This window comes from Oryza sativa, chromosome 1, assembly GCF_034140825.1.
Source record: "Oryza sativa Japonica Group chromosome 1, ASM3414082v1".
Lineage (NCBI taxonomy): Eukaryota > Viridiplantae > Streptophyta > Magnoliopsida > Poales > Poaceae > Oryza > Oryza sativa.
In genome coordinates, this window is record NC_089035.1 from 37858247 (window position 1) to 37917804 (window position 59558).

Sequence of the window (59558 nt, forward strand, 5' to 3'; positions counted from 1 at the left end):
ACGGAAGAGACGGAGTGGCACGGAATAAAGAAAATTCGTGCTCCGATGGCGTATTCTGAAAGTAGCACGAATTGGGTGGCATATCCTGAAAGCAGTGCGAATTCGATGGCATATTCTGAAAATTCTCGTCGGGCAGGGGGGGCCTTGTGAAAATTGCGATAGCCGAGTATTTTTCGAGCCGGTTCAAAAAGGGGAGAAATAGTTGGGCCCCCAATAGTACAACGAAGCCCAGCCCAAGAAAAAGCACAAAAGGAACACCAAGTCGAACTCTCCTCAACCCTAGCGCACAGCCGCCGCCACTTCGCCCTCCGCTTCCGCCGCCGCCGCGCCGCCGCCACCTTCCTCGTTGCGGTAAGCCTCCTCCTCCTCCTCCTCCTCTCGTCCATTCTCGATGCGGACTGTTGCTTTTGTCTCATCCTGACCCCCCCACCCTCGCTTGCGCAGGAACAGTGTGCTCGCACCGCCGGCGCCATGAGGTACGGATTCACTCCCTCGTCGTGGCTGCGTGCTGCTTTGTATGCGAGCAACGGAGAAATAGTTCCGCGCTGCTGCTGCTGCTAATGAAGCGATGTTATGGCTATCAATCTGTCTGGTTCTGGTTCGCGTTTTATAGCAACGTATATGTTGTCTAATCTGTCGGCTGGTTTTGCCGTTGTTTGCGCTCGAATCTGGCGTCTGATGTGTGATGTGTCTATGCTTTACGAATAGATTACAATGAATGTTTCAGTGTGAGATGTGGGCGGTCTTTATAACTCTTGTTAACTTCAGTTGTCGTATTAGATCTTTTTATTTTAAAGGCAAACTGTATGCACTATAACTGGGAGTAGCAGCAATCTGAATTCAGTGTAAGAACTCTGCTGCAAACTTTTTTCAATGATCAACTCCAGATTTTGGGAATTTAATGGGAAATCTCTAGTTATGCACTTTCTCATTCTTTTAAGTATTTATGCATTTGCGTAAGCTTGTTACTTTCGAAATGGCCTTTCATGCTAGTTGATTTGGTGCTCTGTGTAAAGCCAAACCATAGGCATTTATTTTAGTATGCAACATAACCATGCTTAATCATGCCATTAACTTGTTTTAATTTTGTGTTTCAGTAAGTTGCAGAGTGATGCTCTTAGGGAGGCAATCTCACAAATTACTAGTGAATCCCGCGAGAAGCAGCGCAAGTTCGTGGAAACCATTGAACTGCAGATTGGACTGAAGAACTATGACCCTCAAAAGGATAAGCGTTTCAGTGGATCTGTTAAGTTGCCTCACATCCCCCGCCCTAAGATGAAGGTGTGCATGCTTGGTGATGCCCAGCATGTTGAAGAGGTATTGTACTCTTTTATCAGTTTTGCATCAACTTCCTTGTGTACATAACAGATTGTGCTTTAGTAATAGAAAATTGTTGATAGGCTTCTACAATGAAGGGCAGATATATTTGATCCTAACTTGGTATATAGTAAATGATGTTTTTCTTTCAGTTAGGATCAAATATATCTGCCCCTTCATTGTGCTTTATGCAGTTGCCTTTACTTTTGCTGTCAACATGTACCTTGCTGCCAAAACTTTGAATAGTTAGTTACTTACACCCATTTGCTACTACTCCATGCTACGAAAGATCTATGTTCTGGATACTAAAAGGTGTTTAGTATAATCCTCAAAGTAAACATGTTATATTCTTTTGTGAAAACACTGTATACTGTATCTCCATCGCTCCTTGATGCGAAAATCAGGAATACCTTCTTCCATGGAGTGTTCCATGCTATTTGCCCTGCATACGGATGCTGATGTTTCTTTTCTCTGTTACCAATGCTATTGTGCAGGCAGAGAAAATGGGCCTAGACTATATGGATGTGGAAGCTCTCAAGAAGATGAACAAAAACAAGAAGCTGGTTAAGAAGCTTGCAAAGAAATATCACGCTTTCCTTGCATCTGAGGCCATCATTAAGCAGATTCCTCGACTTCTTGGACCTGGTCTTAACAAGGCAGGCAAGTATCTTGTTCCATCTATTGCACTACCATGATAGCTGTTGGACTTGAGTTGTTGGCAATCATAGACAGCTGGCTAACTTCTGCTGATATGTTCTCAAGGATTTTACTTGTTTATGGGAGGTCTATATTGAAAAGCAGCTACATAATTGTGTCCAAACGAGGTTCCTGGTTTCAAATTGTCCATTGAGTCTCAGGTCCATATACTGTACTAGTAGATGATTTCTAAACTTAGCTACTTGCATCACTGTTCTTTTTTGAAACACCTATTGGTTGTGATGACATTGGTTTTTGAGGAAATTAGTTGTTTTGCTTTGCTTAGAAACAATGGGATCAATATTCCCAATTGGCCAACAATTTAGCATGTGGCCAAATTGCATAGACCATGTAGGGTACCTCCCAAGGACCAGAGACAATTTAGTAACATTTTTTTTTAAAAAAAAGAAAAGTCTGCTTTCATGTAATGCTTTGCTGTGTGATCTACTGCAGGCAAATTCCCAACGTTGGTGACTCACCAGGAATCACTTGAGTCCAAGGTTAACGAGACTAAGGCTACAGTGAAGTTCCAACTGAAAAAGGTTCTTTGCATGGGTGTTGCTGTAGGCAACTGTGCTATGGAGGAGAAGCAAATTTTCCAAAATGTGCAAATGAGCGTGAACTTCCTTGTCTCTCTTTTGAAGAAGAATTGGCAGAACGTAAGTACTCCAATATTTTCTTTATAACACGGAGTACATGCAACATTTATCTACTCCCTTTGTTTCATATTATAAGTTGCATTTACTTCCTTTACTTTTTCCCTAATCAAACTTTTTTAGTTTGACCAAATAAATAGAAAAAATTATCAACATTTACAATACCAAATTATATTCATTAAATTTAGCATTGAGTATATTTTAATAATATGTTTGTTTGGGGTTAGAAATGTTGCTATATTTTTCTATAATTTTGGTCAAACTTAAATAAGTTTTATTAAGAAAAAAGTTAACGACTTATAATATGAAACGAAAGTAGTATGTAACCTTGACTTAAACTAAGATAGACTGATGATTGACATTTTAATGTATACAGGTGAGATGCTTGTACCTGAAGAGCACTATGGGAAAAGTGATCCGGGTGTTCTAAATGGTTTTCTTCATGCTCCTCGAATTTCTAGAGACTTCCCTGCTTGGAACTTTTATTGTTTTCTCAACTATCATTTTTTTGTGCAACAAGTTCAGAAATCATTTTTGATGTTATCGATTAACTTGACTTCAACCGTTGAAATCTTTCTGTGGTACTCCAAGTGGTCGGTAACCTGCTGTGCGAATTATTTTTTCCTGCACCACATTATTGTCTGAGAACCAGCCTGTGAATCATAATTCTTTCAAGAATGGCAAGATTGTGACACTTGGCACTGTTATTTCTACCTACCATCTTAGAGATCGTTGCGCTAAAGCTATGATCGCTTTCAACTTTACTTTGGAATCTTGTTGACATGTTGTTTGACCTTCCCGCTAAAGCTATGATCGCTTTCAACTTTACTTTGGAATCTTGGTGTATCTGGGGTGGAGCCTTGGGCCTGTTTAGGGAGCTTCCTTGGGCCTGTTTGGGGAGCTTCTAGTTGTTGCAGCTTCTCTCAGAATCAAGAATCAAAGCGCCTCATCGGATGGCCAAATACTTTGGCTGATTAGCCAAAGCTGAATTCAGCCAAACTTCAATGTATATTGGTTAGCTTATTTTGCTTAAATGGCTGATCAGCCAAAGCAAATGCCATCCGATGAGGTCCAAAAGCTCTCCCAAATCCACCCAAACAGTCCAACTTATGGTCCAGATTATAAGAAGTTGTAGTTTCAGATTCTCAGACGCTGGCTACCAACCAGCTGCTTCTCAGAATCTTAAGTTCTCCAAACACATCCTTAGCATCCAAGTGAATCTCTTTGGAGTGGCGTCTTCAACCTATAAAAACTAGGAATATCTGCTCCTGAATCCCCAGCTGTAAACAACATATAGTCAATAACCATAATCCTATGATTACTACACGATAACTAATGAGAAACTACTAAACCATTAGTAGTATTATATAATTCATTTGTCTTGGTACGCTGTTGGGGCGTAATAGGGGGCAGCGATTAGTAATGAGAAACTACGAAACCATTAGTAGTATTATTATATAATAATTTATTTGTCTTGGTACGCTGTTGGGGCATAGCAGGGGGCACAGCATTGTCGCACATATCGTTATGTTTCAGCTAGTACGGTGGAGCTTTTATTGGGTCGTTAAATAAATACTCAAATCCAGTGACCGGTGTTCATAAACCGTTGTTCACCATAGGTAAACTAAGCATTCCAGCGCACCGACCGCAACGAAATGTTTCTGCGTTCATTTCAGCTCTGCTTCACCGCAACAACTCCCGGTAAATTCAGATACGTACGTGATACGGCACGGAAGCTAATCAAGCTAAGACGCTCCTATTGATTTTATCAACCAGCAGCAGTAACTACCATCAAAACCTCTATAAAAAGGGAGCTCGTCTAAGCACACTCCGCCACCCACCACAACACACATATACAACACATAGCCACAGACGCACAGTCGAGCACACGACTTGCTGTGGCAGCATGGCGAGCCGAGCTCTCACTCCCATGCAGCTCATTGGCACGGTCTTCGTGGCGCTCCTCGCGACGTGCCACGCCGGCGGCATCGCCGTGTACTGGGGCCAGAACGACGGCGAGGCATCGCTGGCCGAGACGTGCGCGTCGGGCAACTACGAGTTCGTCATCATCGCCTTCCTCCCCAAGTTCGGCAAGGGCCAGACGCCGCGGGTGGACCTCGCCAGCCACTGCGATCCCGCGTCGGGCGGCTGCACCGGCCAGAGCAAGGACATCCGCGCGTGCCAGCGCCGCGGGGTGAAGGTCCTGCTCTCCATCGGCGGCGGCGACGGCAGCTACGGCCTCTCATCCCCCGGTGACGCCCGGCAGGTGGCCATGTACCTCTGGAACAACTTCCTCGGCGGCTCCTCCTCGTCCCGTCCCCTCGGCGACGCCGTCCTCGACGGCATCGACTTCGACATCGAGCTCGGCGGCGCCAAGTTCTGGGACGACCTCGCCAGGTACGTAACCAAAACCAAACCATCTCCGGCCATCTTCCTACTCACCGGCCGGCCATCGTCACACTCATCGTGATGAACAGGGATCTGAAGAGCCTGGGGAGGAGCGGCGGGAGGAGGGTGGTGCTGAGCGCGGCGCCGCAGTGCCCGTTCCCGGACGAGTGGGACGGCGGCGCGATCAGCACGGGGCTGTTCGACGCCGTGTGGGTGCAGTTCTACAACAACCCGGAGTGCCAGTTCAGCGCGGGGCGGGGCGCGTTCATGGACGCGTGGAGGAAGTGGGAGTCGGTGCCGGCGGGGCGACTCTTCCTGGGCCTCCCGGCGTCCAAGGACGCCGCCGGCACCGGGTTCGTGCCCGCCGGCGAGCTCAACTCCCGCGTGCTGCCGCTCATCAGGGGCTCCCCCAAGTACGGCGGCGTCATGCTGTGGTCCAAGTACTACGACGATCAAACCGGCTACAGCTCCGCCATCAAGAGCCACGTGTGATCACAATTCACGTGTTCTATACCATTATACGTTCCAGAGCGCGTGTGCACCTTACGTAATGTACGCATCACTAGCTAGAGTGTGTGACTGTGCTGCGACGTATTTATAATACTTCCTCCGTTCCATAATGTACATTATGTTATTCTAGCATTTTCTATATCCATATAATATAGATGTGGAAAATGATAGAATGACTTACATTATGAAACGGATATTTGAGTATATATGTAGCACAGTGATGTGTAGGAGCATGTGTTGATTGCTTTCGGTTACCGGTCAGACGTTTAGACCGTAGCTTACCATTGCCCCCAGTTTAATTTCATTCGTTCGCCACTGTCGTTTATATGAAGAATAAAAAAAGGTGACCATTTGTTGCAGCTTAAATTGATGTTTTTTTTGAGAGAGAGATTAGTTGATGTTTTGAGAGAACATAAATATGCGAGCATTTCCTGCTTGAAAATAATATTCATTTCTATATGAAAACAGGACAATAAGATATCTAAGCTCTTCGAGGTTGTTGATTACATCTAAATGTCTTTATTTTTAATTAAGTGCTTTTGGAATGCAAGAATTTTCAAAACACGTGGACCAGAAAAAAAAAATGTAATTCCAGTACCTTGGATCCTCGAGTTCCATCGGTTGCCCTAATAAACCGAAGCCAAAGCTAAAATTCAAATTTTTAAACTTAAATTTGATTTTGATTTTAAGATATTTTTAACGTAAGTTTTTAGCATTGGCTTTTAATTTGTTAGGAACACATATATAAAAGTTTTACTTATAAACTAATTTTTATTCCCTAATAAATCAAAATAGCTTACTAGAAATATGAGCAACTAATGACTCCCCTCAAATCTTATAAATAAAAATATAAAAAAATAGAAAGACTGTTTGGATGGAGCACATGAAAAACATATGAATCAAAATGAAGATTTTTTTTTTCAGGAGGTTGATCCTCATATTAGAAGTCTTTCGAAAATTCTTATGATTTGAGACAATCCTAGGGAACTTTGAAAGAAATTTGGGGTGACTATTCCTTTGCTCAAAAATTTGTAAAAATTGTATGTTCCAAACGAGATTTTAAAGTTCCAAACGAGCCCTAAATCCCTTCGCCCAATCAACAAATCTTATATTCTGTTTGTACAATAGAAGTAGAACGTATCACCGAACCTCCGCTGGACTGTACAATTAGCCAACTGAGCTGTTCAGTCGTTAGTGTTGTCATCCTTTGTTGCTTATCATTATACTGCAATATTCCATTGATAGAAGAACTAAGAGCATTATGCTTTCAAATAGAAGAACTAACAGCAAGGATTTTGCTGAATATTTTTTTCTACACAAAACTGATGCCTACGAATCTACGATGAGATATATACTGCTATTTTGAGACTTCCAGAGTCAAACTTTTAGGCTACCTGAACTGAATTCCGTCTGTTACTTGAAGCTCTGGGAGGCCATTACTTCCGATCTCTAAATAGTCAAGTTATTTCTATTTTCTTTGATGAAAAATAGCTCCCCCGCTTTCCCCAATGAGCTTGTGGCAGGTGAAATTTGTAAGGTGTTCACTTGAGTTTATCTTTATACTTGTAGCACTGCATATATATCTCAAATTATTGATTATCAGTGCATATGTTCAGAAACTTCGGATTGTGGTAGTGACTCTGCTCTGCAACGACAATCTGCTTTCTGCTGAAAACGATAAGCACGAACTTGGCAGGCCAAAAATACTATCCAAAACTACCAATCAGCTGGTCGTCACGTGAATCCACATTACCCGGTTCATTTGATTGCATGAATCAAAATGTTTCTTTGTCTAGTTGGATAGAGTACGAAGAACGAAAGCAGCAAACGAGCCCGCACTATTCGTTCGGATGATTGTCTATTCCTCTGTCCAGGAGAGAACAGAGTATTAATTAGCTCAATAGGCCCATGCGTTAAAGTTGTTAATCGTCGGATTAGCTCAAATATGTGGTCTTTTCCGGTAGTGCGTGAGTAGCAAGATTGCATGACGGTTGTTTGATCGTCAAACAGTTTTGAGCTTGTCCATTTCACTGGCTGAACTCGCTGCAAAATGTCCCTTTCTTTCTCTGTCATGCTAAATGCCATTTTATTAAAAAAAATTTTTGCCATACTGCTGATTAGTTACAGAGCAATCCTAACATTACACTTCTTAATCTTGCATCTAATTTTCTTTAGACATCAAAAAAGGATAATAGCATCCAGTGATTCCGGAAAGAATCCTTTCATCCTTTTGTACTGTCTACCTACTGGCCACTCTGCAACTGCCATTGTTGAACACTGCAAACACAATGGCATGATGGCATCAACCAGTCAACTCTTACGGAGTGAAGCAGTTTGACAGTCACAAGAATAATTGGCCATCGCATCTCGTGATTGGTACTGGCGCGTGATAAGTGGAAGCTGCGCTCAAACCGAAGACCAAAGCTCGCGGACGTCAACGGTCAACCACTGCCGACACTATAGGCCACAATCTTGTGCATAGCATGCGCTGATTGGCCAATATCATATTGGCAATGGCATGCTTCGATGATTGGTCCCAAGCACCCACCACACATTTTCTTCTTATCTTGTTGCTCACTTGTTCTGTTCTTGCCCGGTCAACTTGCGACGGCGAGCAGACCTAACAAATGATGAAATCGCGGAACGCACGTCGCAGCGGCTTCACTGGCTCACTGCTACCAGTATTCACACCTAGTTGAATTCGGCTATAAATACACAAGAACCTTGCGGTTGCGGAGTAGAAGCAAGAATTCGATCGAGAATCACCATGATGACAAGTAGAATGTTTTCGGCAATGCAGATGCTGATCATGGTGGTGGTGGCATTGGCCGGGCTAGCTGCCGGAGCGCGCGCCGGCGACATCGCGATCTACTGGGGCCAGAACGGCAACGAGGGCACGCTGGCGCAGACGTGCGCGACCGGTAATTACAGGTTCGTCATCGTGGCCTTCCTGCCTGTGTTCGGCAAGGGCCAGACGCCGGTGCTGAACCTGGCCGGCCACTGCGACCCGGCGTCGAACGGCTGCACCGGCGTGGGCGCCGACATCAAGTCGTGCCAGAGCCTCGGCATCAAGGTCATGTTCTCGATCGGCGGCGGCGTCGGCAACTACGGCCTGTCCTCCCGCGACGACGCCAAGCAGGTCGCGGCGTACCTGTGGAACAACTACCTCGGCGGCACGTCGCCGTCAAGGCCGCTCGGCGACGCCGTCATGGACGGCATCGACTTCGACATCGAGAGCGGCGGGGGCATGTACTGGGACGACTTGGCCAGGTACCTCAAGGCGTACTCGCGGCAGGGGAGCAGCAAGAAGCCGGTGTACCTGACGGCGGCGCCACAGTGCCCCTTCCCGGACGCGTCGCTCGGCGTCGCGCTCAGCACCGGCCTGTTCGACTACGTGTGGGTGCAGTTCTACAACAACCCGCCGTGCCAGTACAGCTCGTCCAACGGCGTGGGCAACCTGGCGAGCGCGTGGAAGCAGTGGACGTCGATCCCGGCGGGACGGGTGTTCCTCGGCCTGCCGGCGGCGGCGGAGGCCGCCGGCAGCGGGTTCGTGGAGACGAGCGACCTGGTGTCGAAGGTGCTCCCCGTGGTGAAGAAGTCTCCCAAGTACGGAGGGATCATGCTGTGGTCGCGGTACTATGACGGGCTCACGGGGTACAGCGACAAGGTGAAGTCCAGCGTTTGAGCTAGCCAGGGTAAGCTCGTGTCAGGTCGGCGTTCGCGTAGAATCACACGTGCCGCGCGTTCCCTGCAAGATGGAGTAGTTTCTACACATTTCAGAACAAAGCAAACATGTACAATAAGATGGCCGGCTTGTATACTCATTTAGAAGCAGAAAAAATTGTGAGAAATTTACGTGTTTGGTGTGTTCTACAGTTCGAGATGTGTCGATTCTATTTTCGCATGTGGCATTTGTGGCTGCTTGCTAGACGATACCTCTCTCGTGTCTTTTCTGTATACAGTGGAGCGAGGTTCACTGAACAGGGATGCATACCAACACGCGCCACCGCCTAAAAAATCATGGCCATGGTCAAACGAGAAAAAAAACGAAGACAGAGCACAGGATTACGACAATTACGTACCACTATTAGTTCGTTTCTCAGGGCATCTAGAACGGCCATATGTAGACTTCAGTGGTCACTTCTACACCCTCAGCTTCCGGCCCTTGGCCCTCCGAGGGGACGCGACGAGACGCCAGAGTGCCAGACGGCGGGATGAGTTACCGTCTGGCACTTATCCCCCGCGGCTCGCCGCTCGCGCGCACGACATCGACACTATTATATATACGGCCATCGATCCCAAGTTCCCGAAGTATTCTGATCATGCGGCTATCCTAGTACTCTCGAGCACCTTCTTCTCTCTAGTCTCTACCGATGGCCGTTTCCCCCGGACAGCAGCCACGTTCTATGTAGTATCCACCACGGCGAGGTTGCTACTGGTGCAGCTCAAACCGAGCCGATCGAGGGACACACGACTATTAATACCGACTGCGCGTGTGTTCTGCTCAAGCCGTGGACAGCGTTTGATCGATCTTCTGCTTAACTGCTTTCTACTTTTTTGGTAGCCATCCGTTATCTCGACACAGCTCCGAAAGGTTCGGCGAGATCGATGGCAACCATGCCTGCTCCTGTAGCGACATGCTTCGTCCCTGCCACATCGGGCGTCAGGTGCAGGGCATTCTCCACGCCGATCACCAATTATAGCGCACGGGGCGTCGTCGCTGATCCCCCGAAGCTGCTGAGTCGTCCGGGGAACCTGCAGCTAACGTCGGGCGGCGCGCGGTTCTCCGGCAGGTTCAGGGCGTCCGCGGCGGCCGTGCACAAGGTGAAGCTCATCGGGCCGGACGGCGCGGAGAGCGAGCTCGAGGTGCCCGAGGACACCTACGTCCTCGACGCCGCCGAGGAGGCCGGCCTGGAGCTGCCTTACTCGTGCCGGGCCGGCTCGTGCTCCACGTGCGCCGGCAAGCTGGCCTCCGGCGAGGTCGACCAGTCGGACGGGTCGTTCCTGGCCGACGAGCAGATCGAGCAGGGGTACGTGCTCACGTGCATCTCGTACCCCAAGTCGGACTGCGTCATCTACACCCACAAGGAAGAGGAGGTGCACTAGATAGAGTCCATGTCGATCGCGGGTCGTGATTCCTGATCCTGATGTAAATCAAAATGTTGTTGTTCCAATATGGCACGTTATATGGAAGTCTATGAACTAGTAGTAAGTCGTATTGTGATATGGAATGGTCCTTCGCTTAATTTTGGTTTGATCAGTGTTTGGTGTCCTTCTGGAAATGGATGCATTGCCACAAAGCAAAGTTGAGAAATGCTTGCGCAGTTGCGCATGGTTCAGATCAATTACGACGCAGCCGTATGGCTCCTGGTTCTGTAAAAACGTCCGTCAGGCGCCCTAATGTGAGACAGGAATTGCGGGCGGAATAAGTTCACTATCGGTCACTTATCATGATGTACACTTCAAATTTTATCACTATACCATAATACCAAATATAACGCAGTCCTCGCCTGACAACATCAATGTACAGAAGATGCTATAACACTAAAGCGGCTAGTTTCGTTCAGCGTGACAAGTTGACTAGAGTCAACCACGCTGAGTCAAGGTGTGACCCACCCCACATGTTAGGCCCCTTATCTCTTTCTTCCTCCCCTTGTTCCATCTTTCTAGGGTGACAGGTGGTGAGGAGATGGCCAGCGACTGGCGAGGAGAAGGGCGGTGGCTAGTGGGAGATAAGCTAGTTTGGCTTGATGAAGGAAGGATGCCAGCGATGCAGCTCTGTAGACGACGGTGACGTGGTGCTTTCTGCAAAGCCAACGAAGAGGAAGAGCACCAAGGGCACACCGACGAAGACGGTCAAGATGAGCCCGCAACTGGTGAGGTCTATGGCAAAGAGGTACGTATGGTCACAACAAGTGTGTTGATTGCGACGAAGCACCAGCTGTCCTCCTCCTCCTCCCCTCTTCCCACCAGCCTCCCCCTCACATGAGAAGGTATATATAGTTGTTGCCAAAGAAGCATTGCACCCACACCGCCATCACGAGCCCCAACCACCTCCCTCACGTCGTACCCGTGTCACACCCCAATCCGGTACCGCCATACAATGGCACCTGACTGGAGCGTGTCGTAGGAAAAACAGCGCGAACCGCTTCCTACGAAACCGCGATCTCAGTACTAGTCCCAGGACATAGCGCTGGTACCCACGGTGACAAATATGAATCATTGCAAATCCTTAAAATAAATAGAGGACTTATTTACCTTAACTTAGGTTGCAGCTCAGAACAGCCCGAGAATGCAACCGACGACGCGGACGAGGAAACACCAACAACAACAGCAGCAGCGGAACCAACGAACAAACACCCAACACCACAGGCGACGGCTGGTAACCAGGACGAAACCCTAATCTTCACTTCACTTTATCTTCTCTTCAGGGCGGAGGAACTATATATATTTATATAGAGCAAGGGTGAGTACTTTCGTACTCAGCAAGTCACGGGAATTTAGGTATTTAATGCAAGCTTGGAAGAGAGGCAAGGTTGTTTTGCAAATCCTTTGTTTGAAATCCATTTTGAAACCACTAAGTGATCTATTTCTTTTTGAGTTTGAATCGAAAAGAGACTTGTGTCTCGATTCGACTTAAGAGATGCTTTTCAACAACTCAAATGGTAATGTACCAACCTCCCGGGCCAGATCATTACTTCTTGGCTCCCAGAGCCATTTCACTTGATTAAGCGGCTCCCAGAGCCTTATTCATTTTCTCGGACTCCCAGAGTCTAGCTGCCCAGCAGCACAACATTTCGCTTTCACTCGGAAAGCCTAGTCTATGATGCCCGTAGACATCCCGAATCACACAGATTTGTTTGTGACCACTCAGGTCATCCATCTGCCACATAGGCTGATTCTGGTTATGATTCCCACACCACAACAACTTTTCACAAAGCGCAGGCAAACAAATCTACACAACGGGAACCACCTCACATCTGCCCATGACTGTGGGCACGGCTGTTCGAACAGTTAGTTAACCTCTGCAGAGGGGTACACTTTACCCACAAGATACGAACTTATTCCGAACACCCGTCGGTATCGGAGGTTCGCAACAAAGCATTTCCCAAGCCGACCCAGGGTTACCTCATGCCACATAGAAGGATCAAATCCTCGCGTAAGTATAGGCCATTTTAGGCATTCACAAATCAATTCCAACCACCTTGATCGGTAAGTGAGCAAGCTTCTCGTCCTTGCCTTACCAGGAACCCGGTTTGTCCGACCTCGCCCCGGCGTTCCCAACTATTGGCATGCGAGGTTTCCCTGAACCAATTAGTTACTTAGCCAGGGTGTCCCATTCCACCTTGTGGTTGCACTTTGATTATGCTCGATGAGTTTCCCACAGGAATCGGTCCTTATATGCGAATACGGGACAGCGCCACGTAGGCACGGCTCCCGCATCGCGAGTTTTCGCAATTCATTTTATTTTCAAACACGCAGACACCACATGTCGGGTTTTCAAGGCTTCACAAACCCATTTCCCAAGTTTTCGACAAATCAACGGTGTATGTGGGATATTTGGTATGCGCGCTCAGAGAGCACGGATACTGAAGTACCACAAGGGTGGAGCGACAAGGAATTGGGGTAGTACAACCTACAAGAATTAGTGCGACTACTGGGTAGGTCCGTCGGTTTGACACGCAAACCGATGCCAAGCAAATTAAGTGTGTGATTCTAATAATGCAAGTTACAAACAAAATAATAATGATTTTCTAATTATAGGAGCAATTGATCAAAGGGTGACTTGCCTTGCTCAAGGTATTTACGGAGCTTCACGAATCTTCGAGAAAACCACGATCGACAAAAAATCCGGTAACCGCAACTATACGCAAACAATCAAAAATCTAGACAAAAGACCAAAAGAAATATTCTAATTAGACTAAATAATAGTTCCATCAAATAGATCTCAATTTTACAGAATTACTGAAAGTGGAACGGGGTCAATCGGAGTTACGGATCGAGAGATATGAATTTTGGAAGCTCGAATGGGATTTTCCGGACTAGGAAATGATTTATTAGAATTTTCTGAAATAGGAGGAATGGTTTGTGGAATTTATAGAAATAATATTCTCAAGAATATTATTGACAGTCGCTGACATGCGGGGCCAAAGGAAATGATTTATGGAATCTTGGAATAGAGAATTGATTTATGGAACAAGGGAAAAAGGATTTATTGTATTTAAAGAAATAATAATTAAATTGGTGGAATTTTTAGAAAAGAATATTCTTTGCTTTCATTGACATGTGGGGCCAGCAAGGGGGGAGTTAGACTTTTGTGTAAGAGAGCTGATTTGGTGGAGAGAGGAACGAGGGAGCACGGATAGACTTCATTCCCTGGGCAGCTGGTTTGAAGGGGGGTATATATGGACTTTGGTTCACGGGCCGATGGAAAGGGGGCAAACCAGTGGGCCAAGCCCAAGGGCGGGAGGGGCTGAGGAGGCGGCTGACCGGGTCGCCGCTGACTCGGTCAAGCGGGCCCGGCCGCTGAGGTGGCGGCCACGTCGGGTGGGGAGGGAGAGGAGGCCGGGACGGCGCATCGAACGGCCGGCGGCGAGCTGCGCATACCGGCGGGCGGCGGAGAACCGGGAGGGGCGGCGTGCACCGGAAGCAAGCGGAGGTCAAGGGGAGCTGATTCAATGGTGCGGATGAGGGAGAGGCAGCGCGACGGCGGCTGGCGACGGCGGGATGGGCGGCACGGCGCGGGCGCGGCCGGCGAGGCGGGCGGCCGCGGCGGCGCGCCGGGGAGGTTCAAGGGGTCCTGCGGACTGCGGCGGTGAGAGGAATCGCTGGGTTTCGAGCGGACGGCGGCGCATGGCCGAGCGCGACGGCGGATGGCGACGGCGGCTATCGCCGGCGAGCAAAGAGGGGTTTCTCGCCGGAGCGACGAGGGGTCAATTCGCCGGTGCTGAAGCATCTACGCGAGGTCGCGAACTCATTCCACCGGTCGAGAGGGCACGGGCGGCCCCGAGAGAGGCAGGCGACGGCGAGCTCGTGCGCGGCACAGAGCGACTACGCGGCGGCGAGCTCTCTAGCAGCCTAAGGAGGAGGAAAAACAGAGAGAGGGGCGGAGGGAGTCACCGCGATGGGGAGAGGCGGCGGGAGACGGCCGGTGGCACGAGACGCGATCACGGCGACCTCGGGTCGGGCAAGGGAAGAAGACGGCGCCCAGAGTCCCGCGTCACGCGCCCACGCACGCACCGGCTCCCCCGGTGCTCGGCGACGGACGGCGACGGCGAGAACAGCGGGAAGGCAACGATGGCACAGTGGAGGTGGAGAGTGAAGCGGGAGAGATTGAGAGGAGGGGCTCGGCTTTATAGCGGAGGCGAGGTCAGTTCGAGGCGGGAGCGAGCGGCAAAGGCGGTTCGTGGGCGACGTGTGGACGGCGACGGCGTGGATGCAAGGGACGATGGAGGCGGTGGATCGGACGGCGAAGAATCGGGTCACGAGCGCGGGAGGAGCAATATGGCGCGGTCAAGGTGGGGGCACTGGCGCGGCAGGACGTCGTCGGCGTCCTCTGCCTCCGCGCGCAAGAAGACAAAGACGGGAGAGAGAGAGGCCGGGCTTAGAAGGGAAAAAGGGAGGGACGACGGTGGAAAGGGAGGCCTGTCCCTTCCATTTTGGGCGGCGGGCAGGCGAGGCGCGGCACGGGCGGTGCAGGCCGCGACCGCGGCGGCGACCGCGGCGGCGCGCGCGACGCGAGGGCGCGGCGGAATTCAAAGGCGGTGGCGAAAATCGATTCGCGGCGCGTAGGCATCGAGAGAGAGAGAGAGGAGAGAGAGAGAGAGAACCGAGAGGAAGGAGAGAGCTTTCTCTCCCGAGCGGCTCGCGTGCGGCGCACGTGAGAAGGGGGAAGGCGGTTGAGGGAGGAGGGCTGAGGGAGAGAAGTGGGCTGATGGGAGGAAATCCGGCCCATCCAAAACAGAGGACGCCAAATAGACTTTTACTGGGAAATCTGATTTGGCGAGAAATTTGATATGGAGTTTGAATTTGAATGCAAAATGGGAATTTGGATATTTTTGGAGTCGGGCGGATATTTGGCAAGGTTTTCAAGAGGATTTAAATTTCGAATACTTGAATCGGAATAGGGATTTCGAGGAGAAGGATTTGATTGCGACGAGAGGGATCAAGGACGGATTTGAATTGAAATCCACGGCACAACTTAGACTCGCACACAAGGAACAAAAAATTTTCGCAATTAAGATTTTGCCGAATTAGTTTTTAACGTCTCACGAAAAGCGGAGCGTTACAACCCGCCACCCGACAGACTCCGGGAGTGTTGGCAGCGAGCATGATGGACCACACCATGAAGGTGAGTATTTGCGGCAACGGCTATGGCGGACTGATCCGGTCAGAGATCTTGCACACGGGTGCCATTAGAATAGCGTCGGCCTACTCCTTTGACAGCGTCTGGTGGTGGATTTGGAGGCAAATGGACCCACAGATAGACTGAACAAAAAAGCATGGCAGTCCGCGCGTGCTCCTTCCGTCACCTGAGGAGCGAAAGAACGCAAGCATGTCGGCGATCTATGTTTGTGGGATCTGAGATGTGACGAGGCCCCGTGTTCAATCTCCAACACATTCACAACTTCTTCTTAATAAATGTTTGGAGGGACGTTTCTCTCCAAATCTTGTTTTTTTAGGGCCCATTTGATTTGGAGTTAAAACATATGAATTTTGGAGGATTCCGATCCTATAGGAAAATTTCCTATGAAGCCTTTTTATACAAAGGATTGAATTACATCCTAACCTTTGAAATTTCTATGGAATGGACAATCCTATAGAGGTTTTAGAGGAAATTTAGCAAGAGTTCTAACCTCTTGAAAACTTTCTTTGGAGTCTATCTCTCATATCTAATTCTTGTGGTTTTTTTCCTGTGGTTCAATCAAACTGTTATTTCTGTATTTTTCCTGTGTTTTACAATCCTCTGTTTTGCACTTGCATTCCTATTAGAATTCTACGTTTTTTCTATTTCTCTATTTTTTTTTCATTCCTATAATTCCAAGGGGTCCTTAATGTTCGTGGGATCAAAGGGTCAAAGTGAATTTATTCCATTCCGGGCCGACTCGTTTGGATAGTTCTTAGTATGGTCCATCTATGTTTATGCGTTAGAATTTTAGTTTGGATCGTTGGCCAATAAACATGGATGGACCTGGCAATGATGTTCCAGACCAGTAAAAGCTCGGCCCAACTAAGCAACCCTTTTCTTTTGGAAAAAGTATACTTTGAGTCCCTTAACTCCGGCCCAAGTACGATTCATGACCTCCAACCACGAAACCGGGTATACCGACTCCTCCAACTACCAAAACCGGTACAAACTATATCTCTGGGTGGTTTTGAAAGTGGTTTTAGCTGACGTGGCGCCTACGTGACAGTGTTGACCCGTTCTTCGTTCCACGTGTCGTAGATGTGTAGCTTATGTGGCATTAGAGTAAAAACAAAAATTTGTAGGACCAAAATGTCATTCAAAAAAAAAAAAGTGGGACCCACCGACATGTGGGGGTGGGGCCCACATGTCATTCTCACCGACGCCCCATCCCTTCTTCCTCCCCTCTCTCTCCTTTCTCTCTCTCTCTCCCCTTTCTCTTCGTCTGCAGGCGGCGACGGGTGTTCGAGGGCCGTAGCGGCGGCAGCCAGCGGGAGGGCGGGCGCTGCCTAGAGACGGAGCGGCGACGAGGCGCCCTCGTCGTCCTCAAGGCGTCCCGACGGCTCCCGCCGCCCATGCATGTCGCGACGCCTGTGCCGCCGTCGCCGCCTCCCCCGCCGGGGCTCTGCTCCACGTTGGCGTCGGCGCCGCCGGCCCACGCACGCGCACACATGGTGCTCTGCCTTCTCCCTGTACCTCTCCAGTGTCTCCCTGTGCCTCTCCTCGTGCTCCCCTCTCATCAGTAGCTGGCTAGCTTCACACGCAAAATACATTCACACGCATCGGCTACATAGCTCACTCTCACTGACATCATGTCACGTCAATGCAAGGTGTTTGTTGCTATCACGACGTATCCTGGCGGCAAGGATCTGGACGCCGGCGTACTTGACGTCCCAGCTGAACTTGGTGATGGCCCAGCGGGTGCCGCCAAACTCGTCAGCGTTGTCGACGATGTAGTCGAGGTAGGCGGCGGCGGCGGCAAAGGCGTCGCGATGTGCGTGGGCGTGGCGGGAGCCGTCGCGACGCCTTGAGGACGACGAGCCGTAGCTCCGCCCCGAGGGCGCCTCGTCGCCGCTCCGTCTCGAGGCAGCGTCCGCCCTCCCGTTGGCTGTCGCCGCTACGGCCCTCGAACACCCGCCGCCGCCTGCAGACGAAGAGAAAGGGGAGAGAAAGAGAGAGAAGGGAGAGAGAGAGAGAGGAGGAGGAAGAAGGGATGGGGCGCTGGCGAGCTCCTCTCCGTGGGTGAACGGCCGACGAGCTCCTCCCCCGCGCGTGGACGGCCAGCGACCTCCTTCCCTGTGCGCTGTCGCCGCCGCCCCGCGCTCTAGTGATTGAAGGTGAGAGGAGAGGAAAAGATGAGAGAGAGGGGAGAGGGGTGAGAATGACATGTGGGGCCCACATGTCGGTGGGTCCCACTATTTTTTTTTATGTGAATGACATGTTGGTCTTACAAATTTTTGTTTTTACTCTAATGCCACATAAGCGATACGTCGACGACACGTGGAACGAAGACCGGGTCAACACCGCTATGTAGGTGCCACGTCAACCAAAACCACTTCCAAAACCACCCAGGGATATAATTTGCACCGGTTTTGGTAGTTGGAGGAGTCGATATATCCTGTTCTGTGGTTGGAGGTCATGTATCGTACCCCGGCCATAGTTAAGGGAGTAAAAGTATACTTTTTCCTTTTCTTTTCTCATCTAAGAAGAAACCTTCAAGTTTATTACACCGCTCCCAAATCCCTACCATTTACTTTACTGCATTACTTACTACTCCCTCCGTCCAGTATAAGGAATTTTGATTTTTTTTTTTACTATTTGAACACTCATCTTATCCAAAAAAATTTATGCAAATATAAAAAAATAAAAAGTTATACTTAAATTACTTTGGATAATAAAGTAAGTCAAAAAAAATAAATAATAATTCTAAAATTTTTTGAATAAGATGAGTGATCAAACGGTGTAAACAAAAACTCAAAATCCCTTGTATTATGGGTCCGAGGGAGTACTTAAGAGCAAAACTGGAAACTTTTGCTAGCAACATATCGACACCATTTCAGCTGATGGAAGACAGAGCTACAAACAGTCTGTTCAACATCCAGCTTTATACTACTGGAATATCTCACAACACCCATATTTTATACTACTACCGTTCAATAGAAAAGACTTGATGTCATCTCGCTAATCCTATACTAACAGCTACTAGCTCCTATACGTACTCCCTCTGTAAAAAAAAAAAGACAAACCCTAGATTTTTATGTCTAAATTTGACTGTCAGTCTTATATAAATTTTTTTTTATAATTCGTATTTTCATTGTTGTTAGATGATAAAACATGATTAATATTTTATGCGTGATTGTCTTTTTAATTTTTTTCATAATTTTTTCAAATAAGACGGACAGTTAAATATTGGGCACGGAAATCAGGGTTTGTCTTTTGTTTTTTTTTTTTTGACGGATGGAGTATCAATTGGTCGGTACGCTAAGGGAGCTACTATCTTTGACATGTTAGTTACATAACCATGATTGGGATCATAGGATGCTCACATGATTGAGCTAGAAACATCTATCGGTCCAGAAGAGTGAATGAATTTTGTAACCAAACCATATCCCTATATATTCTATTTAACCTCTGATAGCATCGTTGCAAAAAAATAATAGTAATAAATTCTGATTGTGCCTTCGAGCATCAACGGATTAGACAGCCGACTTATTACCACGTCAGGAAGTCAACAAATCTACAGAAGGTGTGCAGGTAAAATCGCACGAACCAGTCCGTGAAAGCTAGGTTTACACATCGATTAACTGCGCGCACATGTTATCATCTCCATTACGGTACTTCTTCTGTCAGTTCCGTGTCCATGTGTGATGAACCCTCCTCGTGCTGCTGGAAGAGGAAAGAGAGGAGATTTCTTTTGGTCTTCACGCACACGTTTATCGAACCGTTAAACGGTTATTTCTTTAAATAAACATTAATTTAATTTTATATTAAAACCGTAAAATATTATATCTTAATTATTAATCTTAGCTATTAATACTTAATTAATTATACATTACATTAGTGACTCACCGTGCTTTATATATTTATTCTATCGTCTTATTTCTTTCAGCTTCATCGGTTAGCCTAATAAGTTAGAGAAAAACTAAAATTTAATTGACTTGATTTTGAAGTTGTTTAAGATATTTTGAACATTTTTTTAATATTAACTTTTAAGTTACTACAGATAAATATATAAAAATTTTATCTATAAATTAACTTTTATTTTTAAATAAGTCATTTTAGCTTATTAAGAAATATGACTAACTGTAACCGATGAGACTCTTCTTATCTCAAACACTCCCACCTGTGCAGCGGGGTTCACGAGGCCGGTCAAAATCGCTCTCCGTCCGGCCTTCCCGGTTTCTACGCATATGCACGAAGGCCCATGGGCTGCCGAGGTGACGTGGATCCGTTCAGCGGTGGGCCATCCTCGAGTCGTGTACAGCGTGGACCGTGCGTCCGCGGCCGACTTCGATCTAGTTGCGTCGACAAGTCGCGCCACCGGCGTACCGCACCGGCGGCTGTCGGCCTCCGCGCACGTGCCGGCCGGCACCGCTCGCCGGTCCTTCCCGTTTTGACGTCTTCCTGAACACGCAATACTCGGGCATGCCGCCGTCAATTTTCGGTCAAGGCCTAATTAATATGCTCGTCTTCGTCCTAATCTTATCCAGGAGACCTGGACTACCCGAGCTCCATCATTTACCTTTTAACTTATTTTTATTATCAAACGACAGATGCATACCTACACACATCACTATACACTCAAAACATTAAAAATTTATTATATATTAATTTTGAAGTTTTTTATCATCGTGTCTATTTTTACACTGCTTTACATATATATAATAAAGATTTTAATAAATGAATTTTGATTGTTTTTTTTATTTTCGATGGCTTATCAGCCGTACATCGATGAGGCTGCTAGGCTAATGTCTCCGTTTTCAGATTGCTATGTTATGTGATGTGATTCATTTGACTTTACGCGTGCACTAGCTGCTGCATGCCGTATTTGAGTTTGGTGCCAGGAGAGGTTGCATACGCACCCCATTTGGTGTTGTTACACTTGATTCACGCCGCAAGATTTAGCAGCGATATTTTCTAGCTAGCGGAAGAGTTGCTAGAACTGGGTTTTTGGCAGTTTGGGTATGGAATGAAAAGGTGACATACAGCTAGCTTTGCTTGGGTTGTCATGTCACCTGGATCATTACATTACAGGGATGGTTTTGACCTATGGTTAGCACACCATCAGCAAAATGGACAGTCGTGTACAGCAAGGAAAGCAAACTTAAAAAGTGCCACCACTTTAAGTTTGAGGTCCAAGGATCGATTGTAACGCCCCGATTTTTGTTCGGGAATAAAAATCAATTAATAATACATTTTCTAGAAATTAAATAAAAGTTAAATCAACTTAATCAAGTGAATTATTGAGGGAATTAAAAATTTCCTTTAAAAATCATTGGCCGAGAATATTTTGTAATATTCTTTGTGCCCTAAAATACTCTCCGGATTTTTCCGCAAATTTTCGGAGCTCAATAAATAATTTTAAAGTCACAAAGATCATTTAACCAATTAAATAAAAAGAAAACAAATAAAATTCTCCTTCCTTCCCTTTTGGGCTTGGCCCAAGCCTTCCCCTCCTCTCCCGCGGGCCGCGCTCCTCCTCTCTCTCTCGGCCGGCCCGCGCCTTGCGAAAGTCTGCTTTACGTCCCCCGGTTTCCCTCCTCTCTCTCCATCCGGCCGACAGGTGGGACCGTGGGCCCCACCTGTCAGCTCCTACCTCTCGCCGGCCAACCCCAACCGCCATTGCCGCCCACGTCGCCACAAAATCCGGCGCCCTCCCGCACCCGAGCTCGCATCCAACGACGTGGGCACGATCCCCTCCACGTCCTCCACCATTTTCCCCGCTCGTCCCACAAAAACCGGCGCCGGCCGAGCCACCACCACCCCCCGTCGGCGCCCCACTTCCCCGCCGGTTGCCGCCCCTCTCGGCCCCATTTCCGCCGCTCCGACCCTATAAAAACGAACCCCGGAGCATCCTCTCTCTTTTCCCCCTCCTCACCCGAGCCAGCCGCGCTCTCTCTCCCCCTCCCCACGCCGCTCCCGCGCACCGCCGCTTTCCGGCGAGCTCCGGCCGCCCGCCACCGCTGCTTCACCCACCGCCGCGCCAATCCGCCACCACCGTCGGCTTCGCGGCGCCGTGCCGCAGCCCGGCCTCTACTCCATTTCCCCTCTCCGCCTCCGGAACACCGCCGCCTCGTGCACCACCGCCTACCGCCTCCGGCCGCCTCTAGCCGCCATCCTCAACCACCTCAAGCCGCGCCACTGCCTCGGTTAGATCCACCACCGCAAGGGCAAGCCCGGCCGCCCATCCTTTTTTCCCCTCCACCACCAGAACCACCTCCCCACCACGCCACCCTACCGGCCATTTTTTTTCCGTCTCCGGTCGCCGTTCGCCATCACCCCGGCTGCCGCCGCGACGCGCCGGCCGCATCGCCTCCTTCGCCACGTCCCGCTCTTCCCCGTCCGCCGCCCGGTCGCCGCCTTCCGCCGCCGGGAGCCCCTCCTCATTGTCGACCTGTGGAGCGCCGCCGCCTCCCTCCGCCGGCTGCTCTCGCCGTCGCCGTGCCCCTCGGTGAGCTCCGCCACCTCCCTCTCCCTCACTGTCCCCGTTTCCTCTCGCCGCTTCCCGCGCTGCGCGCTGCCGCTCCCTGCGACGCCCGGCCCGTGTGCCGCCGTCGCTTTGGTCCCGGCCGCCGCCGCCGCCAGCCTTGTGTGCGCGCTGGCCAGGCCGCGCCGCCCGGCCGTCCCCAGCCGTCCGATCGGCCTTGGCCGATCTAGACCGTCGGGTGCGCGGCCGCGTGGCCGATCGCCACCGTGGACTCGGTCCACGATGGGCCGTGCCGCTGACATGTGGGGCCTGCCCCCTTTGTGGACGTGGTCCGCGCCTCACCCCTTGCTGACGTCAGCGAGGACCATTTCCTTTGTAAAAATAAATAATAATTGCGCAATAAATCGAGTTTAATTCTAGAAATTCATTTAAAAGGCTTAAAACTTCTAAAATTCATACCTAATTCATTCGAACTCCGAATTGAGCCATTCAACTTGCAAAATTCATCTAAAATTGAGCTCTACATGTTTGTTTAGTTTTTATGTACTGTTTTCTTGGTTTTTATTAGAGTTTTTCCTCGTTTTGCGTGCCAGCGTGTAGTTCCCGTCGTTTCGGAAGATCGCGTTCACAAGGATAAGAGTTCAGAAGATCCAAGTGAAGAAGCAAGGCAAGTCACACATTCCCCTTGAGCATGTTGATCCCAATTTACAAATGTTTTACTGTTTGCAAATAAATATGCATGTTTTGCTAATTACATGGGGTCAGGGTTTTACCTATCTGCTCGCTTGTGCTATGTTTACTTGATATCTGTCCTTTGTCAACCATGGGTAATAAATCGCCTAGCTGGTGTTACTTTGATGACCTAGCTAGAACTATATGCTTAGCCATGCTTAATTACCACTAGCTCAGTCGATGGGATAATTGCAGTATTAGACATTCTAGTATCTTGTTGAGCTGCGTGCTCGAGACATCTGGCCATGCTTCATGGTCGTAATTATCCAACTAAAATGCGACTGAATGGTGGGCTGTGGGTGCATGGTTTTGCTGGTCGCACCCATGGCAGTTAAGGACCGGTTCGCGGGATGCCCTGGAAGAACTTATCGTACTTACCACAAGCCAGCGTGGGCAACGGCTGGGCTTGTAGTGTAGCTTTCCTCTAGTCGACGCATCCAGGCAAGGGTGGGCGTGATGGAGCGGGGCGGGCCCTGCGACGGCCTCTGTCACTTCTGGATTCACCTAGGCACGAGAGGGGACTGCCCGTTGCCCGCTGGGGACGGGGGTGAAACCTGAGGTGTGGTGTGCTTGGCTAGAGAGGGTTATGCGAAGGGTCCTGTCACGGCCTCTTTCCGGTATGTCGTGGTGGCATGTCGGCGCACGGAAACGTGTCGTGGGGCTGTGTCTTGTGGGTACAGTTGTACACCTCTGATCAGAGTAAAACTATTCGAATAGCCGTGCCCGCGGTTATGGGCGGTCGACCAGATTCACCGTGATTAGTCTCACACTTAATAAATCGACCCAATACACTGTAGTTTAGGTGGGTTGGTTGGGCCTGTTCAACGTGGTGTAGCGTTGATCAGTGGAGATTTAATGTTACTTTAATTACTCAACAGTTTTACTGTTTTGCTCAATAAAATGTTTTACAACCGCCTTTATGCAAATAGCCACAAACCATCCTTGTATCCCCTTGCACGTCTGCATCGTTGGTGTGGCTTGCTGAGTACGGTGGTTGTACTCAGCCTTGCTATTATTCCCCCTTTTCAGAAGTGTAGTGCTTCTGAGCTGAAGATGGAGTTAGAGGACCAAGGCTCAGACCCCAGTTGAGTTTTGCCTATGGAGTGGAGCTGAAGCCCCGCTAGGATAGTTTTTTTTTTCCGCTGCTGCTGCTTTTGTTTCGGTGTGAGGACTAAGTGCCTCTTCTGTAAGTATTTTACGCTTATTTTACGTTTGGAACTGTATATTACTTGTCGTTTTGTGTACCCTGGCTGGTCCTGGACAGGGATTTAATACGCAAAATAGTCTGGAAATTTGGGTTAAATTTCTGGGCGTGACATCGATGATAGAGAATTTTCAAGGCTTGTTCGCTTTACAACTATTTTCAATCCTATCAAGTTTTAGCATTACCAAATTTCGGTAAGATTGTTAAAATTTAGCAAAGTTACCAAATTTTGGCAAGATTTCATATGTACTTACTAAAATTTGGCAACAAACTAAACATAGCCAAAAATTTGGCAACTTTATCAAAAAAAAATGGTATGGTTGAAAATAGCATCAAAGCGCCTATTCATATTGTGGCCAAAATAAACCTTACTAAGTTTTGGCAATGCCAAAGTTTTAGCAGAATTTCTTATGTATTGACTAAATTTGGCAACAAACTAAACGCGGATAATTTTTTAACAACTTTGTATGGTTAAAAATAGCATCAAAGTGAACCCAAAGTGAACAGGCCCTTAGAAATATGTAAACAGGGGACTGAGAAGGAAAGAGAAATCGGAGAACGTAGTCCACGTAGTCCATAGGGAACAACATGTAGAAATCGGAGAACAGCCTTTTGCAAATATCCTAACGAGGTCCGTGCATGAAAATTGTTCTAAATCTAGAAAGGATGTTCTCTCGATTACATGTTACTTGATTATAAAAATACTGGAAAGATTTAATAAGGTAGATTAATATGGGATAGATCACTCAAATTTAACCTCTACATATTGTAACGAAAAAAATAACCGCGAATATACATCAAGTAATTGTATTTTTTTCAATTTGTAAAAGTTTAATTTTAACTTGCATTTTATGGAGTGATATATCATATGTTAATACAGCTTATCAAACTTTTAAAAAAATTTACAACTATTTAAGTAACGTGTAAACAACAAGAGAATGTCCCTCGAGAGTTTATAATCTACTTTAGAAGGTGTTTAGATCCCACCCTAAAATTTTACATCATATCACATCGAGCGCTTTAACACTTGTATGAAGTATTAAATATAGGCTAAAAAGATAACTAATTGCACATATTACGACTAATTTGCGAGACGAATCTTTTAAGCCTAATTGCTTCATGATTTGACAATGTGTTGCTACAGTAAACATTTGCAAATGACAGATTAATTAGGCTTAATAAATTCGTCTCGTGGTTTATTGATGGATTATGTAATTATTTTTTTTTATTAGTGTCCGAACACTCTATTCGACAACAATATCTAATGTGACACGCTAAAACTTTACATACCTTCATCTAAACACCCCCTTGGTTGGTGCAGATACATGATGTATTGTTGTCCTAGCTACTACTAGTATGCTACCGTAGCAAGTAGCAACACACAGTTGTAAAAATTAAGGCCGTGTTTAGTTGTTTGGTGAAAAGAATTTTAACGTATATAAACACACATTTGAAATATTAAAAGTAGACTAATAACAAAATAAATTATAGATTCCGCCTGTAAACTGCGAGACGAATCTATTAAGCCTAATTAATCCATCGTTAGCAAATGTTTACTGTAGCACCACATTGTTAAATCATAGCGTAATTAGGCTCAAAAGTTTCATCTCACTATTTACATGCAAACTATGCAATTGATTTTTTTATCCACATTTAATGCTCCATGATGTGACGGAATTTTTAGAAGTTTAAATGAAATTAAACACGACCTAAATATATGTCATCTTTCGTTCATACTGGTACTATATTCTAACGAAATCCTACATTACATTACTCATCCTTTCATAAGTCGTTTAATATTTTTCCTAGTCAGAATTCTTTTAAGTTTGATTAAGCTTATAGAAAAATATAATAACATTTTAAATACAAAACAAATGTATTATCAAAATATATTTAACTAAAAAAGTTAGCCAATTTATAATATAAAATAGAGGAGTAGTTATTTACAGACGTCATAGTACATTCCCTCGAGTCGGTACTAGTTTCTCTGTCCTTAAAAAACAATCCGAAGGATGTATCTAGTGACACTGGTGGAGAAACCCTTTGTAGTCCCGGTTCGTAACCCCCCTTTAGTCCCGGTTTCTAAACCGGGAGTACCAATCCGGGACTAAAGATCGCTATCTTTAGTCCCGGGTGAAATAACCGGGAGTAAAGATCGATCTTTAGTCCCACGTGGCTGAGCCAACCGGGACTAAAGATGGCTCAGCCGGCCACGTGGCTGAGCCATCTTTAGTCCCGGTTGGTGTTACCAACCGGGACTAAAGATAGAGCTGACCTTTTTTTTTTTGCATGCCCCTGTTGCTGCATGGTTTATATATATATATATATATATATATATATATATATATATATATATATATATGTATGCATATATATGTATTTATACATATATATGTTATGCAAATGCATATGTATATAGATATATATATGAACAAAATATATTTACATTATAGAAAATGTGTACACATGCATATAGAAACATATGTAGTCATGTATTAATTACAATCCATTATATGTCCTAGCTAGCTACGGTTTCGACGTAGTAGTACTCGCTGCTAGCTCAGAAGCTAAGGACCGGTGAATTGTGTTTCCGTCGTAGTAGAATTCACCCTTGGGATCAAGGATTTCTTCGTTGATGAATCCCATGAGTTGTTCTTGAACCGCCGCGATAAATTCCTTGTGTGTGGTCAGGTTATCCCTCATGCGAATAAACTATATGAATGTATGAAATTGATTAGTAATTAAACAAGAAATCGCTATGTAATGAAATTTTGAATTTATTTGTACGTACATCGAGCTCTCTTGTGGTGATGATTTGGTCTGCAAGGCAGTGGCAATACTCGCACACGTAATAGCCGCACAAGTTAGTTCCCTGCTTTTGCTTTGCGCACTACAAATAAATGACAAACAACGAGAGATCTAATTAATATACACTTGTATGTATTTGAATCGGAGAAATATAAATGTAGAGCATGTGTACTCACAGGAAATTTGAACTTCCGCCTAAGTCTTTCTCTCCATTTGCCGCGGACCAAATGACGGAACCGATACCAAGCCCTACATGGAGTTTAAAGCTATGATTCGTAGTAGCAATTAACATAACAAGATTTTCTTAATTAACAAAGGAACTTATGACGGTACCTGTCTATAAGTTCGAAAACCTTGTCAAACGTAGACTCTTTTTTATCCATTGAGTCATATACGTTGACGGTGCAGGCCTCCAGGTCGATGAGTAAAAGCACCCAGTGGAATCTGCAATGTGCGTGGGATGCATTACATATGAAACACTTAGCAAGTTCGTACGGGAATGAAATTTGGTATGTAGGAAGACAGTAAAATTAAACTAACTCTGTGTTGTATGGCAACAGTATGAACGTCTTGTAATGTTGCGCCTTCAGGAGATGGACGAGATTGTCCTCTGTTTCTTGTGGATATTGGTCGAGCATTGCGACGTTTACTTTCCGAGGGTCGATGAATCCAGTATCGAAAACCCTCCGCCGTCGGGCCCTTTGAATCTCCATTCTACAACGATAAAAGGGAGTATATTATTTTCTATGGTCTACTTATATACAAGGACCTAATTAATTAAAGGAGACGTATAGTAAGAAATCTAACTGAACGATATACTTACAAAATCCAGCAACTCATAATAGAGATGTCGAGGGCGTCCAGCTGGTATAGTTCGTAGATTCCCCTGAAATTGATCCAGAGAATGTCATCTCCTTGCAAGAAGTCCGTGTCCCTGATCCTCGCTCCGATCATCTCTCTACCGGTGGCGCTCATCTCCATGTACAGCTGATGGAACTTGTACATTTGTGTGGGTAGGGACTGCAGCAGCTCAGGCTTGACAAGCGGTTTACCGAGTTCGTACATGTATTTCACTTCCGCCTTTTCGATTGGTGCGACTCCTAGCAATTGATCCGTAGTTAGACCGGTGTCAGTAATAAATTGTTCTATCGTCATTTCTTTACCGGTCACCAACGGCTCGATCTCCTGGTTTGGTTGCTCTCCAAGCTGAGCGACTGGTTTGGACTTTCCAGAAGATGCTTTCTTCAGCGTTCGCTCATAGTCCGATAGCTTGATGGCCTCCTTGACAGATGCAGACATACCCCTGAAGAAGTTCCTGACACTGGGGTCTATAGGAATCTTCTTTTCTGGACTTCGAGGCTTGAATTGTCTCTTGACTTCTGATGCAACGTAAGCGTCAAGCTCCTCTTGCGTGCAATCGTACCCCGGGTCCTTGTTCTTGGCGGCGTCAACTTTCGCCTTCTTTGTTGCCCTTGTGTGGGCAAGCGGTGGAGCTGGGGGGGCCCTTGACTTTGAAGGTGCCGGAAGAGGAGCTTGCGGGGGAGTAGGTGTAGGAGCACGAGGAGGAGTCGGTGCAGGATCCTGAGGAGTCGATGCTGGAGCCTGAGGTGGAGACGGTGCTGGCGGAGCATGAGGAGGAGACGGTGCAGGATCCTGAGGAGGAGATGGCGGAGCCGGAGGAGATGGTGCACGAGATGCCGCTTGTCGCCCAGGGAGGATGATGTACCGCCTGCGCCATAGAATAATGGCATGGCATGTGTCTCGTAGATGCGTCTCACCGTCTCCTCCAGGGTAATCCAGCTCGAGGTCCTCGTACGCGCCTTCGACCAACTCAACTTCGACCTTGGAGTATCCTGCTGGAATCGGCCTGCAGTGGTAAGTACCTGAAGGGTCCGTTGGGATGGCCATGCCCGACGCCACCTTCATGTTGTGAGAGATTATTTATTAGTAATCAACATATATAAGCAGCAACTAGCGGAATGGCTAAATCTTACCTTTATTGATAAGTTCTTCAAAGGAATATGCAGCTCACATGGTGTCCGCTGAGTGATGTCATCAACGGGACAGGTCGATTCGTCCTGTGTTTGCATGGCGTCCATGCTCTGTGATCCTACCTGCCCCGTTGAGGCGCAGCTGCTACGGTTTCCTGACGGGCTCACCATTGCAGGAGGAATGGTCGGCTGGGGATCATGGGACCGATGTGCGGCCATGCGTTCATCAACCTTCCTTGCCACCTCCTCTTGCATGTTGAGTTCGTAGCTCGATACCCGGAACTCTAGGTCTGCAATCTTCGCCTCGGTATCTCTCTTGCTCCTCATCCGACTCCTGTACGTGTGGATGTCCTCCTTGAAACCAATCTTCCAAGGAATCACCCCTTTCCCTCGAGTTCGTCCTGGATGCTCTGGAGTCTGCAGGGCGAGTGTCAGCTCGTCCCTATCTCTGTCTGGTCGGAACGTGCCCTGAGAGGAGGCTTCCACTGCATCTGTTAGTTGTCGCGCAGCCTCTTGTATCTGATAGCCGAAGACCAGTGAGCCATCAGCTGGGTTGAGCGTTCCACCGTGAGCATAGTACCAGAACTTCGATCGTTCCGGCCAATTGGCTGTTGCCGGTTCGATACCCCTCTCAATCAAGCTAGCCTCCATCTGCTCCCACTTCGGCATCGCGACGCTATAGCCTCCTGACCCCAAATGGTGATGGTACTTCTTCTTGGCGGCATTTTCTTTGTTTCTTTCCATCATCGCCTTCCCTTGTTCACCTGTCTTATATGCAACGAACTCGTCCCAGTGATCCCTTAGCTTTGGGAATGTGTCGAAGTTAGGTGTCTACCCCTTCAGTATATACTTCTGGTACAGATCTCCCTTGAAGCTCTGAAACTGTTCTGCCATTTTCTTCAGAGTCCACCTTTTCACTTTGTCCTCTGTACCCGCAGGAAGGGTGAATGTCTCGAGCATTGTGGTCCACAGCATCTCTTTCTCCGAATCTGGGACAAAGCTCTCATGATCTCCGCGTGCCCTTGTTCTTCGCCAGTACACCGTACTGACAGGCACGTTATCCCGCACAACCCAACCGCTGTGACGTACATAGTTCTTGGCGGCTTCGGCCGGGGCACTAGGACGTCCATCTTCTTCCACTTCCGTTATGATGTGCCGACCCTCAAGCTTCTTCGCTGCACCTCGTTGCCCACGTGCCCTCTTCTGTCCAACGGAGGGTTGACTACCACTAGCCTCCTCCTCCTGGTTCCCCTCCACATCCCTTTCCACGTGCCCCTGCTGGTTCCCCTCCGCATCCCTCTCCACGTTCCCTTCCTCGTTCAAGTACTGGTTTGGATCCTCGTTCCCCTCTTCTTCATTCCAGTACTGGCTGCTTCCCTCCGCGATTGTATCGTACAATATCTGTTCCTCATCGCGGTCAGCCATCTGTTGATACAAGAAACATCTGCTAAGTCACGAGACATTTATGTTTTAACAATCTAAGTCATGTATGCTAAGTGTAAATGTCGTACATTAGAACCCTACACAACCTTACGTGCTAAGTCTAATTACAAATCGTGATATAAGCTAAGTCTAGGTGACGTATATTATACAACCCTAGCTAGTAAATAATTATATACTAAGTCTAATTACAAATAAAATAATCTTATATTAAAACTCAAATAATATTACATGCTAATACTAAAATAGTCATGTATATGCTAAGTGTTTCGTGCGTATATGCTAAGTCTAATTAAGACTACAATAGTCAATTGCTACTTGTCGCACCAATTCCGTAGTCAATAATTACATACCAAGTCTAATTACAAATAAAGTAATATTATATTAAAACTCAAATAATATTACATGCTAAGACTAAAATAGTAATGTATGCTAAGTGTTTCGTGCGTATATGCTAAGTCTAATTAAGACTACAATAGTCAATTCCTAGGAGTCGCACCAATTCCGTAGTCAATAATGTCATACTAAGACTAATTTGCAATAAAATAATCTTATATTAAAACTCAAATAATATTAGAACACTACACAATCTTATATGATAAGTCTAATTACAGGTCTAATAATCTTAATTAATTGCATTACAAATATAACAATCATTTATATTATTACGTCACTTGCCTGCTCCAATTCCTTCTAGGGCTAGCTCTTCCACTCAGGCTTGACGGACGACTCCGACAACACGTCTTTTCTGCAAGATAAAAAAAATGTATTAGGATAAATGCGAAGTAACATATATATATATATATATATATATATATATATATACATGTGTATATATATATATATACATGTGTATATATATATATATACATGTGTATATATATATATACATGTGTATATATATATATACATGTATATATATATATATACATGTATATATATATATATACATGTATATATATATATATACATGTATATATATATATACATGTATATATATATATACATGTATATATATATATACATGTATATATATATATACATGTATATATATATATACATGTATATATATATATATATATATATATATATATATTGCATTTCACGTTAACGTTCGTCCTCGTTCGTTCGCTCGTTCACGTTCCCTAGCTCGTTCACGTTCGTTCGATCGTTCTCGTTCTCGTTCACGTTGTCGCGGCAACGTACGTTGACGTGTTCGTTCTCGCTCTCGTTCGTTCGATCGTTCTCGTTCTCGTTCGTTAACGGCGGTGTGGCGGCATCGGGGCGGCGGTTGGCGCGGCGGCGTGGCGACGGCGGCGGCGGCGTGGCGTTGTGGGGCCGTGGCGGCGGCGGCGTGGCGTGGCGGCGGTGGCGTGGCGTGGCGTGGCGGCGGCGGCGTGGCGTGGCGGTGGCGGCATTGCGCGCGCGTCGGCGAAGGCGGCGGCGGCGTGGCGACGGCGGCGGCGGCGTGGCGTTGGCATGCGGCGGCGGCGTTGCGCGGCGTCGAAGGCGGCGGCGTCGAAGGCGACGGAGAGAGATCGAGATCGGAGAGATCGAGATGCATGAAGGGAGATGCGGCGGCTCGAACCCCAGAGATGCGGCGGCAGCGGAGGAGGCGGAGGCGGTGGCGAGGACGACGAGCTCGAGATGACGGCGAGATACGGCGGCGTCGGCGCGGGGATTTGCCCTAGGCAGTGGCGGCGAAGGAGAGAGGCCGAGAGAGATCGATCGGCCGAAAACTTTTAAGTGTTGGTGAAGAAGACGAGGGCGCACCGGGAATATATATACCCCTGTATCTTTACTCCCGGTTGTTCTCAACAACCGGGACTAAAGATATCTTTAGTCCCGGTTGTTGAGAACAACCGGGAGTAAAGAAAAAATCTTTACTCCCGGTTGTTGAGAACAACCGGGACTAAAGATATCTTGATATCTTTAGTCCTGGTTGTTGAGAACAACCGGGAGTAAAGAAAAGATCTTTAGTCCCGGTTGTTCTCAACAACCGGGAGTAAATATCTTTTCCCGCTATTTCGAAATTCTTTTTAAACCCGGTTAGGGTTAAGAACCGGGACTAAAGATTATAGCACTGCATATGATTTTCGCATACATATGTGTTTATAAAATAGAAGTTAATGCATTAACATTATTTAAAGTACAAAGATTGATGACAATTACTTCGAAAAATTATTTTTGTCTGTAATAAATTAAGTGGATAAATCGTAATAAGCAAATATATGACTTATAATTAATAAAAATTCCAATATATATATATTCTTAGCATATATATGAATGATATTATTATATTGGTAAAAACTCTAATTAAGATATTAATGTACATACTGCATGATTTAAAATTAATAAAAATTGTAATCATCATATGTACTTAGCGTAGGAATTATATTAAATTAAATGCTAAAAACTCTAATTAACATATGTAAATGCCACATGCATGATTTAAACCTTTTAAAAATTCGAATAGTCATATATAAGTAGCATATGAAAGATAGTAAATTAAATTGTGAAAAACTCTAATATATGAATGATAGTTTTAAAAATATATTAAATTTAATACTTTTAAAAATTCTCCAGTCAATTATAATTAGCATATGAATGATAGTAAATTAAATGTTAAAAACTCTAATTAACATATGAAATTGCCACTTGCGTGATTTAAAACTTTTAAAAATCCTCTAGTCAATTATAATTAGCATATGAATGCTAGTAAATTAAATGTTAAAAACTCTAATTAACATACATATGAAATTGCCACCTGTGTGATTTAAAACTTTTAAAAATTGTAAGTATCACATATAACTAACATATACATGATTTAAACTTGTTGAAACCTCTAATAATCGTGCGTAATTAACATATGCCATACATCAATTGATTTATATGGATAATCAATACATCCAAAATAGTTTACATCGTGTACACAATAATTACGGCATTACATCGGCGGTGACGGTTGACCGCACGTACTTTCTCCTCACTATTGTTCCCTCCTTGTGATCGCTGCGTGAGTAAGGGGTGTCTTCATTTGATAGGAGGATGCTAGGGTCAATCGTCACCGTGAAAGGGGGTTGCCCATCCAACTGATCGTAATCCTCGTCAGTCTTGTCCTCAACTCCGACGATTTTTCTTTTGCCTGGGAGAACCACTTGACGCTTAGGCTCATCAGGCCTTCTGCCCTTCTTTCCTTTGCTAGACATGTCCTTCACGAAAAAGACTTGCGTTACATCATTGGCAAGGACAAAAGGTTCGTCCGAGTATCCAACCTTGTTAAGGTCAACAGTTGTCATCCCACTGTCATCAATCATTACGCCTCCACCAGTCAACCTAACCCATTGGCACCGGAACAGAGGAACCTTGAGAGGACCATAGTCAAGTTCCCATATGTCCTCGATGGCACCGTAATACGTGGCAGTTGTTCCATCGTGTCCCATGGCATCGACACGAACAGTGCTGTTTTGGTTCGTGCTCTTCATGTCTTGGGCTCTCGTGTAGAATGTGTACCCATTGATCTCATATCCCTGGAATGTCGCGATCGACCCAGACGGTCCCCTCGCCAGGAAGGCAAGTTGTTGGTTGATCGACTCGTTACCCATGAGATGTTGTCGTAGCCACGCGGGGAAAGTATCAATGTGATGCCGTGTAATCCATGCATCGGACTTACCGATGTTCCTGGCGCGAACTAGAGCCAAGTGCTCCTCGATGTAAGGAGCTACCAATGAAGAGTGTTGTAGAACAGTGAAATGGGCTTTACGGAATAAATTGTTGTCTACCGTCATTATTGCTTTCCTTCCGAGAGTTCCCTTTCCCCGTAGTCTCCCTTCATGGCGTGATTCAGGTACCCCGATTGGGCGAAGGTCTTCGATAAATTCTACGCAAAATTTGATGACCTCCTCTGTTCCATAACCCTTGGCGATGCTTGCCTCTGGACGAGCACGGTTACGAACATACTTCTTCAGAACGCCCATGTACCTCTCGAAAGGAAACATGTTGTGTAGGTACATAGGCCCGAGAATACGGATCTCTTTCACAAGGTGACAAAGCAGATGCGTCATTATATTGAAAAATGAAGGTGGAAATATCAACTCAAAACTGACGAGACATTGCACCACTTCATTCTGAAGGGCTTCTAATCTATCCGGATCGAAGACCTTCTGCGAAATTGCGTTCATGAATGCACATAGCTTTGTTATTGTTGCCCGGACATTGTCTGGAAGGATACCCCTTATTACAACTGGTAGCAGTTGTGTCATCAACACGTGACAGTCATGAGACTTTAGGTTTGTGAACTTCTTCTCCTTCGTGCTTATTATTCGCTTGATATTCGTGGAGTATCCAGACGGTACCTTTATGCTCTCCAAGCATTCAAACATACTTTCCTTCTCTGCCTTGCTAAGAGAGTAGCTAGCTGGACTCAAGTAATGGCTTCCTTTCTCCTTTGGTTCCGGGTGAAGGTCGCCGCGTTGTTCCATATGCTTCAGATCATTACGTGCTTCCAGTGTATCTTTCGACTTTCCGTATACACCTAGGAAGCCAAGAAGGTTTACGCAAAGGTTCTTAGTGAGGTGCATCACGTCGATTGCGTGGCGTACGTCCAAGAATTCCCAATATGGTAACTCCCAAAATATAGAGTTCGTTTTCCACATCGCCGCGTGACCATCTTCGCTCTCTATATGCTGGCTTCCAGGCCCCTTTCCGAACACTACTTTAAGATCTTTAACCATAGCAAACACTGTTTTCCCGCTGCGATGTTTAGGCTTCGTACGGTGGTCGGCCTTATGTTCGAAGTGCTTGCCTTTCTTCCGTACCGGGTGGTTTGCTGCAAGGAATCGACGATGACCCATGTATACAACCTTCCTACAGTGCTTAAGATACGTACTTTCTGTTTCATCCATACAGTGAGTGCAAGCCTTGTACCCCTTGTTGGACTGTCCGGATAGGTTGCTAAGTGCAGGCCAATCGTTGATGGTTACGAACAGCAGCGCTCGTAGGTTAAACTCCTCCTGTTTGTCCTCGTCCCACACGGGGACACCTTCCTTCTTCCACAACTGTTTAAGATCTTCGACCAGTGGTCTTAGGTACACGTCGATGTCGTTACCAGGTTGCTTGGGGCCTTGAATAATAATCGGCATCATTATGTACTTCCTCTTCATGCATAGCCAGGGGGGGAGGTTGTAGATACACATCGTAACGGGCCAAGTGCTATGGCCGCTGCTCATCTCTCCAAAAGGATTCATGCCATCCGTACTCAAACCAAACCGTATGTTTCGTGCGTCCTTTCCAAATTCTTTAAATTTTCTGTCGATGTTTCGCCACTGCGAACCATCGGCGGGGTGTCTCAGCATCCCGTCCTGTTGACGCTCTTCAGCGTGCCATCGCAACATTCTAGCATTCCTCTTGTTCCTGAACAAACGCCTTAGCCGTGGTATTATAGGGAAATACCACATCACCTTAGCAGGAATTCTCTTCTTTGTTAGCTGCCCGTCAACTTCTCCTGGATCGTCCCGTCTAATCTTGTATCGTAGTGCTTTGCAAACAGGGCATGCTTCTAGGTTCTCATACTCCTCACCGCGATATAGGATACAATCGTTCGGACATGCGTGAATCTTATGAACTTCCAGTCCTAACGGGCAGACTATCTTCTTAGCCTCGTACGTTGTCTCGGGCAATTTGTTTCCCCCCGGAAGAATGTTCTTGACGAGTTTCAATAAATCGCCAAATGCCTTATCACTAACCCCATTTTTTGCCTTCCATTGCAACAACTCCAGAGTGGTATCCAACTTTTTATGCCCCTGCTCGCAACCTGGGTACAACGAAGTTCTGTGGTCCTCCAACATCTTGTCCAATTTATGGGCCTCCTTTTCACTTTCGCAGTCTTCCCTGGCGTCCTGCAACATCTGACCAAGATCATCCGCAACGTCGTTACCATCAGCAGCTATTTCCTCCTCGCCCGTTTGATTTCCTTCAAATCCAACATACTGAGCAAAGTCCGGAATATTGTCGTCTTCCACTTCATCTTCTTCCATTTCAACACCTTGCTCTCCGTGGGATGTCCAACAATTATAGCTTGGCATGAACCCCGACTCAAACAAGTGGAAATGAATAGTCCTGGATGCAGAATACTCCTTCTGATTCTTACACTTATTGCATGGACAACAAATAAAACCCCTTTGCCTGTTAGCTTTGGCCACTCTCAAAAAATAGTGCACGCCGTCAATAAACTCTTTGGACCGCCGGTCAGCGTACATCCATTGCCGATCCATCTACATGAGTCAAAAAAACCGCACACAAATAATTATTCTTACAATAATGACAGTCATACAATAATTATAAGATATCTTTATTCATACAAAAATCATAAAATATTACACCAAATAATTCTTAAAAACTATTTGTAAAGTTTTAAACTAATTTTAATGTGTTTTACTTCTTTTAATTTTTATTTTAGTTTGTTTTCTATTATTTAATATTAACTTTCACTAGAGTTTTCCTTCTCAACTATTTTATAAAACCTTGTTTAGCAAATGAACTAAATTTCTATATATTCTTTCTTCCCCACACACATTTTCTCTCTCATCAACTTACAACTAAATTTTGGAGACAAAAAAAGTGTACAAAACATAGGTGCAAATGTAGTATGACAAAAAAAACATTGGAGGATGAAGTTGCAAACCTTTTAGGCACCTCCGATTTGTATGTAATCACCAAAAAAAAATTCAATAGAAATTTTGGCATGACCTCCCCTCTTTTTTGAAGAAATTTTGAAGCTTGCTCGGGCAGCTGGAGGAGGAAGAAGACATATATATAGGGGTGGGACTTTAGTCCCGGTTGGTAGCACCAACCGGGGCTAAAGATCACCGGGATCATTAGTCCCGGTTGGTATTACCAACCGGGACTAAAGTTAAGATCTTTAGTCTCGGTTAGTAGCACCAACCGGGGCTAAAGATCACCGGGATCTTTAGTCCCGGTTGGTATTAGTTAAGATCTTTAGTCCCGGTTGGTGCTACCAACCGGGACTAAAGATCCCAGGGGGGCCTGACAGGTCCTGACAGCATTCGAACCGGGACTAAAGATGATCTTTAGTCCCGGTTGGTAACACAAACCGGGACTAAAGATCAAATATGCCCGTTACCCTTTTGAACCGGGACTAAAGATCATCTTTAGCCCCGGTTTTTATTGCATCCGGGACTATTGTGGAAATCGGCCGACCGACGAAAGATGGTTTCTCCACCAGTGTGATGGTCCAGATTCCAGAGAACCGACCAAAACTTGTAGTGCCATTTATCATACTAGGCCAAGTACTAGCAGTTCTAGTGGCATCGTTGGCCAACATGTACACTGCAAACGCCCAATACTCCGAACTCCCTTGCAACACTACGTACAAACTTCAAAACATTGTTTTGGCCACAATATTTCAGAGCTTAATTGTTCAGAAAAAAATCGGAACTTCCCTGCAAATACTATCACAACACGTGACAACAGTTGTCCAACTCTATTGTTCCCTGCCCTTAATGAACATTATATAATCCTTTTATTATGATGCAATTATGGCCGCAACGGGGCACGTCGGACTCTACCTTATTAGGCTCTTTCTCCCGTACGCGCAAGGAATTCTAAGGGAATCTGACTGATTGCAAAAAAATCCTTGTCATGCTATTAGAAGACAAGATAGCTTCCTATAATTAAGAGAGAGCAAAACGGCAATGGTTATCACCTGATGGATTCAGACTTCAAGTCTGCGACCAGTGTAAAACCAGTTTACAGCCTTACAGGGGTTTGCATGGCTTGGCCTGGCGCTTCTTCCTCCGACGACGAGGGAGTTCAATTCAACTCCTTCACTTCAGCTCACACCGGACAATTTCTAACGTTAGCTGTTGCTTCGTGCAAACCCCCTAGACCTGACAGATGAACAGTATCTTCTGAAACAGAAAGAAAAATCCAAATTTCACACTTGAATCACCAATCTATCACGGGCATGCAGGGGCTGTGACCAGTGGAAACCCGTCATCTGTGATCCATAATTGGTCGATGCAAAGTCAAAACACCAGCAAACAACAGGGTAACACCCAACTTTAGGTAACGCTGGCTCGTGCTAAAAAAACAATGATGATCATATCTCCTATGGTAAGTTCGCTACTCTCAACCTATAAATATAAACCGTACTGAACGTACAGAGGGAGAGGGATCCGTGGAAGCAAATTAAACCGTGGGAGCGCACGAGTTACGCGGTTACTCGGCGAGCCGAGCACCGCCGCCGACCTCCGGTGAGATATTTTCTTTTTAACTACCTCGGTGAAGCACGGCCGGCTATACCTTCTCCCGTTGGTACACCGTACACACTGTATAAAAGCGATCGCATACTCGTAGCGGGGGCCGATCCCGAGGAGAGAGGAAGGGGAGGGGCGCTGTATTAATTCGAACGTAACCACCCTCCCCGTCATCGGCGGCGAGAAACAGAAGTACAGAACAGAGAAGAAGAGCGAGAGACCGAGGGAGGAGGAGGAGAGAGAAGGCGAGGCGCAAAGCGCAAATGGAGCTCTGCGTCCGCGCCTCCTCGCTTCTGCTCGGCCTCCTGCTCCAGCTCCTTTCCTCAGGTGAGTAATCCGGTGTCTTTCTCTCTCAGCTTCCTCCGTTCGCCGCCTCTGGCGCCATTGATGCTGAATTGCTGATCAATCTCATGTTAGTCTTGGATTTTTTCTTCTGCTAAAAACCCTTCTGTCATTGTGGATGATTTGCTTTTTAGAATTTTATGCGCGATTGAATTCCATGTTGGTATTACAATTCCCAAGGAGCACGCGGTTTTTGTTCATCCCAATTTGAAGAAAGTTTGCGCTTTTCTTGGTAAGAGCAACACTTACTGGAGGCGTATGGAGATCTGAGATCCGTCAAACCTAGCTGGAGTACTAGAATTTGCATAGTACTATGCGGAGATATTTTCTCTGAATTAATTGTGCCGACTTAAATACTTTGTCATCTCTGATTTGCACCCAGCCACCCATGCTTCCTATCTTGAGGCGTATTAATACGTCACAATATACGATTTTTTTGCTGAATCCACACACTTGCGAATTGACCCTTGTGCTGTAGATGCCAATTCCATCCGCTTGCATAATTATTAGCCAACTTGTGTATCGTTCATCGATATCATCGGGTTTTTTTTTCGGCGAGCTAATTGCGAAAGTGACTTGGTACCTAAAGTATTCCGTGCTGTGAAAAGGAAATTCGATTTCATAGTTTTTCTTAAAAAAAATCTTATCCTGAAGAAATTTTGATGTAATCGCTGTACGTAATTGCTCACTGGTAAGCTCGTCGTGTGTTCGCAGTGGACGTGGTGTCGGCGGCGCAGAAATTTGGTATCAACTATGGCCAGATCGCCAACAACCTGCCGGACCCGACGCAGGTGGCCGGCCTCCTCCAGTCGCTGAACGTGAACAAGGTGAAGCTCTACGACGCGGACCCCAAGGTGCTGATGGCATTCGCCAACACCGGCGTCGAGTTCATCATCGCCATCGGGAACGAGAACCTGCAGTCCATGGCCGGCAACCCCGGCGCCGCCAGGCAGTGGGTGACGCAGCACGTGCAGCCCTTCCTACCGGCCACGCGAATCACCTGCATCACCGTCGGCAACGAGGTGTTCTCCGGCAACGACACCGGCATGATGGCCAGCCTCCTGCCCGCCATGAAGGCGATCTACGCCGCGGTCGGCGAACTCGGCCTCGGCGGCCAGGTGACCGTGTCGTCGGCGCACTCGGTGAACGTGCTCGCCACCAGCTTCCCGCCGTCGTCCGGCGCGTTCCGGGAGGACCTCGCGCAGTACATCCAGCCGCTGCTCGACTTCCACGGGCAGACGAACTCGCCGTTCCTGATCAACGCGTACCCGTTCTTCGCGTACAAGGCGAGCCCCGGGAGCGTGTCGCTGCCGTACGTGCTGTTCGAGCCCAACCCCGGCGTGCGCGACCCAAACACCAACCTCTCCTACGACAACATGCTGTACGCGCAGATCGACGCCGTGTACGCGGCCATGAAGGCCATGGGGCACACGGACATCGGCGTGAGGATCTCCGAGACCGGGTGGCCGTCCAAGGGGGACGAGGACGAGGCCGGCGCCACCGTGGAGAACGCCGCGGCGTACAACGGCAACCTGATGCAGCGGATCGCCATGAACCAGGGGACACCGCTCAAGCCCAACGTGCCCATCGACGTGTTCGTGTTCGCGCTGTTCAACGAGGACATGAAACCCGGGCCGACCTCGGAGCGTAACTACGGTCTCTTCTACCCCAACGGCTCGCCGGTCTACGCCATCAACACCGGCGCCGGTGGCGTGTCAGGGCGGACGGGGCCGTTCGACCCGTACTCGGCGCAGATGTTCTCGTCGGCGTCCAGATTGGCGGTAAGGACAGCATCTTTGACACTGCTACTGCTAGTATTGCCCCTTCTGTCCTCATTCTCTTGCTAATTAATGATACCTTTGTATACAAAAACGTGCAAATCAACCATGGGGTAGGCCTGGATTCCAAAATTTGGCCGACAGCGATGTGGCTCAGAAAAAAGCTTTCATCTTTTCTCTTATTCCCCTCACAACGATCTGAAAAAAAGTCGCCTTTTCCCCTCTGTGCACTAACCTATCAAGATGTGGAAACACCCAAAGGGGAGGTCGAAAGATGAACGGGCATCACAGAAAGCGCGGCAATGTTAGGAATGTTTGACTGAACAGGAAACAGAGAACATTTTAGCCGCGGCGGCCTTTGCATCGCTTTTGTACTCGCGTTTCTGAAAGTGTCACAGTAGCAGCACAGAAACATCTCATTCCGTCATAGTAGTTGCACAGAGACATCTCGTTTTGTCACTGACAAACAAGGCTTGATCGGTGTGATCATCTCACTTTGTTTTTGCTCACCTTCTCGCTTGCAGATGACGTCTGGGATGGGGGTAGTTGTCCTACTCGGCGCATTATTCCTCTGAGCTTCCTCCACACGTACCACGCAGCAGAGAAAGAAAGTCCCACGACTGAACGAATGATTGGGGGTGGTTCACTTCTGACTAACGCATCCAGCAGTCTCTGAGTTGTCATTTCATTCAGAGCCGGCCGATTGCATGTGTTCGTCCTGACAGCAAGGTAACTAACCGAAGCTCATCTCTGCACCCTCCAATACCTGATACGGCAATTTGTTACTACTGCCAGATTGTGTGCTTAGAAAGTCCATCAAGTACCAAACAACCTGTTGAAAATTGCAACGGAATCCTCGGGTTTAGATCCATGCGGGTAGGTGACCGGTCACTGGCACGCGTGGCCGACTCGGCGCTTTGGCCGGTAGCCGCTTGTGCGCCATGTGAAATAATGGCGAGTTAGCGTATCCTCCCGGGTCGCGTGTCATGGATGATGGGCTACTGTTTGTTCGGTGCATCATATTGCAGCGCCATTGCTGCAGGTCCCTTCAGGCTTTGAGAGCTCCTTCCAAACCAACGGCAACCAGCCACTGTCGAGAACCATCGAAAGCTTTCCTCGAGTCACCACCATTGCTGCTACAATCCAAATAGAGTAGGGACGTTTTCAGGTAGAGCAGTGTTGTCCCTGTCTGCGACTGCAGCAACACGCTTGGATAAGCAAGTTGTTGATCACTACTCGCTAACGAAGGAAGTAGTTTTGAGAGGTCAATTAAGCCAACTAATGTGATGCAAAAAAAAAAAACGGAATGGCTATCTGTCTGTCGCATGATTTTTATGGGCTGTATCATGCGTTTTATTGGCCCTCTGATATGTTTGAGATTCGTGCACTCTTTTCTTTTTTTCTATTTTCTTTGTGGGTTTTTTAATATTTTTAGTTGTGGGCTTTGGGCTTTCACGGTTATGTTGGACCTTTTTTTCTCTTTATGGGACCCACTGTATGTTGTGTCCATGAGAGTTTATGTAGGGCCCACTTTTACTGTTGAAATTTTGAAATCCGCGCCGGAGAGAGGGTTTGTCTGAATTACATCGTATTTACACTATAATTACATATGTAATTTTAGTATATTTACGATGTAAGTCTGAAAACTACTTGAGCCCATTTAAACCCACGTGAGCTTTAGATTGTCCACGTGGCCCGTTTGTTGTTTTGTATTTTGTTTGTATATATTAATGTCATCCGTTAGATGTTCATCCAAAGGGTAAGAAATCTGCATGATAGGAGGCTAAAAAATCTGTCACATGATGTATATACAGTCAAAAAAAAAAAACCGTATCATGTAGCTGAGCCTGTATCGTCATGTTAGTAATCATCGCGTAAACGTGGAGGCGCTTCCTCGAAAGAGGACGTACAAGTGGATCGTGGAATATCTACGCCTTTGTCTGATACTTTTATTCTAAAGTCACACTCTTCCATGTAGCATTGTGCGATTGCTGGCTAGGAGACTTTATTCCCGATATCAGAAATGTGTAGCTAATATACCATCTATTACCAACCAGTCTTCAGAAAAAAGAAGAAAAAAAATCTGGCTGCCTACCCTATCCCTGTCCCTGTAGTGGTATATTTTTTTCCTGTTTGGCATCTATGAAAGTTTTTATACTACCTCGCTAGAGCAAGATTACAAGAAGCATGCGTTCATGCTTGTCCAGACTCCAGAGAGAATGCATTATGCAATTTTCACTTCTAAGTTCTATAGCTTCTATCAACTCATTATGCTTGTTTTATGATGCAGGAGACTGAGAATTTATACTAGTTCTGAATGGACATCGAGATCTTTACTATAGTCGCACTAACTGCGGAGGAGGAAGCTGTTAGATAAACCTGGTGTACTAGCTAGCTTGACCATGTCCTTGTTATTGCTAATCGGTCAGTCACGTCACTTTGAAAGAACTGAAGGCTCTCAATTCTGGACGAAGTGGCTGTAACTGTCTTTAAGCAACGGCAAGTTCATGATTAGGCTCATAGAATTCATTTTGCTACCTTTCGTTTTCCGTTTTATTGGTGGGGTTACTGTATCTATTCATCTAGATTCGTAGCAGATTTTACACGGAATTATAGCTACAGATGAAGTATATGTGGTGTGTCATTTGTTACATTTAAATACAGAGATACGATTTTTTGTCTGAACGAACACGGCTCAATGTGGTACAGAATGATCTGTGACTGTCTTAGCTGGAGCTGCTTGGCTCTGTTTCATACTTTCATACTCTACCGAAGTACCAATAGTTCTTAAAAAACACTATACCAGTCATCAGAAAATGAAAATTCGGAGCTCAGATTTGAAGTTGCTCGGTCCAAAGAAATGAGAAGTGTGTAACTGTGTTTAGAGTGAAAAAGGAGCTTATCTGGCCCAGAAACTATGGTTCTTGGGGGGCTTGGAATAAGTTCATTTTAGGTCCCTCAATTTGTCACCGAGTCTGAAATTCGTCCCTAACCGAAATACCACTGTAATATTTTTGTTTTAACCAAACAATCACTTACATGAAGATCCAACAGTTATTTCTGACTTTATGTGCCACGTCAGCAACTACCATCCCAACTGCCTTGTGACCTTCTTTGCACTGATTTTGAAAGTTGAGGGATGCGTCAAATCTGGTATTGCGGTTCACGGATGAATTTCAGACTCGATGACAAATTGAGGGATCTAATTTGAACTTATTCTAGGAGCTTTACGCATGCAATGCAACGTAAGGCCCAAAGCTCATAAACATCAAATGGGCCAGGCTGATGTCCGCAACCACCCGCGGCCGTCGGCCGAAGTTCGCAACGTCACGTTTCGTGTGAGCAGTGCTCACTCGACGAGAGCAAGTGCGCAACAGTGGTGAAAGCAACGCGGCAACACCCGCAGAAGCACGCGGCGCTGGAGCGTTTCACCGGCGGTGGCGATGCGACAGGTGAAGAACATTGTGACATTGGATTTCTTTTCTTCTTTTTTTTTGATACATCTGCAACTGCAAGTCAACCAAATCTACCGGCTGATCAGTGATCACACGCTTTGTTTAGATGCCCATACATGGGTGAGTCTCTGATGAGAGAATGGCACAAGCAGCCGCGCGAGTACGCTACAACTACAAGCGTCCACCCTCCGCAGCACGCAAGATCGTCACACATGCTCAACAGTATGGCAGGCACGATCACGGAAAGGAGTGTGGAGGGGGGGGGGGGGGGCCCGAGCACGAATGGAACAGCGCATTGTGCGCTTCCAGTTATTCATTTCCTGGGTTATGTACAGTACAACGGCGATCATTGGCCACAGCACGCAAACACTCCCGATCCCCAAGTGCAAAACTCCAAAACAGCAAAAAACACCACCGGTAAATTTCAAGACTCCCATTTCGAGGCGATTCACCAATCACCATCGCGGCATGCATGATCCCGCGCCCATCCCTCGTCGGCTCGTCGCTGAATCTGATGGATACAACTCGACACGGCTTTGGCTTCACCTCACCTATCGGCGATCGCGCCCGAACCTACGCAGGGTCACTTACAGCGGGGCCCCACCATCGTATCCAAATCCAACCAGCATCTACCACTGCTTCTCCCGCCTCTGCTGCAACCTACTTACCTGTCGTGGGGCCCACTGTTCAGTGTCGTAGGCTCGTAGCGCTCGACCTCCTGCTTCTTCTCGTCGTCGTCGGCGGCGGCGTCGTTCTCCTGCTGCTGCTCCTCCTCGCCGGCGGCCTCCGCCGCCGCTATTGCCTCCTCTACCCATGAGGCGGTTCGTCTCCCGGACTTGAACCTCCGCATTGCCGCGATGCCGGCCTGCTTGTCGTCGTCCCCGTCGTGGTGGTCTTCATCCAACGCCACCTTCTTCCTGGCGTGTCGTCGTCCTCCTCCTTGGCAAGAGCAGCCGCCGCCGCAGAGGAGCACGGCCACCAACCCGCGCCACCATCTCCGGCCCCGGCTGCGGCCGTACCTCTCCCGGTCGGAAAGCACCTTGCCAATGCAGGACACCTTGGGCGACCGCGGCTCCTCCTCGCCGTCGCCCCTGCGGCTGCTGCCGCCGCCGCCGCCGCCGCGGCTGCCCGAGCGCTTGTCGGGCAAGATCCGGCCCTGCGACGGGCGGCGCCGGGTGAACGCCGGGCGGATGCTCGCGGGGAGGCCGAAGAACGTGGTGGCGGCGGCGGGGGCGCCCGCGATGCGCGTGGAGTTGGAGCGCGACTTGGCCGGGATGGGGTTGGAGGAGGCGCCGGCCGCCGACTTGGGGTTGGTGCTTCCCTTGGTGGAGTCGTCCCGGTCGTATATCGGGTTCAGCTCCGAGAAGGCCACCTCGTCGCCGATGGGGATGGTTATCGACTCCGGCGGGAAGTCGGGGTCCGGCGGCGGCGGCGGCGGCGGCATCCGCGGCGGCGACGCGTCCCCGCTCTCCCCCGCCGCGATGACCGTCTCGCACGACACCTTCCTGTCGCCCGCTCCGGCGCCCGCCACGCCGCACACCAAGCTCTCCAGGTCAACCTGTGGCATTACTGCCACTTCCCCACTAGCCACGCAGCTCTGAACAACTGAGCAGAGAGTGAGCAAGAGATTGGAGCTCGAGCTAGGAGTAGAGACTGAGAGAGAGTGTGAGAGCTGTATGACACACGCTTGCCTTAAAAATTCATGAGAGGAGTAGATGGAGCTGAGGCTGCATCAGCTGCGTTCAGAGGCTGTCGTAAACCTACAAATAAATGAAGGTGCAGAAAAATGCCGCCTCTGAATCGAAACGAACTCCAAAAACGGATCTCGACTATTTGTCTCCCTAAAACATCAGTCTAACCGAGTTGAAACTGACTAATTACTGTGGTTTAGAGAAAACTGACAATGTCAATACCCTAGTAATGCAGCTGCCACGAGGTGATATCTGTAAAAATACCCTCCGTGTGTTTCGTTTTCTGAGGTTAACACCATGATCTTGTGGTTAGATCCTTATATATCAGTTACTAATTTATTCGGTAGGGTTAACGGTGAGGCAGATAGTAGTGGCCAGAGCGATTTTCATGCCGATCTGGAGTCCTCCGACAAAGCCATTTTCCCCAGTGGCCCTCCCAATTAATAAGCATAGTCTTTTCATTTCAGCGTGGAATGCCCAGTGATCCCCCTCAGACCGATCTGTCTTTTAGTTACTATCAAGCAGTGACCACCAAAATGCGATAATCACACTACCACAGTAGCTTAACAGTTTTCCAAATAAATAACAGTTGTGCCTGCAGATCAGCCTGGCGACACCTGTATATTCAGTTAAAAGAGAAAATGCACTTCAGCACATGTAACCAAGGTCTAAGGTCAGAGCACTTGGATCAATCACAATGACACCACGAAATAGGTTAAACCTCTTCCCAAAAATATGCAACATCTAGCATAATTTTTACCGGGATCAGAGGTACGATTCAAGGAGCAAATCTGCAGTGAATAAGTGCAAGTTCATGAACCGGAATGGGAGAGGGTCTTGGTAAAAGGAATCAAAGGGCCAGTTCTTGGCACAAGGTTTCTGCTCGACGCCACATGGCCGTGTCGGGCAGAGTAGCAGAAGGGCATCAGCGGGGCACCTACCCAGTGTGTACTATTTTGTTGCCTTTGCTGCAGATGGAGCTCCAGTGGCATCAGTCGTTGGTGAGCTGTGCAAGGACCATGTCTTGGCTTCCAAACCTGCTGCTCTCTCCGACTCTCTCTCGCTCCTCCTCAAACTCCCAGACTTTAGCAGACTGAATCCTAGCAATACTGGCAAAGAGAAATCTGAATGACCCGAGGCAGACCTATCAGCTGCTCTGAAAGTCTGAATCACGCAGTTGATTTTAGAGTTTGTGGCACAAATAAATGAAAACGGTCAGCACTCAGATAGTCGGAGTAGCTTTATGGAATGGAGAATCCCAGTATTTATAATAGCAGAGAATGAGAGAAGAAAGATATAGCATGCATTTACATTTTTCCTTGCAAAGAAAAACGAGCTGCATCTGGTCGACATTCCAAACGAGTCCAACCTTGGTCAACAGCCCCACAAGCTCCTATGGGGTCGGAATTATTGTACTCCCATAACATAATCACAATTCGAAACAGTGTCGAGAGGGACGATAAGCTGAATTAAGATCAAGTCCCAGACATGATAACTTAGGAAATAAATATCCTAGCTGAGTGGGCCTCCTATGCAAGAGCTTAACCCAGACAGCTCCCTGAATGTCTATGGTCTGATGATATTGCCACAACAGGGAATCCAACTCCAAGCAAGGATTGTGAACGGGAGAATCAAAGTACACCTTATATTATAAGGTGTTTTGGTTACAAAGCTCGTGGCAAATACAGGGCTACTTGCATTTTGACTGTACAGTAATGGTCTCTACCATCTAGTACAGACAAATTTGTCTTCAATGCATTGCAGCAATGACAAACAATAATGGATGGAGCAAAGTATAAAACAAAAAATGGGCATGCCAAACTGCTAATTAGCAATAACTTGATTTGAAATTTTAGGCACCAGGTAACTCATGAATCTCAAGACAGTTTATAATCACCGAATCACAAAGGTTAGCGTTTGAAACAAATTATTCAGCAGATTACTCCCACGGATTGTCTACTTGATTACAGGGATAAATTAAACATTTTATGAAATAAACTGAACAGATAGCTTAGAAGTGTGGCCGTGGAGCAAATAACCCACAGCAATAATCCAGTGGATAAGCTAAAAAGAACAGGGCAAGCTAAACGTGCTATGTTAAGGGAAAGGGAAGTACAAAGCTTGATAATTTCTCAGGCACAACAATGAATACCAAAACTTTGATGCCGGCATCAAATAACCGAATGAAACTATTCTCTAGTTCACAGTTTTAGGTTCAGGCATCCAGAAATCATCCCAACGTTAAGGGCTTAAGGCCGATGCAAACAAATTGGGTGTGCTTATTCTGTTGATTTATCCAGGGAACCATATATTGTTACCCTCCAAATCCAATCGGACCATGTGAAAGAAATCGCATCATACCAAGTTTGTTTAGGTTTCTCTATCGAATTCCCCACAAGGTCTGCAATGATGATGCTTCAACACAAGATCCGGCTAGATCAACATATTGTTATCTGGTGATCACAGTAATCTGGAGGGCAAAAGTGCATATCAGTAGCTCAGCACTGCAAAATGTGAGAAATACATGAACTCTTATGCTTTCAATTAAAGCTGGGTGGGTGACCGTCTTTCCTCTAAAATGTGAGAAATACAGAGATGATGCAAATGTCTCAAAGATGGGTTTTGGTGACAACAAAAAAACCCAAATCGCTCGTGGGAATGATCATCATACATTGATCGCAAAAATCTAAACCTTTGGCAGAATGGTTTCGAGTACGAGCACTGAATTTCCAAAGGCCACTTAGCATTCTCCATTTCACCTATCTCCTCCCAATCTAGGATCACCTACTACTAAGCAAGGAACCAAACATTGCATCGAGCTCAAATGATGCAGTAATTGTTTTGTAACATGTAAACCTTTCTTTTCAAGCTGCGGGGGCTTACTTTGTCACGGGCCGGAGGTTGGCTTGCCGGGCCCAGACAGCGGCGGCTGCTGCGGCGGCGGAGGAGGAGTGGAAGCCGCCTGCGACTCCTCGGCGGCGGCGAGTTGGCGGAGGCGGGCCTGGAGTCCGCGGACTCGGTCCTCGGTGCGGCGGAGCTTGCACCAGCGCCAGGTGAGGTAGGCGGCGAGGCCGCCGTAGACGAGGATGTAGGATCCCCACACGTATGGGTAGGTCTCCGCGTGCTCCTTCGTCTTCCGCCACTGCTCCTCCAGCTTCGCGATCACGCCGCCTCCATATGCCGCCACCCCAGCCTCCGCCGCCGCAGCCTCCGGTTGCTGCTCCGGCTGCCGCGTCGCCTTCGCGTCCTCACCGTCCCCGGCGGCCGCCGCCATGAGGCGCTGCTTGGTGCTTGGAGTGGAATAGGGCAACGGGACAAGGCGAGCAATGAGTTGCGGGATAGTCGTCGGCCCAGGATGATGGGCTTCTAGTAAGATTTAGTGGGCCTAATGCTTTTAATATGGGCTTGAGTTTACGTTCTCTGGGCTGAAACCTTCTGCTATAGACTAGGAGTAGTAGCCTGGAAAAGTACACCGAAGATCCCTCAACTTGTCAGCGGGATACAAAATCGTCCTCAAACCGCAATAATAGATATCCGGCGTACCTTAACTACTCCCTCCGTTCCTTAATACAGGGCGTGAGTGTTGTATTGTAAACACCAATAAAACTGTTTCAACAGCAGTTACACCGTGTGATATTTTGATACTTGCGCCGGTAGATACACTGGTATTAAGAGCCATGCAGCATGCACCTGACTTCTGCAGCCATGCAGCCATGAAGCAGTGAGAGAGAGGGGCTTTTTAAAAGGGACTGTCTATGTCTCAGTCGACAGAAAATTTGGTGTCCAAAACAATAAGAAGCCCAAAATTAAAACATGGGCCAAATCCAATATTACAACCACATCAAAACTGACAGAGAGAATTCACGTGACCACATTGCCTATTGAAGAAAACTTGAGAACCAAGAAGATGCTCTGCATAGGCACGTGATCTGATCATTAAAGCAAAAAAGCAACTTTGCTTCCAAAGAGAAAAATCAGAGCAATATATTGAACAAGGAAGAAGAAGATGGAGGTGAAGGAGAAGAGTCAGAGAGGAGAAGATTGCAAAAAAACGAAGGATTTAGAATCTGCAAACAAAATTCAAGATCTGAGGAATATGAAATCAACAGGTACTGAATCTTGTTCTGAACTTCCTAATTCTTAAAATCAACACTCTTCTAATTCTTGTTCTGAATCTTCTAAACTTCCTTCTTTGTATCTTGAAAAAAATAACTCACAAATGACTCAAGTTCATGGGATTCCTGTGAAGGGGCCAAAAATTGCATTAATCCATCAGTCCTCTATACGCCATGTAAAAGAAGCATAAAATAGCACAACACTATATACACAGTACTTCGTAACTCATTTGACAATTGATAGAATCTTCATATGAATCTACAATAGCACAACACTTTAGACTATTGACAAAATCTTCATATGAATCTACAATAGAACTGTCAATTAATAGATAGAATTTCATCACTCATTTGACAATCAAATATGTTAGTTACAAGATTGCACTTTTGGTATTTTAACTAAATTCTTGTGGACTTAAGATCTTTATTCATAATAGATAGAATTTCATCACTCATTTGACAATCAAATATGTTAGTTACAAGATTGCACTTTTGGTATTTTAACTAAATTCTTGTGGACTTAAGATCTTTATTCATATTGCATATCAATTTATTGGGAACAGACTTATATGTTTATATAATTTAATGAGGTTATGCATACAACTGTTCATTAAAAAAATTTACTAATTTTTGAAAATTCTATGTATACAGAAACAGCAAAAAAACAACAGCTGATTGACTTGGATTTAAACAAAAAAATTTCACAATCAGGTGAAAAAACATAAATTTTTTATGTTGTTTATTTCAATATGAAATCAGAATTATAATCAGAAAATCTCATTCAAACAGGTTTACAATTAATTGAGCAAAATTACAATAGGACAAGATCATTTATAATAGATGCAAAGAAAAGTAGTACACGATCAAGTACTGCACAGTCAGGTAAGAACAGAAAAAAAAACATTTGTCCATATAAATTTTTATTTCATTGATATGTTTAAATGAACTTAGAAAGAATTCATATGTTGTGCAGGTATTTTGAAGGATTTAACAGAGAGAGACAAAAACATTGAGAAGAAGACAATATCAAAAGATGAAGGTAATTGAAAATAAAATTACATAATTTCTTTTGACTAATTGTATTCAGAGTTTGGTTTTAAATTTCATAAGAAACAAACATCAGATTAATTCAATTTTTTTAATAAATAAAGGACTTGGGTTACTGGAGCAAAATTATAATACGATGAGATCATATATGCTTGAAGATGGCAAAGGTGATACAAAAACTGGTAAGAAACATAAATTTAGAACCATTAAATAAATTAGAATGAAACAATAATATGTCTATTCTATTATAATATGCAGGAAACACTCAAAGAGATTCAGAAATTGACAAGGGAAAGAGAATAGCTGTTATCGAGAATGTAAAAACAATGGAAAATGAAAGAATTCAATTTGAAGAAGATATGTTAGGTATATATATTTTTGACTACACAGAATTTGTTTTTTTACATATTTTAGATTGTTTTATCTTTTTTCAGGAGAACAGGATATGAACTATGTAGAAGAAATACATCAAACCAATGTTCTATCACTATTGGATTAAGATTTCATTGATGTAATTATACATTGTCAGATATCGTATATTTGTTTTATTTTGATTTGGTTTTAATTTAATTAATATATTTTAAGCAGGATAAATTTACTTCATACACTTGTCTAATGGAACATATTATATCTTCACAACCTACAAGATGCAATGATTTGGAGGTAATTTAACTTGCACTCTATTGAAAATTAGAATTTCTTCATTTTTTTGAATTGTTTTTTTAAAAACTATTTTTATTCTTTGCAGAATTCGATGTTAGAAAGCAGCAGCACAAATGTTGACTTCAATTATAATTTTGTGAATGAGGTATTAAAAAATTTATTATTTGAATATATCATTCAGAAAACATTAAGATTAATAAAAAAGATCAAAAAATCATTATGTTGAATTTTACATGAGTGCAGGTTGAACAAAATGGAAATGATTCTATGCAGACTGTCATTGATGCAAAAAAATATGTCTGAGGTGATTCCAGAAATGAATTTTGAAGCTCAAGTTGATTCTGTACAACCTTGGTCTCTAGATTTGTTCAATCTACAAGAATCTATTGAGGTATGAATTTTTCATGAATATGTATGGTTCATATCAATTAAGATTGATATAAAGATAAATTTTCAATAATGTAAATTTATGGTCCAATGTTTAATTACAGCAACAAAGTTCAATTCAGTCTAGTGATAAAGGCGAAAGTACTATTGAAATGATCCTGATTTGAATGAAGAATTTCTAACAGAAGAAGATATTGAACAGTTTCTAGATGAAGAACAACAGGAAGCATCAAAAGGAAACAATGCAAGCATAGACAGAAAATATATTCCAGAGTTGAATCAGAAATTCAAATCAATAGATGAGGCACAGAACTACTTCAATTTTTATGCATACATGGCTGGATTTTCTATTGTCAATGCTCACAGTGCTAGAACAGTAAGTAAAAAAAAGAAATGGAGAAGTTATTAGAGTAACATTCAAATGCAACAAGTATGTGAAGTCGGATTGCAATAAGAAGGAAGAAACAGTTACTTCTGAAAGGAAAACAAATGAAGTCATAGGGACTGAATGCAAATGTGTTCTTGTAATCAGTGAGAGGAATTCGATTTGGGTTATATCGAGGATAGATTTAGATCACAATCATGAGCTCAGTCCTCTAGATGAGGCTAGATTTCTAAGATCTCACAAATACATGTCGACAGAAGAAAAGATTCTAATCAGGACTTTGAAAGAATGCCATATTCCAACAAGAAATAAGATTGTAATATTATCTGTTCTAAGAGGTGGTCTAACTTCTTTGCCTTACACTAAAAAGGATATAAGCAATGTCAGAACAGCAATAAACAGAGAAACAAGCAGTAATGATTTGATGCAATGTTTGAATTTTTTTGAAGAAAAAGCAGGAAGAAGATCCCAATTTCTTCTATGAGTTTGATCTTAATGAGAATAGAAAAGTGAAGAATTTTTTTTGGACTGATGGAAGATCTAGGGAGTGGTACTACAAATTTGGCGATTGTATAAGTTTTGACACAACTTTTTTGACAAACAGATATAATCTGCCTTTTGCACCATTTGTTGGAGTATCTGGACATGGGAACACAATACTATTTGGTTGTGCTTTTATACATGATGAAACAACTAAAACTTTTGAGTGGCTCTTCAGAGCTTTTTTGAAAGCAATGAATGGAAAGCAACCAAAGACAATCATTACTGATCAGGATGGTGCTATGAGGGCAATCAAAAATATATTCACAGAAGCCAAACATCGAAATTGTTTCTTCCATATAGTCTCAAAAGCTCTGAAGAGATCTGGTTCTCTATTCAAGAAGAGACAAGGTCTTTATGACATATACAATGATATCATACACAACTCATTGACTGAAGAAGAATTTGAGTTTCTTTGGGAGGATATGATTCAAGTTTTTAATTTGCAAGACATCAATTTTCTGAGAAACATGTGGGAAATCAGAAAAAGATTTATTCCAGTGTATTTCAAAACAAATTTCTGCCCTTTCATTCAATCAACAGCACTAAGTGAGGGTACAAATTCCAGATTCAAAAAGAATGTAGGGCCACAATACAGCATTAGAAGTTTCTTGACAGAGTATGAAAGAGTTATGGACACTATTCAAAATCTAGAGCAACATGATGATCATGAATCAAGGACAAAAAGACCAAGTAGAATGTGGTCACACTATTGTATTGAATACCAAGCAGTGAGGTTGTATAACAACAAAATATTCAAAAAATTTCAGTTTCAGCTCAGCAAGACAAATGAATTGGAAATTGAGGAAATTGAGAGAATGAAGTGTTATGCAGTGTTTCAATCAAAGAATGTGATCAACAAGGAAATAAGACATAGAAAATACCTTGTGATATTGGACTTGGACTCAGAGGAATTCACATGCATTTGTTGTATGTTTCAGAAGGATGGCATTCTTTGCTCACATGTATTGAAGATTATTGTCACGTCCCAAAACGACTCTAAAATATATCCCTTAAATGATGCCTAGAATAATTAAAATCCGTGTGAAAGCCTCCAACAATTAAAATGTGCAAAGTTAAAAGCCAAATAAGGCTTAGAGGATTTTTGTAAATTTCCTAAAAGCCTAAAATGCGTAAATAAATTTTAGTGAAATTTTCAGAGCACAAATAATAATTATTAAGAAATAAACAAAGTTAAAATGATTTTATAAAAAGAAAAACCCTAAAAGTCCCCCTTCCCTCCCTTGGGCCGGCCGGCCCATCTCTCCTCCCCCCCCCGCTCTCTCTCTCCTCTCCCCGTGGCCCACTCGGCCTCTCCCCGCACGCGCGCCGCTGACGGGCGGGCCCGCCCGCCACCCTCGCTGACGGGTGGGGCCCACCCGTCATCCCCTTCCTCCCGCCGCTCCCGCCGCCTCCCCCGCGCCCTAGCGCCGCCGCCGCCGCGAATCCCGCCGTCCCCACGTGAAATAAAGTGGGGGGGAAATACTCCCCGTGATTCCCTCTCCCTTTCCCCCCTTTTTTCCCTCTCTCTCTCGCGTTCAAACGGGCGGATTTGCCCCCGCAAATCTCGCCGGCGCCATTGATGGCGGCCGGACCTCCCGCGCCGGTTTCCTTCCCCTCCGGCCGCTCTCTCCCCCTTCCAACCCTATTTAAACCCTCCCCGCGCCTCCCTCGCCCGTTTCCGCCCCTTGCCGCACCGTCTCCCCGCCGGAATCGAGCTCGCGCCGTCGCCCTCTCTCTCTCCTCCGTCGCCGACGACCTCTAGCCGGCCTTCTCCGCTCGCCAGGACCGTCTCCCGCCACGGCGTCGCCTCCTTCGGCTTCGCCGCACCGCCATCGACCCCGTCCACCCCCTCGCCGAGTCCGCCGACCGCCGGAATGCCGTCGACCCCGTCGACCCGAGCCGCGCCGCCACCTTCCTCCGCTCCGGCTGCCTTTTTCGTCGTCGCCGTCGACCTAGGGTGAGCCGTGGACCACCGCCTCTTTTCCCCCTTCCCTTCCCCTCTCTCGGCCGCCGCTCCGCCGTGCCTATGGCCGCCGCCGGCGACCATAGGGACGTGGCCGCCCTCGGGCGCGCCGAGTGGCTGCCGCGTGGGGCCCGGCCGTCAGCCGCCCGCGCCCTCGGGTGCGGCTGACGTGTAGACCCGGTCCGCGCGCCCCCTCCCCTCGGCTGACGCAATAAACCCTTTTTAAATTAAAATTTAAATGAAGAAATTCGCAAATATTCATTTAAAGAGCATATAAACTTCAAATGGCCATAACTTGGCCATTTGAACTCGGAATTGGACCGTTCAAGTCTCTTTTTTTTCCTTAAGAAGTCAAGAACCGATTTTTGTGCTTTGTTCCTGCTTGTTATATGGAGTTTATTAGAGTAAAAGCCCTTTTATTTTCCGTTGGTCGTGTAGACGTTGCAGCTTCGGAAGATCCGCTCTTCGTGGAGGTTGAAGCCGACGTTTGGGAAAGCGAGCAAGGCAAGACACATCATCCTTGAGCATATTGAATCCCAGTTTATAAAATTATTTTGATTTAAATTATTGCATTATCACTTTATTTAAATTCCCGCGTTATCACTGTTTTATCTAGCCATGCCTATTTACCTTTGTTATGACCTTATTATTGTTATTGTTATTATTTCCTTGTTCACCCTAGAATAAACAAAACCCCAACTAGTGGACACTCTACTCATGGTACCACTAGTATGATTTTAGGTAGATGCTTCGCTGGTTAATTAGGCAACATTAGGTGGTTTTACAACTCTAGACTTTGGGAATACTCTTATCACCTGGACACTATGGAATGGTTGGATTATTGTGGAATTGGATTCACACCTCCCCCTCTATTAAAAACCCTCAAAATGGTTTTAGGCTGGGCTCGGGGTGCATGGTTTTGATAGTAGCACCTCGGCCATATAAGGACCGGTCTTCGGGCCTCTGTTGCAAAGCACTACCGTACTTCCACATGTCTAGTGGGTAAGGCTTAGTTTGTGGCTCAGTCTGGTTATAAACAAAAGTACACGGATGGAGATGGACGAAGTCGGGGGTCGATGGACATCTCTAGGGCAAATGAAGGCTACACGAGCTGCGGCCCGGTAGTCGAGATGTCATGGCACAGGGCCGGTGTCCTGCTGCTAGGGGCTCAGTCCTGCCTACCTGTCCCGGAGGTTCCGGCCGTAGGTGGGGTTGGGTCGGTACTCTTGTTTATGGCTAGGATGGGTTGGAAACTATGTCATGTCTTCCGTCCGTATACCGTGGTGGTATGTGGCACGTGGTTACACGTGAGGAAAATGTGTCTTGTGGGTAAAGATGTACACCTCTGATCAGAGTATAACCTATTCGAATAGCCGCGCCCTCGGTTATGGGCAAGCCGAGCAATGTACCCAAGTTAGTGTTTTAATTCTTAAAACCTGCCTAACAGCTAAAATGTGGAATGGTTGGCCTGGGTTGGCTTGGGACGAGCTAGGACCCAGGGTCGGGTTGCCAGTTCGGTCTGAATCATCGTAGGCCTTGAGTTAAGGCAGGTTCATGTGGGTTCACGGCCTTGATTAATAATCTTGTATAGCTCTAGGATCGTATTTACAAAATAGCTTTGAGCAACTAAGTGTCTTTTAATGCTGTTTACTGCAAACCCTAACCCCCTATATTATGGCTCCCTTGTACTCCCTTACATTTATTCTGCACTTGTGGGTGTGTCTTGTTGAGTACGGTGGTTGTACTCAGTCTTGCTCAATTTTTCCCAAACCCAGAAGAGGAGCCCCTGGATGATGAAGGCTTTGGTGTCTAGCTCGTGCCTGCCGTCAAGCGCCTGTGGTCGTCGCCCTAGTCTTCCGCTGTTTTTCGTTTATCTTCTTGTGTGCTGGGTCTTCGCCGCCCATGTAAATTAATTAATTACGCTTCCGCTCGTTAAACTCTGAGTTGTATCAACTTTTGGTGTACCTTGCCTCCTGGGATAAGGAATAATGCACGCACGTAAGGAACGCCCGTTGGGTTATTTCCGATCGTGACAATTATACTTCACCTCAAAATCAGCAGAATACTAGAAAAATATATTATTCAGAGATGGAGGAAGAAACAAATGACAGCAGATAACATCAAGAGAAAAAGTATCATACCAGTTTCTGAGTCCTCAGTTCTCCGATTCAATATCCTTTCAAGGAAATTCTGTGAAATTACCTCAAGAGGTGCAAAAACAATTCCAGCATATGAGTTCTTGATGGAAGAGGCAGATAAGATTAATGAAAAATTGAATGATTTGATTGATAATGATAATGAAGTTGGAGTTGATGAAGTGAACAATGATCAAGATGCAAATATGAATGACAATTCAGAAAATAATGTAGTTCAGGATGAGAGATTACCTGAAGAAGACTTCATAGAAGATCCGGACATAGCAAATTCAAAGGGGAGGCCAAGACAAAGATATAAAACAATTAGAGAGCAAATAGCAGAACAAGAAAGTTATCACTGCAGTCATTGTGGTAGGACAGACCACACCTTTCCAACGTGTCCATTCAAGCATATTGAATTTGATTTGCCAAGAAAAAAGAAAAGGAAAGTTTAAAACATAAATCAAAAGGTAAGAAATTAAGAAAATTAAAAATAATGTTATTCAATAAAATTGGAAGAATGATAATTTAAAAATATTTTCATGACATTTATAGAGTTCAGATGATCAGAACAAAAGCATAGGAAAGCAGGCAGCTACATCAAGTGCTGCAGCAAGTAAAAGGAAATCTCAAAAAAAAAGGGCAGACAATTGGAGGCAAAAAACAAGAAGATGGAGGGAAACAGTCACGCAAAAAGATGGAGGGAAACAGTTCAAGCAGTTTAGTATGATGAATACAAAAGGCAAAAGAGGTGGAAAAGATGAGATCAAAATCAAAATTCAAAAATGTGTACTGTTGAGATCAAAATTTAAGTACTTGAATTTGTATGATTACTTCTGTGGATGTTTTTTTTTTGTGATGACATGACAAGCACAGAGATTACAAAAATACTGTTCTTCCCAAAATATATGCTAATTACATGTCTATGTAAACATCAGTTCATGTACTGATATATTCCAGCATCGACTTCTAAAGTCCACGTTTGTCTTCTATAGACTAGCAAGTACTACTAAAAAGTCCACCATATAGTTCATCAAGTCCTACTAATATATTCCAACATCTACTTCTAAAGTCCATGTTTGTCTTCTATCGACCAGCAAGTACACTACTAAAAGACCACCATATAGTCCGGCAAGTCCTACCATGTTCATTCAAAATCTTCATATAAGAGAGTAAAGCCTACAGAAAAAATAATGAAAAAAAGAAGAAATCACATTTCAGAACAGAAAAAATACAAGCAAAAAATTGAACTATAAAATTTTCAAGTAAGAATTATTACCTTCAGAAATGATCATTTAGGAGTTGATAAAAATCTGAGCAAAGAATAGAATTGTGGGGATGGAACAGCATTTTGTTCATTAACTGAATCCTCAAATTGGGTATATCTCTCTGGGAAAATAATATTTCGAAGAAGTACTCTTGGCCCCCATATCTCCATGAATTTTAGTGCAAATATTCCACAATCAAATCTGGGAAAATAAAAAATATTAAACAGCTAATAAAAAAATAGTAACATGCAGTCTCAAATATATACAGAATAAACAAAAGCTAATTAAAATGAGACAAACAGACATATTGGTTTAAATTACAGTGAATTTCTATGGCAATTACACAAATCAAAAACTGTAATTACAGAGATAAAAAACTGTAACTGATAGTAGTCTATATACTAATGTAATTAAATATAGATTTGCAAAGTCTAGTGATTCATATCATACAAAACATAAAGTAGAACATCTCAATCGTACCATATTACTGCACAATATTTTCATCTGAACAGTCAGGTTAAAAAAGCACAAAAACGGTATAATTATCCTTCACTCAACAGCACAAACTGTACTTTACTATACTTATTTCAGTACTCTTCACTATACAGCTGACAAATAAAATATTAAACTGTTTGACAAAAACAGTAACATGCAGTTTCAAACATATACAATATAAACAATAGCTAATTAAAATGAGGAGAAACAATATCAAACCAAAAAAACAAATAAGATTTGAAAAGAAAATTGGTAAGCAAAAATAAAGACATGTAATCAAACATGTTATTCTGTTTTGGCACAGGAGGATAAATCACTGAGAATCTGTTGAAATCAATAGAGTGATCTTGAACATAAAGGTTCCAGGCAAGACTAAAATTTGAAATCTACAAAAAAAAAATTAATAGAAGTTAAATTTTGTAGATGAATAAAAAAGCTGTT

The 59558-nt window shown here is 45.5% G+C and overlaps 7 protein-coding genes and 1 long non-coding RNA gene across 11 annotated transcripts; 6 read left to right on the forward strand and 2 right to left on the reverse strand.

Annotated features, from left to right (window-relative positions):
* Positions 1-223: 223 nt before the first annotated feature.
* On the forward strand, positions 224-3363 carry LOC4325065 (large ribosomal subunit protein uL1-like). The gene is made up of 6 exons (XM_015795362.2): positions 224-351; positions 445-476; positions 1098-1317; positions 1812-1977; positions 2467-2672; positions 3046-3363. Exons 2-6 carry the CDS (start codon positions 472-474, stop codon positions 3097-3099), a joined length of 651 nt encoding a protein of 216 aa, XP_015650848.1. The 5' UTR covers positions 224-351; positions 445-471; the 3' UTR covers positions 3100-3363.
* Positions 3364-4501: 1138 nt separating this feature from the next.
* On the forward strand, positions 4502-5933 carry LOC4325066 (acidic endochitinase). The gene is made up of 2 exons (XM_015763160.3): positions 4502-5066; positions 5147-5933. Exons 1-2 carry the CDS (start codon positions 4576-4578, stop codon positions 5547-5549), a joined length of 894 nt encoding a protein of 297 aa, XP_015618646.1. The 5' UTR covers positions 4502-4575; the 3' UTR covers positions 5550-5933.
* Positions 5934-8306: 2373 nt separating this feature from the next.
* Positions 8307-10813, forward strand: LOC4325067 (hevamine-A). Its single transcript, XM_066306067.1, has one exon. The coding sequence runs from the start codon at positions 8335-8337 to the stop codon at positions 9250-9252; it is 918 nt and encodes a 305-aa protein (XP_066162164.1). The 5' UTR covers positions 8307-8334; the 3' UTR covers positions 9253-10813.
* Positions 9881-10813, forward strand: LOC9270637 (ferredoxin, root R-B1). Its single transcript, XM_015763174.3, has one exon. It carries the CDS (start codon positions 10176-10178, stop codon positions 10671-10673), a length of 498 nt encoding a protein of 165 aa, XP_015618660.1. The 5' UTR covers positions 9881-10175; the 3' UTR covers positions 10674-10813.
* A 6358-nt stretch (positions 10814-17171) lies between these two features.
* Positions 17172-18206, forward strand: LOC107277998 (uncharacterized). Its single transcript, XR_001546713.3, has 2 exons — positions 17172-17426; positions 17583-18206. It is a non-coding gene; the product is annotated as an uncharacterized lncRNA (long non-coding RNA).
* Positions 18207-38759: 20553 nt separating this feature from the next.
* LOC4324736 (glucan endo-1,3-beta-glucosidase 14) lies at positions 38760-43655 on the forward strand. Of its 3 annotated transcripts, XR_010738166.1 has the most exons (5): positions 38760-38847; positions 38951-39177; positions 39907-40973; positions 41495-41699; positions 43261-43655. XR_010738166.1 is itself a non-coding variant. In XM_066306077.1 (4 exons), exons 2-4 carry the CDS (start codon positions 39114-39116, stop codon positions 43279-43281), a joined length of 1152 nt encoding a protein of 383 aa, XP_066162174.1. In that variant the 5' UTR covers positions 38760-38847; positions 38951-39113; the 3' UTR covers positions 43282-43655. The 3 variants fall into 3 exon arrangements, 2 of the variants coding, with proteins under 2 accessions (XP_066162174.1, XP_015621027.1); XM_066306077.1 differs by lacking the exon at positions 41495-41699; XM_015765541.3 differs by lacking the exons at positions 41495-41699; positions 43261-43655 and having other exon boundaries at positions 39907-41113.
* A 1045-nt stretch (positions 43656-44700) lies between these two features.
* On the reverse strand, positions 44701-47449 carry LOC4324737 (uncharacterized). Its single transcript, XM_026022351.2, has 2 exons — positions 46117-47449; positions 44701-46022 (listed from the first exon to the last, which is right to left on the reverse strand). Exon 2 carries the CDS (start codon positions 45990-45992, stop codon positions 45090-45092), a length of 903 nt encoding a protein of 300 aa, XP_025878136.1. The 5' UTR covers positions 45993-46022; positions 46117-47449; the 3' UTR covers positions 44701-45089.
* A 283-nt stretch (positions 47450-47732) lies between these two features.
* On the reverse strand, positions 47733-49451 carry LOC4324738 (uncharacterized). 2 transcript variants are annotated; one of them, XM_015768372.3, is made up of 2 exons: positions 49000-49451; positions 47733-48586 (listed from the first exon to the last, which is right to left on the reverse strand). In XM_015768372.3, exon 1 carries the CDS (start codon positions 49388-49390, stop codon positions 49004-49006), a length of 387 nt encoding a protein of 128 aa, XP_015623858.1. In that variant the 5' UTR covers positions 49391-49451; the 3' UTR covers positions 47733-48586; positions 49000-49003. The 2 variants fall into 2 exon arrangements, with proteins under 2 accessions (XP_015623858.1, XP_025878137.1); XM_026022352.2 differs by having other exon boundaries at positions 47733-48620.
* Positions 49452-59558: the final 10107 nt, after the last annotated feature.

What these genes read in the sequence shown, in the direction of transcription:
- LOC4325065 (XM_015795362.2), top strand. An exon ending in ATGCCCAGCATGTTGAAGAG is followed by an intron (nt 1,318 to 1,811) that starts GTATTGTACTCT and finishes GCTATTGTGCAG; the next exon opens with GCAGAGAAAATGGGCCTAGA. An exon ending in ACCTGGTCTTAACAAGGCAG is followed by an intron (nt 1,978 to 2,466) that starts GCAAGTATCTTG and finishes GATCTACTGCAG; the next exon opens with GCAAATTCCCAACGTTGGTG.
- LOC4325066 (XM_015763160.3), top strand. Translation starts at nt 4,576, where the DNA reads ATGGCGAGCCGAGCTCTCACTCCCATGCAGCTCATTGGCACGGTCTTC. An exon ending in TTCTGGGACGACCTCGCCAG is followed by an intron (nt 5,067 to 5,146) that starts GTACGTAACCAA and finishes CGTGATGAACAG; the next exon opens with GGATCTGAAGAGCCTGGGGA.
- LOC4325067 (XM_066306067.1), top strand. Translation starts at nt 8,335, where the DNA reads ATGATGACAAGTAGAATGTTTTCGGCAATGCAGATGCTGATCATGGTG.
- LOC9270637 (XM_015763174.3), top strand. Translation starts at nt 10,176, where the DNA reads ATGGCAACCATGCCTGCTCCTGTAGCGACATGCTTCGTCCCTGCCACA.
- LOC4324736 (XM_015765541.3), top strand. Translation starts at nt 39,114, where the DNA reads ATGGAGCTCTGCGTCCGCGCCTCCTCGCTTCTGCTCGGCCTCCTGCTC. An exon ending in GCTCCAGCTCCTTTCCTCAG is followed by an intron (nt 39,178 to 39,906) that starts GTGAGTAATCCG and finishes GTGTGTTCGCAG; the next exon opens with TGGACGTGGTGTCGGCGGCG.
- LOC4324737 (XM_026022351.2), bottom strand. Translation starts at nt 45,992, where the DNA reads ATGCCACAGGTTGACCTGGAGAGCTTGGTGTGCGGCGTGGCGGGCGCC.
- LOC4324738 (XM_015768372.3), bottom strand. Translation starts at nt 49,390, where the DNA reads ATGGCGGCGGCCGCCGGGGACGGTGAGGACGCGAAGGCGACGCGGCAG.